This window comes from Ictalurus furcatus, chromosome 21 (assembly GCF_023375685.1).
Source record: "Ictalurus furcatus strain D&B chromosome 21, Billie_1.0, whole genome shotgun sequence".
NCBI classification, from domain to species: Eukaryota; Metazoa; Chordata; class Actinopteri; order Siluriformes; family Ictaluridae; genus Ictalurus; species Ictalurus furcatus.
Window position 1 is genome coordinate 2,436,402 of NC_071275.1, and position 72,089 is coordinate 2,508,490.

At 39.4% G+C, this 72,089-nt stretch overlaps 1 protein-coding gene across 2 annotated transcripts; it reads right to left on the reverse strand.

Moving 5' to 3' along the window:
* Positions 1 to 3,493: 3,493 nt before the first annotated feature.
* On the reverse strand, positions 3,494 to 27,593 carry lactbl1b (lactamase, beta-like 1b). 2 transcript variants are annotated; one of them, XM_053653449.1, is made up of 8 exons: positions 27,531 to 27,593; positions 23,795 to 23,809; positions 18,709 to 18,859; positions 15,628 to 15,734; positions 15,136 to 15,293; positions 11,506 to 11,753; positions 8,244 to 8,349; positions 3,494 to 4,621 (listed from the first exon to the last, which is right to left on the reverse strand). In XM_053653449.1, exons 1-8 carry the CDS (start codon positions 27,591 to 27,593, stop codon positions 3,643 to 3,645), a joined length of 1,827 nt encoding a protein of 608 aa, XP_053509424.1. In that variant the 3' UTR covers positions 3,494 to 3,642. The 2 variants fall into 2 exon arrangements, 1 of the variants encoding a protein (XP_053509424.1); XR_008388905.1 differs by lacking the exons at positions 3,494 to 4,621; positions 8,244 to 8,349; positions 11,506 to 11,753; ... (2 more) ...; positions 23,795 to 23,809; positions 27,531 to 27,593 and adding an exon at positions 15,882 to 16,723 and having other exon boundaries at positions 15,676 to 15,734.
* Positions 27,594 to 72,089: the final 44,496 nt, after the last annotated feature.

A 72,089-nucleotide genomic window follows, 5' to 3' on the forward strand; every position in this document is an offset into this window, starting at 1 on the left:
AATTCATACACTAGACGGTAGAGTACATAGTGTAAGTGCATTGTGTGTAGTACATCATTTAGGACACAGTGTTGCCATATGGTTTTCATAATCAATTATTATTGATTTTATCGATTAGTTGTTGCAGCTCTAGACAATGTACTGCAATGTCTCAGAAAGGTGTATTGTGACCTAATTTATCATGATAATGTATTTTCATATTTCCCAACCCTGTAAACTATGGGAAAAATAGGTTTTTGTATTTCTTAAAGACTATTATTCTCTCTTTTTTTTAATTGTGGTTTTCTGCTACACTGTGATATAACGCATACAAGTATTCAGTATCGTGCTGTGTTCACTGATTTGCACTGGTTAAGAAAAATATAATTGAGCTTACTGAAAGCACTGTAATAGAGGTTGAACTGGTTTCATTGATGGACCATGCTGTCCTAATGGACATCAGTTACCTTGGTAACAAAAGGATGGACTAATTTTGTTTTCAAGGATATGAAAGGGACAGCAGAAAGAGAGTTGATGCCTGGCTTTTTGTCCCCAGCAAACAGATGAACAGCTGTTGATGAAAGGGGAGCTTAAAAGGAAGACATAAAATTAAATGTGGATACAGAAGCTAATGGGGTCATCAAATTCCACAGAATTGACTGTGCATGACTTATAGATTTATTGTCCATGGGATCTTAGGAAATTTTGCATGTATCAATGTTGACTTTAATGTTGTGAATTTTGTAATTTGAATAGTGCTGGTATGTATTTTATTAAAATTGATGGAATGTTGAGATGTGAGAAAAAAAAATGTGTTATAAGAGCCACTAGCAATTACTTGCAGGATATCTTTTTTCAGTTTTCAGTTGAAGTGAATGACTAATGGTCTATGTCTCATTAACAACTGACATCATTGAAGCACAGCCGCCAGGAAGGGTGTTGCGGGGAGGCAAATCCCACAACACTTTCAGATGAGGCTCAGAACGAACATGTTTGTATCATCGAGTAGCTGACAACTGAACGTAAGTGTACATTGTTAGGAACAGAGACTTAAACGATGTAACTAATGTTGGAACAAGCTAGTGTTATTTAATCTACTTGAGAAAGATTGCAATAATTCCAGTATTCTCAAATGGAATGGAAAGTTAGCTACTAAACTGTTTGCTAGCCAGCTATGTTGCTATCAGCTAGCTAGCTGGTCTAACAAGCTAGCTATCAGAGAGAGAAAGACCAGTTATGATGGTTGAAGGTGACGTGCAGCTAGCTAGCTAGTAGCTACCTACCAAGCCAACTATCAGCCAGATTGGAATCCAGGTACAGATGGTCCCTTATGCAACTTGTGCTGTGAAACCGGGTCCAAACATTCTCAGGTGTAAATGCAGCTCTAATACACATTGACATTTTTGAGTAAAAGTTTTATATAATAATTGAACATTATTAAACACTGATGGTGGTATTGATATCTGTGTAAGACTGTCACTTCTATAGAACAAGGGCAGGGGAAAGTGAATATCCAGCGAATATCGAACCTAAAAGTAACTTTATCGTGATGAAAAACTAGTTTTATCCTGGTGGACATGTCATCCTCCCATACTGTAACCTTCTTAATGCATTTGAAAAGCATGTAATGCATGTAATAACTTCGCAGAGCAAAGCAACATTTTTTCCAAACCCCTGACATTTTTCAGTTAGTTAAATTACACTTGGGTTATGCGAGCATGCCACAAAACAAAATAACTCCAACTCCAACAAGCAAAAACAGGTTTTAAACATTGTTAATTAGTCATTTTCAATATTAAGACAAAACATTTGTGAGCACGTCATCATTTGTATTTTGTTTTTCAACACGGACCATGTACTTTTGCATTTATTCATTATTCTATTTTTAATCTTAAAAAAACATATATATATATATATATATATATATATATATATATATATATATTTTTTTTTTTAAACTATTTTTAATCTTAAAAAATGAAAACCAACACACGAATGCTTTTATGATTTTTAAAAATGCTGTAATTGATGTGTTAATGAATAATTGTTCCTTTTTCAAATGATTTCGGAATGTAAAATTAAATATGATCTGTTTTCTCTTTGAATTTATTAAATTAATGTGCTGATATCATAAAACAATAATAATGAAAAATATAAATTCTACTAATCTCCAGGGGTAGGTCTCTGGGACATGCTGTTTGTAGCATGGAAGTAATTTAGGCCCCTAGGCTCAGCTGAATATGACTTCACTTGAGCCATATTCTGATATCTCTGAATATATGTTGAGAAAGCAAACAATCAGGGATGCAGAAAGGTGTTTTACACTGGGGGTTCCGTCCAGTTCTAATATGTACATATATATATGTACCTATAACGAGTTATTTCTTTTTTCTGTACTGTTATCTGGAGATCACATGAAAAATAAGTTGTGATCTCCAGATAACAGTACAGAATTTGTTTTCTTAAGGTGACGAGTTATTTTTCTCATGATGTCAAAATGCACGATTATCATCATGGATTAGCACATCCATTTTTACTTTAATAAATGCAGTTTCTAAAAGCAAAGTAAACCCTTTAATGGTTGCTGTAATTATTCTTATGAATAAGGAGAGACCATTGTCCAAATTTTATTTCAGTTTTAAAAATAGAAAATTGAATGAACACAAAGGAACCTGGACCACAAACATTTTGTTGTTTATTTGAATTAATTTCGTAAAAACAAAGCATAAAATTTTACACCTACGAATTTACACAGAAAAAAAAGACTTTCAAGTATCCCAAATCATGAGGGACAGTCCTGTTATGATGTGATTGAAATTAGTATGGAAACGCGGAGGTTTTATGCACAAACACAGTGTGCAAAAATGGTAATGAGAGTTCTCATTCTCATTACTGAACTGCACACAAAGACTGATTATGTGTCTTGTCTCAAACACCCCCCCCCCCCGCCCCCCCTTCAAGCTCAGTGTAATCTGTACATTTTTAATATAACTCTAAAAGACATACAGATTCAGTCCTTAAAATCACAGGTTTGAAAAAATGAAAGGCCTCTGATCATCTGGAAAAATAAATTGAGATATTTACCATCTCACACCACCAGATCAGTTCTGATCAGTCATAAAATTTAAATTACAGTAATAATTGGGCAAATTCAGTGACAGATTTTGTAGTGTATGCCCAGCTTTGAAGTAAAATTTTCCTCAAGAACAACTTAATAGGGAAAAATTAAGCAAAAGTCTACATGTTTACATCATGTTTACATGAACAGCCTATCTGTATTTTGGCTTTTAAAAAAAGTTTGAAGAGAATTGATTCATCCATCTATCCATTTTCTATACCGCTTAGCCCACACAGGGTTGCAATGGAGCCTGGAATCTATCCCAGGGAACTCGGGCACAAGGCGAGGGATACCAATCCATCACAGGGCACAATCGCACACATATTCACACACTACGTACAATTTGGAAATGCCAATCAGCCTACAGCACGTCTTTGGACTAGGGGAGGAAACCAGAGTACCTGAGGAAAATCATGGGTTCAACAACTATGATATAAGATTTCAATCATGCAGATTTAGAGTTGGTCAAAAGTGACATACCCTAATGTTTCTGCCATTTATTCTGCCATATACTGCACAGTCTCTAGTTTTTTGGATATTAGACTTCACTTTGAAAATATGGGTCTGTGGGTGATTCGGACCACATTGTAAGTGTTCAAACCTGGTGCATCAAAGCCAGGGGATAACCCAAATTTACCAAACATATAGAAATTGAAGAGCTGTCCATCCTGGGCTTCCAATGACACTGAGGCAGAACCCACCTGTAAAATGCAGGGGTATTGTTTCTCAAACACAACTCTAAAAACTCGATCTACAAGGTAAGACAACTTTATGGTTCGGTATTTTTCAGGAATCAAGCTCTCAATTTGAGGCCCAAACTGCTGCATGATGAGGACTCCTTCTGGTCCAGCTTTGATCTCATAAAAGGTGATGTTACTGTATGTGTAGAACCCTACATATGGCACAGGATTGGGGGGAGGCACAAGGACCTGCTTGGCATCTCTGAAAGCTTTCTCCATGGCTGGAATGATATATGAATAGGCCTTGGATATCACATCCTGGTTCTGAGGCCTTGTACCTGCCATCAGAACAACCATACTGATTTTGAGTCGAGGTACTAGGGAGAATGTGGCGGAGTACCCATCCAAGTCCCCATCTTTACGAAGTAACTCATAACCAAGCTGTTCGTTCACCTCCCATGGAGTTCCAGTGCGGTTGGCAAAGTAATCTTTATCACAGTGGAACAAGGGAGTGAGCATTATCTTTACAGTGTCTGGCTCCAGAAGCTTGCGATGATAAGTGCCAAGAAGCATCATGGCTAGTTTGGCCAGATCAGCAGCTGTAGAGAACATCTGCCCCGATGGCTGATACCAGCCTAGGTCATAAAGTGGTGCAGGTTGGCCATTGGCATAGACGCCAACAGCCATGTGACTCTGAATGCTGGGGGTGATATCAAAGCCCGTGTCCTCCATTCCCAACCTGTCAAGGATGTTGTCAGTAATCCAGCGCTGGTAATTCAAACCCAACACCCTCTCAGCCAGGACATGGGCCAACAAGGAAAAAGCCAAGTTGCTGTAGTGACATCTTAAGGAAACAAAATAGATTTCTTAAGAAACAATGAATGAAATATTATATTAATGGTGTTTTACACGGTTTACATAGGTCTACTTTATGTCCAGAACTGTGTTACACTATATGGCCTAAAGTATGTGGACATCTGACTCACACCCTTATGTGGTTTTTGAACATCCCATTCCAGAAATAGTCCACCTTTGTTTATATAATAACCTTCACTCTTCTGGGAAGGCTTTCCACTAGATTTTGGAGCATTTTTTTGTATTGCAAAGCATTATTGAGGTCATGCAGTGAAGTTGGGTGAGAGGGCCAAGGGTGCTGTCAGCATTCTAGCTCATCCCAATGGGGTCGATGTTGGGACACTGTGTAGGCCACTTGAGCTCTTCCACTGCAACCTTGGCAAACCAAGGTCTTCTTTTACTTTGCTTTGTGCACAGTGGCATTGTCATGTATTTGGGCTAGGCCTCTTAGTGCGAATGAATAGAAATTATAATGCTTCAGTATACGAAGACATTAAAACATTATATACAGGGTTGGAAGCTTTACTTTAAAAATGTATTCCGTTACAGTTACAAACTACTTCATAAAAAATGTAAACAATATCGTAATCCAAGTATCACAATATGAAAGTAATGTAATCTGATTACTTTTAGATTACTTAATGGTCACATACAGTGGCGCTCGAAAGTTAGTGACCCTTTAAAAATGTTAAAAATATTTGCATAAATATGCCCTAAAACATCATTAGATTTTCACACAAGTCCTAAAAGATGATAAAGAGAGTCCAATTAAACAAAGAAAAATCTTATACTTGGTCATTTATTTATTGAGGAAAATGATATTACATATCTTCGAGTGGCAAAAGTATGTGAACCTCTAGCATTAGCAGTTTATAGGTGAAAATAAAGGCGAGATTAGAGTCAGGTGTTTTCAATCAAAGGGATAACAAACAGGTATGGGTGTGCGCCCTGATTTATTTAAAGAACAGGAATCTATCAGAGTCTGATCTTCACAACACATGTTCGTGGAAGTGTATCATTGCATGAACGAAGGAGATTTCTGAGGACCTCAGAAAAAGAGTTGTTGATTCTCATCAGACTGGAAAAGTTTACAAAACCATCTCTAAAGAGTTTGGACTCCACCAATCTACAGCCAGACAGATTGTGTACAAATGGAAGAAATTCAAGACCATTATTAACCTCCCCAGGAGTGGAGACCAACAAAGATCACTCCAAGAGCAGGACATGTAATAGTCCACGAGATCACAAAGGAACCCAGGGTAACAGCTAAGCAACTACAGGCCTCTCTCACATTGACTAATGTTAATGTTCATGAGTCCACCATCAGGAGAACACTGAACAGCAATGGTGCACATGGCAGGGTTGTAAGGAGAAAGCCACTGCTCTCCAAAAAGAACATTGTTGCCTGTCTGAATTTTGCCAAAGATCACGTGGACAAGCCTGAAGGCTGTTGGAAAAATATTTTGTGGATAGATGAGACCAAAATAAAAAATTTTGTTTCAATGAGAAGGGTTATGTTTGGAGAAAGGAAAACACTGAATTCCAGCATAAGAACCTTATCCCATCTGTGAAATGTGGTGGTGGTAATCTCATGGTTTGGGCCTGTTTAATTGCATCTGGGCCAGGACGATTTTATCAGTGATGGAACAATGAATTATACCACCGAATTCTAAAGGAAAATGTCAGGACATCTGTCAATGATCTGAATCTCAAGAGAAAGAGGGTCATGCAGCAAGACAACGACCCTAAGCACACAAGTTGTTCTTCCAAAGAATAGTTAAAGAAAACTAGAGTTAATGTTTTGGAATCGCCAAGTCAAAGTCCTGACCATAAATCAATAGAAATGTTGTGGAAGAACCTGAAGCAATCAGTTAATTGAGGAAACCCACCAATATCCCAGAGTTGAAGCTGTTCTGTACTGAGGAACGGGCTAAAATTCCTCCAACTCGATGTGCAGGACCGATCAACAGTTGCCAGAAACGTCTAGTTGCAGTTATTGCTGCACAAGGGGGCCACACCAGACACTGAAAGCAAAGCTTCACACACTTTAACCACTCACAGATATTTAATATCGGATCATTTTCCTCAACAAATAAATGAACAAGTGTAATATTTTTGTCTCATTTGTTTAATTGGGTTCTCTTTATCTATGTTTAGGGTTTGTGAAAATCTAATGATGTTTTTAGGTCATATTTATGCAGATATAGAACAAAGGGTTCTAAAGGTTCACAAGCACCACTGTATGTAAATAAAGTCAAGAGAAAAGCAATATGATTTAAAATACTTTTAGTTAGAGCTTATTTTAGAGCTTAACAACATGTGCAATGTTTGGATTTGTTTTAAGAAAATAAATAAACAAATGAATAAATAAAAGATCACTGTCCCTGATGTGGGTAACATTACATCACAAAAGTTAGGGTGACCATACTCTGGTTTTCCAAAAAGAGGATGCCTTTTTTTTTCGTGTCTTAATAACATTCAAAACAGTGAATAAACTATGAATGCAAATTTTAATACACTGAAAAAGTCACACTATTAGCATCACATAAATATATATAAATTCCTACGTTATTTTGCATGGAATAAAATAAAATATTAGATGCCACAAGTGTACCTTCTGCCCCTTCTGCCATTATTTACACATTTGAATGGCCATGTAATTCGAAACAATGTGATAACTTGAAATTAAAAATGGACTTATATGGCCATGGGCATTGTTTCAACTCAGGACAGCTGTTTGCTGCTATTGTCAAACAACTGTTTGACACCGTACACAACAGTACTTCACCTTCGTGTGTTCACTGAGAGTAGAGTAATGGTTGAGAGGCAGAATTTGGCCAATAGTTTCTGCAAGCCTTTTAGAATCGACCAGATGGTGTGCGAGAAGGTGGGAATTACAGTGAGGGGTTAAACCAATGCAAATATGTGCACACATGTTGCAGTATTACACCATAAGCACATCATAAACTAAAACCGAATCCCAGTCATTTTCTCAAAATTAGAAATCTTTTTTAAGGTCTCAAAAAGAGGACGTATGGTCACCCTAACATAAACATTTCAGAGGACAATGTGTGTTCATTTCTACCAAAGTAACTGTACCAGGAGACTGCTCATGTGAGTCATGACTGGCAAGAGAGAACCAGAATTATAATCAAACAGCTGTCTATATTGTGTTTTGTCAAAAGATTAATTTCTTTGGTTTTAAATGAAAAAATGTAATCCTGATAGTATTCACATTTTATTTTTTAATTTATTATTTTTTTTACAAAATGTACCTGCAGTCTGATTACATTGTTTTTTGACATAACTGTAATGTATTACAGTTACCAGTTTTTTGTGTCCTGATTAAGTAACGCCATTACATGTATTCCGTTACTCCCCAAGCCTGATTATATACAATTGTGTGCTTTCAACTTTGTGCCAACAGTTTGGAGAAGGCCCATATATGGGTGTGATGGTCAGGTGTCCACAAACATTTGGCCATGTAGTATATTTCTTTCTTATTGTGTTATTTTCTAACTCACGTTGTCAGTCCTATGGTGTAATAGAGCAGAGAGGAAATTAAACTCTACAGTGTGCTGTACTATCATGAATTTAAAAAAGAGACATACTTGGTTCCTGGATCTGCAACCAGCACATCATCCTGTAGAAGATTGATTGCAGCTTGAGTCTTGCCCTTCCACAGCAGGTTAGTGGAGCGAAGTCTTCTTGGTAAACCTACATATCACATAAAATGGTTAGAAACTCATGCAGAGATAAAAAAGTTTGTTTATTTATTGCAAGGTTGGATATATTTGTATAAATGCTGTGTGGATTGGTACAAGGAGAAGGAGTCTGCACAAGCCAAATCATATTTAACCCCTTTTATCTCATTATTTGGAAAATCCTTTTTTTTCAGTTTATTAGAATATTGACTTGGGTTTTGTATAATATAACAGGATTACAAACGTGCATAGAACAATTTTAAACTACAATAGTATGAATATTTTAAAATATGCATAAATAGTAATTATGAAGAAAATGTACATGATATAGATGAAGTAGCACAAGTAAAAATTTCACTCATATCAGATTATATGCTATTAATAAATGCCTTGAGGATTATTTTGTGCGCGGGGGGGGGGGGGGGTGTTTAGTGGAGGGGGGCTCAGGCTGATACTTTCTAGCCCAGAGAGTTGATTCATTTTGCCTTCCAGTGACAGTCATGTTTCAGGTAATTACACAAGGTAAAACACTCCCTAGATTTAGAATTAGTGGGGCTAATATTTTTCAGCTTTTGTTGCTGGCACATCCATAACAATGCCTAGGGGCACTTAGGCACTTATCAGAAGTGTGTGGCTCCCCTACCTAAAAGTACTGCAAGGCAGGAGTGCTTTCTGTAGTCAATAGAAGGTGGGACCAGGGTGTGGTGCTCTAAAGGCATCTTGCAAATAGATTGTTTGGGGCATGCTGGGGCAAAAGAACCTGAACCCTCATTCTTTTGCAGCAAGCTCAAAGAGCGACCCAGAGACACAACTCAGGTTCTGCAGAGTTCATTTGCACATACTGCATCCAGCAGGATGGACTGAGATAATCATACTTCATGACATTTATAAACTAAGTTGGCCCTTGTCCTGGCCCAGAAGCCCCACTTCCAGGAGTGAGGTCTCAATCAGCCTTACTGAGGGGTCTTTTTTTTCCGAATGACCGCTCCAATGCTAGCATCTGTTTGCTACAGTGTTTGTGGCATGCAATTTCATATGTTTTAAGCAGACGCCTTCATTACATATCTGTGAATTATCTGTGTATGAGCATATCTAGGCATAGTGCTTCAAATAATGAAACTACAAGTACCAGTTACATGCATGTGTCAAATAATGACCTGCTCATGATTCATCATATTATTCATAGCTTGTGCCACAGAACCTAAGTGCATGTGGTACGCTTGCATGAATTCCCATGAAAGCTGTCAATAAAGTCCTTGCACTATCGCATGGAAAACATTGCCATCATATGTGCTGTTTGATGTTGTAAGTTGCATTGCATTGTCCAATGATATATGAGCCACAGCCATCAATTCTGGTTAGATGTTAACTGCATTTCGTTGGCTTTGTTCATGTACTCTCCTCAATGACAAAGTTTAATCAAATCAAATCAAATCAAATGATAAAAAAACTACAGTATTGCATGGCCAGGTGTGAGGCCCTGTAAAGGCATAAGCCGCATGGCTCTGTGTGGTCGCACACTTGGCACAGCCCATGAGTGCACGTGTGGACACAGCACATCAATGGCTGTGGCCAATACAAAAAGAGAATAGAATAACTGTAATGACTACAACACCCTGAGGGAACCAGGGACTCTATTGGTTTAACTTCATGAAGAATAGAACAGTTAATAGCCATATTGCTCCCCAATCACAAGGTTTCATCTAAATAACAGAATAAAAGCAGAGATGTGAATTCTCAGATGCATTCATGTTTCTTACAAAGAAAGTTAAAAACATCTGAAATCCAATAAGGTTGAATAAAACCCAATAAGCCTGAAGAAATTCGGAACAAAGAATATATAAAAAAATGGAAAAACAGAAAAGAAAAAGTACATAAAAGTGCTACATTACAAAATTAAGGGGAAAGGCAAAAGACAAATAGAAAATACACTACTATACTGAACACACCTTAGTCCATATAGGACACTTGAGAGGAATTAATTCAGTTCTGTGATAATGGGTACAACTCACCTCCACTGCATAGTAATACCTTAATGAGCCACATAAAAGAAAAAAGCTTCCAATTAAGTCCAAAGGGCTAACAAATGAGGAATGACTTGGCTGCAGGCCTAACACAGTGAATGTAGTCACTGACAGGTGCAACTCAATCAGGCAGTGAACACAAACACTGTCACTTATAACAAAGCCATAACAACACAGTGAAGAAATTGTACCCGAAGCAGCGTGGCAAGGCCAAAGCATGGCTAAAGTAAACAGAATGCAGCATGGCAAGGCAGTACATAGGGAAAATTTCACCAAAGCAGCAACACAGCAAACAGACACACAGCGAAGCAGTAGAACAGCAGAGGAGTAGTTGGTAGCATCTGGCACTGCTAACCCTAACACCACCACTCTCTGAATGCTCCTAGAGTGTATACAGCCATTCATAATCTTTGGCTCAATCAGACAGCCCCAGGCTCATTGGAGGACCCTTTGATCTCTAAAAATTTTTAATGGAACGTCGAACTGGAGCTGAGTTTCTCCTACCAACTAGGAAAGGCACCACACTGCATCACATACCACCAACAAAAAGCATGCAAGTCATCTACACGGTGAATAATATCTACTTAATGCAGATGAGGCCACAAACACAGTGGAGAAAAACTCCCCAACCCCACATAACCGTAGAGTTGAATGTCCAAATACAAAAATGGTGAGTGACTTGCTAAATACAGGGCAGTAGTGCACACAAAGGATAAACCAACTTCAGTCTAATGGGTGCTACAAATCCCAATAGTGCGTTAAGAATAAGTGTTGTAATATAATAAGAAAAGACACCGACCAAGTAGAAAGCAAATAAGAGGAGGTTATGACCAGTTTTGCAGGAAGGGCATTGATACAGTAACTCTGACAATAGTCACAATCTGCTAAGTAGATAACTTCATACTGTGGTCAAGCAGTCCAACATGCTCACAGGCAACGTAAAAGGGAATGGCTGTTGTATGGTTGTGGCAAGAGTTTATTCATGTGTTTTGCACTGCCCTTGGCAGTTAGGAGGGGTGAAATAGCTTTATTGAGTGATAAGAGTGATAAGGCCATATAGTTAAATTCACAATGAGAGACGTGTTGGTTGGAGATGGGTCATAAAGAAAGACAGAAACAGTAAGATGAAGTAGGAAGTCACTTACCAGAGAGATGACTGGCCATTCTACGCAGGGTAACTGAGGAAGAGCGAATCTGAACCTCACTGCTATCCAGGAAGATCAGACCATCTGTCACATATTTCAACTCGGAATTTTTGCTCTTCCCCAGTGGGTTTTTGATGGTGAAATTCTCCACATACTTCTCCAGTGGGTCATCTAATGAGCCCACTTTACCATCCTCCCATAGCCGGTAGAGCATCAGAGTGGGGAAGATCTTAGATATACTTGCAATCCTAAAGACAGCACATACACATATGGGGATTTTCTTCAACAGTGAGTCTAATATTTTTGGCTCGCAGACTCTCAAAGGGTATCAACTAGGACCCTAAAGGGTTCTCGAGTTTGTTTCCCTTAGGAAAAACTACAACAGACAACAAGGAAACTTTCTTTTGATGTAGCACCTTACAGAGAGCGTTTCCTTTTTAGAAAAGGTTCAGTGAACGGTTGTATGTTTAAACTATTAACTGTTAACATCCAAGTAACCTTTAAGGATTTTTTAAACCAATTTTTTGCACTGCTGTATAAATATGAATCTTTAAAAACAACAACAAGAAGATTTTATAGGCTCAATAAAATATGTTTCCTTGTAATTTCAGCCTTCCCTTTTTCCCCTGAATTGTTGTTGTGTTGTCAGGTTCAGTTTTATTTTTGTGATAATTTGTGGTGTGTCCGGAAACGGGCGTAAAGACGGATGCAAATGCAATAAAATGCTTTTATTGAGAGGCAGGCAGACAAATCTAAATCGTGATCAAAAATCTAATCCACAAAACAGGCAAGGGTCGGGCAATGTACAAACAGTGATAACAAGGGTAATCCAAAAGCATAAACCAAGATCAAGAAATGATGTAAACAGCCGTGGAAACAAGTGGCAAAACGTTTAAATCAATTCCACACGATGCACGAAGACACACAGGTGGTTTAGATACACCGAATAATCATGGGGGAAACTAGGAACAGGTGAGACAGACATCACACATGAAAAATATAACAATGAGAAGACAGGGAAGGAGATGGGACATGAATGAAACCAAAAACACCTGTTAAAATAAACAATCTGTCACAACCTGGAAGCACCGCTTATGCCCGTTTCGGTGTTCAGTGCTCGGGGACATCCCTGACATGGTTTTGCATTTTTCCAGCATTTGTGTTGTTGGAAAGTATTTGGTGTCTTGGGATTTTGTTTTGTGTTGTGGTGATTTTGTTCTGCTGATGCACCCTCAAATGAAACTAATATAATGTCAACACAATGCAAATTATAAGAGCTATAAAGAATGTAAAAAAAAACCAAAAACAAACTCACAAATGTTGCTGAAAGGAGAGTTAAAGACCAGACAATATTAGCAAAGCTGACAACATGTTAACTTCCAGGAAGCATCTTCTATGACAGCAGCTTCATCTGAATTCAACATCAACATATAACAGCCTGGTGTCCAGACTTTTGTTATTATCTCTGCTGTGGTTGAATACCGCATTTGTATTACTGGAAGATTTTCTATTGCCAATATTAGACACTGCAAGCTAATGATTCATTAGGCACACTATTGTGTGACATGCAATTGACCCTTGAAAAAGGAAACCGTGCTGACTTGTAATTTAATATTTAGAGCATTAATTGTGTTTAGTTGTTTTATTTAAGTTTATTTTATGCAATGCTGCAAGATGCAGACAGATTTATTATATAACAGATTTATTATAATTGTTATTGTAAGGGGCTCAAATGTGCCACACCAACTGTAAAATCAAAGTTCTAGTATTGGATTTATAGCATTTTAGATGAAAAGAAAAACCACAGCACATCATAACAGAATTAGAGTAGTATTAGAGTATTTGTCCATCTCCACTATAGATGTTTTTACTAGTAATACTAATAGTAATTTTAATACTAGTATTAAAATGTATTACTCATAAAACGCTTTGGCATTGTAATTGTCATTAACACTTAATAATAGCATTACCAAGTTTTTATTCAGACTTGAAATGAAACCTCTTGAGTATAACTCAGGAATTATCAGAGCAAGTATAACTTTTAATTGCTTTTTCAAAACATGAATAGGAAAATCAGCATACGCTAATTTGGACATATCACTGCCTTCTTTCTCAGTTGGGAATGAGCCTGAATGCATATACAGCAATTAGCCAACATAATTTCAGATTAACACGAGGTAAGCTTATTGTTACCTTTTGAAAATTATGGCCACATTACATTCTAAGGTATTACTCTGAAACTAAACAATCTACCATATAAAAGAAGTCATTTCATAAGAAAATTACAGTTCAGGTCCCATAATTAATCCTTTCCTCCATTCTTTTTTCATAAATTAAGTTAAAAATGCAATTTGTTTATTTTTCTTCATGTATTGAAAGCACTAGTAGTGCAGTTATACAGTCGATGCTTCTGGCTGCAGACCCACAGGCAATTTATTCTGAAAGAGAAGCATGTAAATAGATCGATTTGAACCTCTGAAAACCAGAAGTGTCTGTAGCTTGTAACTGACACTCTCTCATTCCATACAGGCATCAGTCCATTATAACTGAGAAAATCAGTTAGAGGCAGTTGGAGTCCAAAAATACTTACAGTCTGTTACATGGATGCTATCTCCTTAAATCATGGTTTACTTGGCAATTTGATCGTGTACTGTGCCAGCTAGCAGTAACATCTCTTATCTGTCTGGCCAGTATGTCTCAGAAGAAATTTACTTTACACAATAATAATGCTTGCAGGAAGGCTATTTATACATGATAATGACATTCAATATATATTCATATGTATATTATATTAAGATTATCTACTTGTTTAGATAATGACCTAAAAAAAAAACAGATGCATAGTTCATTACGATTCTGAAAATAAATAAAAGGAATATAAACACTAAAGAGTTTTTGTGCATTGTGTTCATAAACCAGATTTCAAAAGCAATTATTATAACTTCCATATTAAATATTTTTACATTAAGTTGGTTTAAATATTACATATATTCAATACTTGCACGGCCAATGTAGTGTTATATGTCTTTTAATAGATTTGTCATTACATCTTTAAACACAATGTGAAATTCGGAGTGTTTTTTTTTTTTTTTCTGTTGTTATTCCTGGTTTGACTTTTGCTTTTTCTCTTGATTTTGAATTCATCCTGCATTGCTCTGTTTGACTGATCAACTACCTGGTTTTTGGACCACAAAATTATCTTCTAATTTGGATTGTTAATAAAATCAAGCTCGCACTTACCTTCACCAAATCTACTTGACGTTACTTCAAAATGCTCTTCACATTCTTGTCACACAGTTTTTGAGTTACTCTTCACATAATAGAAGGTCTTCAGTTATACAGTTTATAATTGTTCTAAAAGTTCTATAACCTATGAGAAAGGCAGGGCTTGTGGGAGGATTTAAGAGACCATGTAAGGGAAGTAGTTTTAATTCATTAGTAGCTAGAGTAAAATAGTTAATTGGATTGGAAAGTGTTTTGTTTGCAACTGTTTAAAATGATAGCTTTTAGAAGAATACCTTATCTGCATTTGGAAGAGGACTTGTTTGAGTGTGTGCTAAATTACAAGAAAAATAAAGAACAATGCCGTAAATGGGCTGAAAGTTGTCCACCCTACTGTCAGGAGCTCACCTGTAGATGGTATACTCATTAGGAGGTGCTGATTTAGGGTCACTGCCATTCCTCTTTCCAAAGTTTCCTGTCCACAACACGGTGTCATTGTAAATGACGATGGCAGATATTGTGGGGAGGCTGGTGGGATTGATGCTATGTCTGAGAACTGCATCCACCTGGAAGAGGACATTGCATATTAATACATAATTATTTACAGCTTTCAGAAACTTTCAGAACAACTAAGGCTGCTGGAAATAGTGGTTATAAATTCTCTTTCCAAATAATATTTTACTGCCTGATATGTGCTGGAATAACTGGTTTTAACCCAAGGAATATAGAGCTCAAAAGGAATATGAGTTAAGTAGGTTTGGACTGTTTAAGGAAAGCATACAGTTGAATTTCGATGGAGTAATTGAATTTCTATTCAAATATCCTAAAGAAAGTTTTAAAGTGTGACTTATGAGAGATTAATGTTTTTGGTGGGGTGATTTGCAATTGGGAAATGCTTACTTTCTCCAGTGCTGCCTTCAGGTAGGGGATTGGGTGCTCCAGTGGAGTGGGCTTGGGGTATCGGGGACATAGCTTCTCAGATTTAAGAGTTTTTGCCAGATCTTCTTCTGAAGAAAGATGAAGGAGAAAATGTTTGAAAAAAAAAGAAGGAACCCTAAAGCAGCTAAAAAGCCATCATTAGACATGTATAGCGAGGAGTTTTCTGAGCTTGCAAGGCGGAGTTTGCTGAAATCTCAGTTATTTGTGAATCATACCTTGAAATTAAGTTGATTTTCTTGTGCGATACTGGCTCGAGAGAGGAGCAATGTTAAGTCCAGGGCCACTGCCTGACAACTTGTTGTAATCACAATATGTCACACTGAAATTCATGGTTGGACTTTGTAAATGTAAATTAATACACAATGGAACAGCATTCAATGGCAATATTAAATACATATATACGACACTACTACTTAATTAATTACTTGCAGCATACCTGTAAAAGTTCATTTTCACATTGCCGGAGACAGCATCTTAATCAGTGACATTGCTTATCTCAAGGAGCAATTTTCAGTGCCAAATTAATGTTCTATTTTTCATAGCCTACTTGCCACACAGGCTGCGTCATAATTCATGTTTGAGTACAAGTGGGATGAGAGGGGAGAGGACATGCAACGCGTAGCGAGAAGGAAGGAGTCTGGTGCAACTGTGACAAATAAATGACAGCTAGACACATCACAGCCATCAAAATGTCATCAAAACTAGAAAAGAAGGATATAGACTTTTACTAAATGTAGATATCTGTATTTAATATCTCTATTTTAAAATTTTGCATTGATAAATATTACTGTCAAAGTAAAATACTGTATCTAACTAACCTTAATGATTAATGATCAATGGTGGGATAACCTTGTTGCTTTCTAGCTAAAGATAGTGGACTTGGCACTGTTTTGATTTGCTTGCTAGCTCAAAGGCCCTCATAGACCAAAGAAAATGAAAAAAAAACCCCAGCACATCTCATTCTGTACCACTGTAGGCTTCAGGACTACATAGATATCAATATACAAAACTCAGCCTGAATTGCAATGAGGATTGCTGTTTGTTTATATGCTTTGTATATAAGTCTGCAAACTTTCTGTCTCCTATGATGTAGTTTTGAAAAAAATGTGGTTAAACTCAGATTACTCAGTTGGCTCCAGCTGTGACATAATAAACTGTACAGACAGCAAAGTAATGTTACCTGAATATTTTCTATGTTTTGGGATATTGGAATATTTAACTTTCAGATAAGAGTTTAAGTTTAAATCTATTCTTTTTTGAGTGCAATTATTGTTCATTATCTCCATCATAGTTTGCATTCATAGAGTTTTGTTGTGTTAGCTGTTAAATGTTTTGCAGTAAGCAGTTATGCAAAAATAAAGGATGTGCTCTCTACTCATTGCAGCTATTTTATAAGCTGCCTAATAATAAGGGTAGAAGCCACATTGTTAAATTAATCCAAGTTTGCAGTGATTATTATAGTGATTATGTGACAATTATAACTAGGACTATTCATGCAGCAATATTGTGGCAATATTAAATGTTAATACTTGACATCTTCTCATTTATATCTCATTATCTTTCTTTATATTTTGTTTATTTATTTTTAAGTTGTCTCTTGCTTTTATTTTACATTGTATTGCACTTGACAGCAGTATTCTAGCCACAGGGCTTTTTTAGAGGGCTTATAGACAAGTGGTTCCATTTAGAAAGTGCATAATTCTGCATACATTTGCATAATTCCCATCGTGAATAATAGCCGTTATATTATGTTTGTATAAGCGGAGCTTTTTGGAAATAATAAGGATTTATGTACACAAGTACACATGTAAAAACAACTTTTTACATTTTTATGTTCCTTATATAATGGTCACAGAAAGTTCAGTTGGTGTATTGATATCTAGCTACATTAATAAAGTTAATAGAACACATTGTATCCTAAAGAATAAAAATCTATAATGAATTTATCATGTGATAAACCATATGTTTACAAGTTAAAGTAAATGATAGCATTGGGTCAGACAAGCAATCCATTTGCCATGTAAATGTAGGCCTACAACCACAAACATTGCTTATCCAAATACAGTGCTGTGAAAAAGTATTTGCCCGATCCTGATTTCTACTGTTTTTGTGTATATCTCATACTAAATTGTTTCAGAAATTAAAACAAAATCTAAAACAAAGGCAACTTGAGTAAACACAAAATACAGTTTTTAAATGATAATGTTATTTACTGAAGAAAAAAATTATCCAATTCCAATTGGGCCAGTGTGAAAATGTATTTGTTCCCATAGTTACTAATTTCAAAAATCTATGAAATTGCATTCATAATGGGGTTCAGACACAACCAGGCCTGATTACTGCAAACCCTGTTCAATCAAATCAACACTTAAATATAACTTTTTCAACAGCATGAAGTTGGTTAAAAGTTATTACCCAGTAACACACTATGCCAAAGTTGAAAGAAATTCCAGAAATGATGAAGAAGGTGATTGAAATACATCAGTCTGTGAAGTGTTACAAAGATATTTCAAAGGCTCTGGGACTCCAAAGAACCACAGCGAGAGCCGTTATCTCCAAATGGAAAAACTCAGCACAGTAGTGAACCTTCCCAGAAGTTATTGGAAGCGTTTGGTTGCAGTTATTGCTGCTAAAGGTGGCACAACCAGATTTTAAGTTTAAGGGGGCAATTAGTTTTTCACACTGGTGATAGGTGTTGCATAACTTTTTTTGCTTCAATATATATATATATATATATTTTAAACAAAAAATGTATTGTGTGTCTGTATTGTGTGAAGAAATCACAGCACTGTATAAAGCTACTCCACTTCTTCCTTAACTGCTTTTGAATGTTCTAATCCAGCTTCCACCCAACAAAAGAGCATGTAATAGGATCAACCATTAACAGAGAATGACATTGACACATGAAATCACTATTTGCACCTTTATATTGCAGCCTTCAAATAGAAGGTTACAAATGAAGATTATAACATTACATTCATAGAAATGTGAATACTGAAAGAGGAACTTTTAGGAGAAATACATATTTAAAACTAATCTCACCGGGCATTAGCTTGGGCAGATGATATTGCCAGAGGAAACAGCCTGTCATAATGATAGACAGCACTGCAAAGAAGATGAAACCTAAATGAGTCCATTTCACATCCATCCTGCTGGTTGTGGTAAGTCTCTTGATGGCAGCCGCTGGAGTATGCTGAATAAATACATATTACAGGATAATAAACACATGGAGTAAAGCTTAGGCAGAAACTGATTCTTCTGATTTTTTTATTCATGGTGTTTTTGATAAACACAAAGATGCATCATTTAACCCTATTGGATTGGACACTTTCACTTGCTCTTTAAATACACTTTCAGTTTTACTGTTTAATTAAAGAAAGGAATAAATTACTATTTTAATTAGATGTAAGATCCATTCAAATAACAGCTTCACAGTGAAGTCTGGATTAAATCCCAAATACAGTAAGTCTGATTAGTGTGTGACAGAATAAGAATAGAAAGAAAATCCCCAATAAACCAATAAATCAGCAACAAAAATCGTAGCAATAAACCCCACACAAAGTCTCGTCTCTATTTTTATTGGATTAACACGAAACACAATGATGGTATTCTATGAGAGATAGATGATAGAATGAAAAGTCCAATTCAACTCTAACAGATGTATTTTTGGGGTGATGGTGAAACCAGCTAAAAAAACAAAACAAAAAATAACCTAATTGCTACCAAACCCAGTGATACTTATTGCCATATTTTTTTCAGACAAGACTGACTGAGCTACACAGTGGTAATTCTACAGAGTGAACCCCAGTAGAAATCCTTATAATAAAGCATGCAATACTCACCATATAAAAATACACTTTCTTCAGTCTCTACAAATATGCTGATTCTTCATGTTGGAATTTACTTCAAAAGTGCTGAACATCATAATGGCTGACCTTTGACTATTGGGCACAATAGTTTGGGATTGTCATTGCTGTGAAATGCTTTGAAAATTCTATTTCCTTTCCCACCTCAGGACACTACTTGACATTATAATCCTGAGATTTACTCCTCTCAAGCCCAACCACAGCAGGGTTGCCCTTAATCCCTGCAAATCGATTCACTTCTGGCTGGTTGGCTTCTGACAGCAGAAACGCAGGCCATACCTTACTGTTTACTATTGTAAGATCTCTCAGGCTTAATTATCACTTCTATGCAGATAATACTCAGATGTATATTCACTCTAAGCCTGGGCAAAATGTGGATGTTTCTTTTCTCTCACATAAGATAAGACTGAGGTTTTGCTTATTGGCTCTCCTCATTGGCTTCCTAAAGGTGGTTCACTAATGTTAAAAGTAGACGGCTCTATTTTGGAGTTCCAAATTAAAAAAAAAAAAAAATTAGGAGTTATTTTTGATCCACATGTGCAATATACTTTTCCTGTGACTGAAAGGCTTATCAACACTTTTGTTTTTTCTCGTATTGATTCCTAAAACCACACTAAATAAATTGCAATGTGTGCACATTCTGTGCAAAAAGACCTTGCGCTGTCTCCCATTCAGGTTTCGCACTGATTTCAAAATCTTTATGCTCACATCCAGACCACTGCATGGTCTGGCCCCACAGTATCTGTCTGCACTTTTAACTTTATATACTCCCAAGCGTCATTTGCGCTCCTCTCAAGCTGGTTTACTGGCTGTCCCACAGACATGGTTGCGATCTGTAGGGGACAGGGCTTTCTCACCATATGCTCCTAGACTCCGGAATACACTCCCTGCTAATATTAGAGATGCACGGAATTTACGCGTTTTTAAATCTAAGCTAAAAACAAATTTTTAGGCTAGCTTTTTCTTAATGGTTTTAACTATTTTGTATTCAAGTCTTTTTTTTTTGTACGCTTTGTGTTTTTATCTATGTATTTTTTATTTTCTTTGTATTTTTATTGTGTAAAATGCCTTGAGAAGCTGCTTTAAAGGTGCTATATAAATGAGGTTGTCCTTTTTAACAACAAATGCAGTCCAACATGAAGATCAGAGAGCTGACTATGGGAGAAAATCAAGCCATTTTGAAGCTGATAAAAGAGGGGAAACCAGTCAGATGCATTGCACAAACATTGGGAAAAGCCAATACAACATTTCAGAATGTCCAGGGGAAAAAAAAGAACCCACTGGTGTACTAAGTGCAAGAGACCGAATCGATCAGCCAAGGAAAACAACAGGTTATGACAGAAACACTGTGACAGCTGTGAAGAAAAACCCAAAAACAACAGTCACTGACATCACCAGCAACCTCCACAGGGCAGGGGCTAAGGAATCACAATTCAATTTACAAAGAAGACTTTGAGACCAGAATATAGAGGCAATAGATGCACAGGATGCATGGCACTCATCAGCAGTAAGAATCAGAAAGCCAGATTGGAATTCACAAAGAAATAGAGAGATGAGCCACAAAAGTTCTGGAACCAAGATTAACCTCTACCAAAGTGATGGAAAGGACAAAGTATGGAGAAAGAAAGATTTGCTGATGATCCAAAACATACAAGCTCATCTGTGAAACATGGAGGAGGTAGTGACATGGTTTGGGTTTGCATGGCTACCTCTGGAACAGGCTCACTTATCTTTATTGATTATTACAGGAACATTTTGTCTGCCGATTTACAGAGAAATGCATCCTTATTAATCGGGAGGAACTTTAACATGGAACCAGACAGTGATCCAAAACACAATGCCAAATCAACAAAGGACTTTTTAGGCTGGAAAAGTGGAAGGTTTTATACTGCCCAAGTCAATGACCAGATCTTAACCCAGTTGAGCAGCATTTAACCTCCTGAAAAGGAGACTGAAGGGAGAAACCCCTGAAACAAACAACGAATGATGCTGCCATAAAAGATTGGAAAAGCATCTCAAAAGATGAAACCAACAAATTGGTGATGTCAGTGAGTCACAGGCTTGATGCAGTTATGCCTGATAGGGCAGTCATCAGGGGGGCAGCACAACTCAATCCAGAGGCTGATGAGGCAGTCTCACCACCCAAGCTAAAGCCAGAGACCTACAGGCTGGCCTCTCAAGACAGAGGCTGATAGCGTAGCCACTCCAGCCAAAGTCAAGCCAGAGGCTGATAGGGTGGCCACTCCAGCCCAGCTCAATTCAGAGGCCGACAGGGCAGTCTCACCAGCCCAGCTCAAGACAGATGCCTATGGTGTGGCCTCTCTAGCCATGCCTTGGCAGCCTCCCATTCCATGATGCTGATGAGGCAGCCTCATAAACCATGCCCAAGCCTGATGGTCGACAAGGCTTCTCGTGTTCAGTCCCCTCCATCACCTGACTCTGGCAAGGACCTCATTACTCGTCCACCTTACTCAGTCAGGGACATTGGTGCTCCACCACCTGACTCTGGTAATGACATTTTCACTCTGCTACCTAACTCCAGCAAGGATGTTATCACTCCACTACCTGTCTTTAGTAAGGATGTTGTCACTCTGCCTCCAATCATGGTGGTCATCTCTCCACCTTCCTGCTTTGCTGGGGACTTCACTCATTATGGGCAATGCCTGCTTTGGGACCCAGAGTAATTCTGAGTCTAAGGTATGTATTATGTCACATTGTTCTTGCTCTCACTCTTGTTTTTTTTGTTCTTGGATGATCCTGTTTTTTGTTAAGGACACAGAGACTGGGGGACCCAAAGGCAGAACACAGACACAGTGACGAAATAGAATAGGACTGCAATAAAGTGTAGCTGGGGTCGGTATTTGAACTTGGGTCCACCACGGCAGAATCGAGGGCTCAGCTGATGCGCCATGAGGGAGGGGGAGTGAGGTCGAGCTGGAGCAGGCTTGAGTGCTGTTGGCCATGTGAAAGCAGTGCGAGAGTTGACACAGCACATGTCAGGGGGCTGTCATGAACTGGCTTGAGCTGGGAGACATGAAAGATGGGGTGGATGCGCAGGGACCTAGGGAGCTAGAGCTTATCTGCCAATAGATTGATAATGCTGTCAATGGTGAATGGTCCCAAGTACTAGGGTAAGAGTTTTTTGGCTTGTATCTTCAGTGGAATGTCCCTGGCCAAAAGCCATACCTTCTGGCCTGGTTGATAGTTGGGTGCGGGAACCCGACGGCGGTCATCTCAGTGGTGCTTCCAACTCCTGGTCGGCCTGCTCTACCTGGCCATTGGTCTGGGGTGAAACCCGGAGGATAAACTGACAGTAGCCCCAAGAGCATTGCAGAATGCCCTCCAGACCTGGAAAACGAATTGCAGCCTGCGGTCTCAGACAATATACTGGGGGATGCTGGGCAGGAGGAAGATGCTGGCTGATGAGGATGTCTGTGGTTTCTCAGGTAGTAGGGAGCTTGGGAAGGGCCACAAAATGTACAGCTTTTGAGAACCGGTCTATTATGGTAAGGATGATGGTATAAAGTCCAAGGCGATGTGCGACCAGGGGCATATCAGAAGGGGTTGAAGTAGGCCGGCAGGTGGGCAGTGTAGGGCCTTATTACAGGAGCACATGGAGCAGTTGGAGATGGCTTGGTTGTCGGCGTCCATTGTAGGCCACCAGAAGTGCCATTTCAAGGAGCCTAGGGTGCGGTTGGAGCCAGGATGACATGCGAACCAGTACCCATGGATCCACTGGAGGACCTGGGAACGTGCAGCATAGGGGACAAACAGGTGACCAGGCGGCCCATTACCTGGGTCGGGTTGGGTGTGTTGTGCTCTCAGAACCTTGGACTCAATCTCCCATGTGACTGCTCTACCATGCTGGGCAGAGGGAGGATGGTGTTAGGGTCTAGGGTGTCCCGTTCCTCTGAAGAGAACTGGCAAGAGAGGGCATCGGGCTTAGAACCAGGGCTGTAGGTGATCATAAAATTGAACCGCCCGAAGAACAGGGCCCAACGTGCTTGACAGGAGTTGAGATGCTTTGCAGTCTCAGGGGTCCAAACAAAGAGGGTAGAGGTGGAGGTAAGCCTGGTGAGGGGTGCCACAAATCGACTGTAGTCTCATATGAACTGGCAGTAGAAGTTCACAAACCCGGGGAACTGTTGAAGATGTTTCCGGGTGGTAGGTCTGGGCCACTCGATGACCGCTTGGATCTTCTCAGGGTACACCCTCTCCCACCCACTCTCAATGATGAACCCCAGGAACCTGACCAAGTTGACATGGAATTCACACTTCTCCTCTTTGGCAAACAGGCGGTTCTCCAACAGTCTCTGCAGGACCTGACGGACATGACGAATGTGCTCAGCAGAGTTTCGGGAGAAGATCAATATGTCGTCCAGGCATACAAAGACAATGCAGTTCAGGAAATCTCGGGGAATGTCAGTGATCAGGGCTTGGAACACTGCCGCAGTGTTGGTGAGGCCAACTGGCATAACCAGGTATTCAAAGTGGCCCAGGGAGGTATTGAATGCTGTCTTCCACTCATCCCCCTCTCTGATGTGGACAAGGTGGTATGCATTCTGCAAGTCCAACTTAGTGAAGATGGTGGCCCCATGCAGCGGTTCGAAGGCAGAGTTGAGGAGCGGTAGGGTGTACTTATTTTTGACTATGATGTTAATGAGACCCTGATAGTCAATGCAGGGGTGAAGGGTCTTGTCCTTCTTGTCCACAAAGAAGAAGCCAGCACACATGGCGGACGAGGAAGGACAGATTATGCCAGCCGCAAGGGACACGGATGAGAGGTCTGGTGGCCTTAGGGTAGGAAGTGTGCTAGCAGACCCCATGGGAGGAAGGGCAGATTTCAGACAGGAGGAATGGCAGAAGGGACTCCAGGTGACAACTCTCCCAGCTGACCAGCTAGGGGAAGAGATGATCTTGAACTGGATGAGTTCTCAGTGGTTACCTGAAAGAACCAGGTGCAATGGAACAGTATGGTGTGTCACCTTGGCCAAGAGTCTCCTGTCCAGCATGTTAACCATCGGGGGGATCCAGAGATTCCACAGGAAGGCCAGACTGGGATGCTAATGCATGATCCAAGAAGCTGTCCTGAGCACCAGAGTCAATCAGGGCAAGTAGGGGGATGGATATGAGATGGTGTTGCAGGGTAGCAGGAACTTGGAGCCAGGATGGGGAAATCTGAGGTGAGCGGCTTGCCAGTAGCTCCCTTTCTACTGGCAAGCCTCTCATTTTGGGTAAAGGGGACAGGTGGCAATGAAGTGGCCTGATTGGCCACAGTAGACACTTGGAACTGGCAGTCATGCTCGGCCGTGGTGAGCTGGGCCCGACCTACCTGCATGGGTTCTTCGGCTGCCAGGGGGGAACTGGAAGGGCCCCAAGGGCTGAAGCTCTTCAGCCGGGTTGCTGGACAAGAGGGAAGGCAGACGGGGGGTTTGGGGGCAGTCGGCCCTCTCTCAGCGCCGCTCTCACAGGTGGGTATCCAGCTGAATGGCGAGGGAAATCAGCACATCAAGAGAATCTGATTCATCTTTCACAGCCAGCTCATCCTTCCTCTGCTCACCGGGTCTGTTCAGGAACTCTCCCTGGAGTGCCTCCTTGTTCCACCCAGTCTCTCTCGGCCAGGACACGGAACTCCACTGAATACTTTGCTACACTGCGGGGCCCCTGGTGGAGGGAGAGTAGACACATGGCAGCCTCCTTCCCTTGGTGGTGGCAAACTCTCTGGAGCTCATCAGTGAAGGAAGAGATGGAGGACCGAAGAGGGGGCTGTTACCCTCACACAGCAGTGGCTCAAGCTAGGGCATCCCCCCTTAGAAGTCCCATGATACAGGCCACCTTGGCTTCCTCTGAGGCATAGGTATGGGGACACTGGGCATACATGAGGGAACCCTAGAGCAGGAAGGCCTTGCACCTCCCTAAGTTGCCCACATAGGGTTCTGGATCTAGGACATGGGCTTCATGCCGTGATGGACAAGGAGGAGGAGCAGGAAGGGTCGCTGGTGTAGACAGATTGGGATTGGAGCCAGAAGATGTCTGGGCCAGTTGGGGGAGGATACGGTAGAGCTCCTCAGTGAGGAGCCCAATCTGGTGGGCTATGGCTTGGTGGCTCTTGGTAAGGGCGCAAAGTTGTTACTCATGCTGTCCCAGGAGCGCACATTGATGGGACAGAGCTCATCAGGGTCTGGTTCTGCTGGGTCCATGGTGGCCAGATTGTTCTGGTAAGGACACAGAGACTGGGGAACCCAAATGCTGAACACAGACACAGTGACTGAAGGTTAGCAGGATTTATCGATGAGAAGAAGAGGCTGGATTGTGTGATAAATGACTGGCATAAAGTGCAGTCAGGGTCGGGATTTGGGGCCGCCACAGGAGAGTTGAGGGCTCAGCTGATGCGCTACGGCACAAAGTGCTGGTGAACCACAAGGGAGGCAGGTGGTGCTGGGCATAGCAGGATGTGAGCCGTGGGAGAGCAGGCAGTAGCATGGGTGCTGGACCTGGAACACGAGGGAATAAAGACAGGATAAGCATGGGGAAACTTAACAAAGAAACACTGGATATAATCACAATGAAAATGCAAAAAAGGCTGGATGTGTACCACACTGAAGCCGGAACAATCTGGTGATGAGTGGTTGGTGAACCGGGGTTTATATATGCTGCTGATTGATGAGCTGATGAAAAGCAGGTGAGTCCATGATTCAATCAGGTGGCCTGAGATGTGGAGTGCTATGTCCAGAGACACATGCACACACACACACACACACACACACACACACAAGCAGAAACACAAGGGAGAGAATACACTGAACATGTGGGGAAGGGAAAAAACAGGGACACGGGGAAATGCAAGGGCCTCTGGCTGGATCATGACAGTTTTGCACTTGACTTGTGTGTGGTTTCCTCAGTAAATATCCACACTTACAATCCCTGACACCTATTAGTCTTTTTTTGTACAGCAACCTTAAGTGTTAGAAAGGTGCTATATAAATGGAATGCATTAAATCTGGCTAATGGAGGCTGGGTTATTTAAAAGGAAGAATTACTCCTCACTATAATTACATAAGTAACTTTGCATTAAATCATCTCTGCTATGCAAACTAGATAACAGACCTTGTGTAATTATTTTTCTTTGTGATAGTCATATACTATGTCCAATGACTAATGAGAATATGGTGTTCAATAAGTACCTACCCTTTCTGTTTTTAGTTAATGCTAAAAGTACTGGCAGATTAATTCATCCAAGATGGGACATCAGTCTATCGTAGGGCACCATTCAGACACTCATTCACACCAAACCCTGGACCCTGTAAATTTATGTAATTTTGGCAGATACAGTACCCTTATCCAGAGCAATTTGTATTTATCTCATTTTACACAACCGAGCAGTTGATAGATAAGGGTCTTGCTCAAGAGCCCAGCAGTAGAAGTTTGGCAGTGTTGGGACTGGAACTCAGAACCTTGCTAGCAGAAGTACAATGTCGTAACCATTCAGCTACCACAGACCACTGGCTCATTCATGAATAATAGATCACTATTCACATGTAATTATGCATAACCTGGAAAAGTTTTTTGTTTGTTTTGATTTATGCCTTGTTTTTGTTAATGTATGTGTGGAACTTCACTTGTTCTCCATATGTCCACATGAGTTTACTCTGGATTCTCCTATTTCCTTCCACCTTCCGTGGAGTTGGTAGAAGCTATGCTAAATTTCCCTTAGGTGTGAACGAGTATATGTACAGTATGTGTATACATGGTGGTACATTTGTACAATCTACCCCTGCTTCAGATTATGATGATAATTTGCAGATTTACCCTAATAAACCTCACAGTTTGAGCATGCACTTGCATCCTGCCTCATCACAGCATGCAAGTCTTTAAATTTTTTCACGCAGATTTAGGATTTGCACAGCTGAATTTAGGTTATTTCAAATTATTGAAACATACCAAGTCAAGTAATACTGTGTATTGAAACAGTCTTCCTAACAGACAGTCATGCCTTACCAGTGATTGAACTCCATCTGTTGAGGACTCTGTCCGGACAAACTTACTTCCGGTCTTCCCCATTTTTACAGCCCTGAATTTTACAGCCCTGAAACACACAAACAGTTCAAATCAGACCAAGCTTGCTACCATAGCATTTCTGAAAATTTTTTGTGTGAATGTTTGACAGCCAGCAAAGATACAAAAACTTTAATTTACCATTAACTGCACAGGAGGGAAGAGTGAAGATGCTGTAAACTTGTAAACTGTATGTCATATGATTTAACAGTGATTTAGAATAAGAAGGGATATATCTACAACCCTCAAGTGGTCCTTGTTTTGTCTGTCTTCAAGGTTCTATATAGAGCCAATCTGAGTTCCAAGTAGAATTTCTCCAGAAGAAATGCTAAGAACGCTTGAAGAAAAATGACTTTAAAGAGTGTTGGTTACAAAAACTGCAGAATGTTCAGACTAACTGCTAATTAGCCTGTCAGATAGCATGCAATTTTTAATTATATATGTGATGAGGAGGAGGGAGAAGCCAGGTTGTGAGGACGCACGCCTAGCAGTGAGTTATCTAATCAGTGGGAGAAAGTAATAAAGGAGCAGCTGGAAGCACCAGTGAGAGAGAGAGATGGAGGCATATGCACCTTTATGTTTGACCTACATTTGTGTTTTACCTTCTGTTTGAGTTCTGTTTATGATCAAACTTTATGTGTCGGCGAGGCCTTGTGGCTGTGGGAGGATTGTGGCGCTGAGAAAGTGTGGCATGGAGTGGTTGCCAGGGAGGAAGGAGGAGTTGCTGCCATCCACCAGGAGGTGGAGGAAACACTGCTGTCCACCTGAAAAGGGGTGGTGTGATTACCATCTGCCAGGACATCTGGGGACAGTAGAACCAGTGTTTTCTTTTTTCTCTCTCCTCTCTCCCTCTTTATCTGTCTCTAATGCTTGCTCCTTCTCTTCCTCACCTCGTCTCTCCTTTCTCTCCCAGGATGCGGGTTCGACTGGACAAGGATGTAGCGGAAAGGGCAGCACCGCTCATCCCAAAAGCAGGGGAGGGGGTATACGTCAGGCTGGAGGCCTGAATCTGGCTGCAGAGGGGTGTGATGAGGAGAAGGGAGGGGCCAGGTTGTGAAGATGCACACCTGACACTGAGTTTCCACATACCCCATTTCCACATAATCACTTTGCTTTCATTTAGGGCTTTCCTAATATGTCTCAACCTTTTTTCTTAAACAATTTCCTAAATATAATAATATAATAATTTTATTAGATTTATGTAAAATATAATAATACAATAACACTTGTTTAAAAATATTTTGCTCAATATATTTGACAGCCTAGTGCCTTATGAAATATTGCTACCAGTATTGGAAACATTAACAGTTAAGTTGCTATCAGTAGCTAGAGATAAGAATACTTCCTACTTCCCTACTGTGCAGTTCAAAATATATGAACCTTTCATGTTCATGTTTCTCTTTTCTATTTAGTGCAAAGTACAAAATGATGGAAAGACAGAACAGTTGTTTGACAGAAGAGAATTAAATTATGTTGAATACTAAATTATGTTGTTTCCTTTCAGCACAGTCTATACTGTAGGAGCTGTTTACCAGATTGTTCTTTCTCATTCTCATTATTAAAACTGGAAATTTGTTTGTTTAATTTGGGATTGGAAATTATCCAATTAGACTGGTGTTAGAGACATAATGCTGATTTCAAAGACCTGTATTGTAATGTATTGCTATGACGCATCATTTTTTGGAGAGCAGTGGGTTTCTCCTTGCAACTCTGCCATGCACACCATAGTTGTTCAACTGGGTCCCTACTTTGTGCAATCCAGTCTCTGTATGAGAGCAGTGACAGTTGTGCCTGCATGCTTGGCATTATGTTGAAACCATTTAAGGTGGGTGTTGGACTTTGTCAAGGGTGTGTCTTGTCTCCACTCCTGTTTCTGCTTTTCATGGTCAAGATCAAGGTGCAGACGAGGTTGGAGAGGTGTTTGTATGTATTGGAGGGGCCTAAAGTAACATCCCTGTGGGTAGTGGGTAGCTACTGTGGGTAGTGATCGTAAGAATAAGGTCACGAGTACATGTGGCAGAAATTTGTTTCCTCTGCAGGGATTCTGGGCTTACTCTCCATGATAGTTTGAGGAGCTTGACAACCCAGGAAATCCTTAGAATAGAACTACTGCTGCTCTGAATAGTGAGGAGCCAGTTGAGATTGTTTGGTCACCTTACAAGGATGCTCCCTGGTCAGCTGTCAGTAGACATGTATCAGGCACATCGCATCAGAATAAATCCATGACTAAAAAACATACTGTATGTATCTAGAGAACAACTAGCATCAATTTAGCATGTAATGTGAGCTGTCACAGTAACACACATTATGATAGCAATTATGACAATTACTAGTCAGTGACTAGCAATGGTTATATGATACTGCTACTATTCAGTTGGGCATGACAGCATAGCTATAACATCTTCCTTGACACATTATGACATGTCTATGAGAGTCTTATGATGCATTAAGTAAGGTGCTTCTCATTTATCTTATCCATATGTCTTTGCGAATCTTTCTTTAAACTATCCTTCATTTTATCTAAGAATTGTCAGAATTACATTACTTCTGGGGCTGTAGGAGGTGAAACCAGTTCAAAATGGATGATCATGTAATAGCGACTGTCAAAACATGACGTTTATTACATGGAATTCGAAAGTGTGTGTAAAGTGTGCATTAACTCTTTTTCTCTTAGGCTCCTCATGTCATTGCTCCCTTAGCTATCAATAGGCGTTGAAGTGTTTCCCCACAGAAAAGGAGAAATTCTTCACAAACCAGACATTCTCATTTTGCTTTCTTCAATGTACATAAAAGACAATAAACAAATCTACAGTGATGTATGTGGAGTGATGAATAACAGGGTGGCTTTATAAAAGGTGGTTTTATAAACAAAACAAATTTTTATTTTTTTTTTTTGCATGATATTTTTCTGACCTCTCTTTATCGCTCTGAATTAAACAGGCTGTTTCTGTTTCTGTGTCATTAAGACTGCTGCATTTAAATATCCACTTGGACATAAACAGGATCAACATTTTTGTGGGGTCAACATTGCAGAAATCCATCATATTTAATACAGCACAATGATAAATGGACACTACATTTATTGCTAATTTTTAATCTACATTATGTTATCCTTTCATTCTTCCATAAACTGCTCTGACTACAGTTTAATTTACAGTTTCATATTTTTGAGTTGAATATTTTGGTTTACAAAACAGTTGATATCGGCCTCCAAAAATAGTGCAAAATTCACAATATCATAGAGCTTTTCCTAAAGTTTGCTTTCATATTACCTAAAAAAAAATAACACAGTGAATTAACTTCATAATAAAGTCTCATAGTATAAGAGATCCTTGGCAAGAATATACCATTTATTTTGTCTAATGAATGGAAAGTTTTTATCAGCACATCAAAACCGAGGTGCTTTGTAAACTCCACTCTGTCATTCTTACGTTTTTTTTTTTTAGGGATATATATTTCTTGAATCTACCACTGGAAAATTATTATATAATACAGATTAAAAACGTTTTGCAAGGGGCAGTAACTGCTTGTTGCAACAGCACCAATAACTGGTACAGACTTTAATCTGACTAGAGATGGCTAACCCACTCTAAAGTGAATAGGCAGGTATATTTAAAAGTGGCCTATTTTTGTAGATTAGTTATCGCAAATTGACCTTATGGACCAGAGAACGAGAGGTAGATTTTGAGAACTTAACAAACAATATTAAGTTATTTTATTTCATAAAACTGAGGAAAATGTGGTTTTCCATGATTTTTAAGAGGAACATCTACAAAGGTAGGGAGATACACCCTGAGCAGAAGAGAAAAAATACCATAGTTATTATCAGGCTGATCACTTATTTCTTCTGTTTTTGTGTATCTTATACTAAATAGTTTTAGATCTTCAAGCGAAATAAAACATAAAACAAATCCAGCCTGAGTAAACACACAATACAGTTTTTTTTTTCCATTTTATTGAAACAAAAAAAGTTCAACACCTATCACCAGTGTGAAAAACTAATTGCCCACTTAAATTTAAAATCAGGTTGTGCCACCTTTAGCAGCAATAACTGCAACCAAACATTTCTGATAACTGGACATCAGTCTTTCACTTGCTTTAAGGACTAGGACTTACTCCTACACTTTGGATCACTGTCTTGCTACATAATCCAGTTGCATTTGAGTTGCACAGAATTCATGATTCCCTCAATTATTACAAGTTCCCCGGACCCTGAATCAGCAAAGCATCCCCACACCATCACACTTCCACCACCATGCTTGACCGTAGATATGATGTTCTTTTTGTGGAATTCTGAGTTTGGTTTATGCCAGATGTAATAGGACCCCTGTCTTCCAAACAGTTCCACATTTGACTCATCAGTCCAAAGAACATTCTCCCAAAGGTGTGAGGACCACCAAGGTGTGTTTTGGCAAAATTCAGACAAGCCTTAATGTTCTTCTGATCTATCAGTGGTTTTTGCCTCGCCACTCTTCCATGGATGGCATTTTTGCCCAGTGTCTTTCTGATAGTGGAGTCATGAACAGTGACCTGTAGGTCCTTTGATGTTGTCCTTGGTTCTTTTGTGACTTTCTGGATGAGTAGTCGCTGTGCTCTTGGAGGAATTGTGGAAGGTTAACTGGTAAGGGTCACTACTGTGCCGAGTTTTTCCATTTGGAAATAACGGCTCTCACTGTGGTTCTTTGGAGTCCCAGAGCCTTTGAAACAGCTTTGTAACCCTTCCCAGACTGATGTATTTCAATCACCTTCTTCCTCATCATTTCTGGAATTTCTTTCAACTTTGGCATACTGTGTTACTGGGTAAGACCTTTTAACCAACTTCAGGCTGTTGAAAAAGTTCTATTTAAGTGTTGATGTGATTGAACAGGGTTTGCAGTAATCAGACCTGGTTGCATCTAGTCCAGCTGAATCCCGTCATGAATGCAGTTTCATAGATATTAAAATTAGTAACTATGGGCCAAAAAACATTTTCACACAGGCCCAGTTGGTATTGGATAATTTTTTTGTTTCAGTAAATAACATTATCATTTAAAAACTGCATTTTGTGTTTACTCAGGTTGCCTTTGTTTTCTCTTAGGTTTAGTTTTAATTTCTGAAACAATTTAGTATGAGATATACACAAAAAATCAGTATTGGGACAAATACTTGTCCCAATGTATGATGGATTAAAAAGAAAAAATCTTCTGACATCACTGACACATAAAAAGCTGACGCACTTTAGTGTTAAGATGAGGTCTGATAATATTAAGAGAATGTCAGTGGATGGATTCTTTTCTCATCCCGCATAGAAAAAATGTTATAGAGCTCTCAGTCCATCTTCTTTTGGAATGACTGTATATAGACTTTTGATTCCTATAGCAAAAATGTGTTTTCATGCAGGGACTGTTATAGTCATATTTCTTCTTTGCTGTATGGCTTCTAGTACTTTGAAACCCAATTATAGTTATATAGCCGATATACAGTACATCCATATTATAGATCATAGCCTAGCCACATCCAGTTGCCTTTCCTTATGTGCAACTTGGATGCCCTTCATCAATTCTTTCAAGGACTAGTCTTTAGCCCTTACATAATACTTTACACAATATTTAATACAAAACTCCATTCTGAGTTCAATTTTTCTGGATGTGGAAGGCAAATACAATGCTCTTCAGTGACGATTATGGGAAAACATTATTAAACAGAATGAGATGACTGAGTGTATAGTCTTTAAATAGAATTTTTAAGTTGATTACAAAAGCTCTTTGTATTAGTAATGCTGGCCTAGATTTCATTCGCCATCTGAATCATAGCGTTTTGCCAAAGCTTTTGAAATCCCCACAAATGGTAGAGATAAACAGTCTGAATTTTTTTCCAGTGGTCACAATGTAAAAAAAGAAGAAGAAGAACGAGTTTTAAATACCATTGATGATGGCAACAATGAAAAATTTTGTACTACCACATTTAGTACTATGCATCATTATTTATTTAGAAAAAACAAGCAGTCCTCATACTAACAAATAATTGCTGTTATGCCATTATGAGGTATACTCATACTTCCCACTGAGGAATATACATTATGAAAGTATTGCTTTGGGATACAAAATGATCTCATCAAATGCACTGTTTGTTGAGTATGATCATATTCATAATTAAGGTTTGAGGAAACATTCTGTACCACATTTATTTTTTATTTATTCTTGATTATTTCCTCTTTTTTTGTTCTGTTTTAGCTTTAAATATAGCTGAATTAAAAATCAAAACCTTATGCATAAAGGCAGCCATATTCGCACTCAATTACAGTGCACACTAAGCTGACAATAGCTTTGTTTTCCTTTAGACTTACCTTTTGTCCCAAGGAGAAAATTAGGAGGAGTTTCCCATAAAAAAGGAGATGTGCATGGTACGTTTGTTCTCTGGACCAGCTAGCTCACGCTGGAGCCTCACCAGATGTTTGTATCATGGCTGAGTTAAATCCTCCTTATATCAGACCCAGGAATTCAGATTATCTACCATCTGTAATATCTGGGAAACAGACAGCCCAGCAATTGCATTGCAGCGTGCACAGGAGCATGAGTGCACTTTCTAAGGCATTGCATGATATTAGTGAGGTTTGATGCATTGCGTTTCTGTGTTCCTAAACACATAATCAGTCATAAAACCTTGTTTATGATCGAGTTGGTTTCTATTTGTTCTCAGTCGTCTATGTTCTTTTCCCCCAGGACTTGCTGATTGAACATTTTCAGTGTTATTACACTGTGTTCTCGACTGAATCACCATGACAGCATATGACGCACTTAACATAAAATGAGTAGACAGACTAAACATTGTTACTTCAATATGATCCAATTTCACTTGTAATATGCATTGCTAAAGCAACATGGTGCTTACTCTATAATTGCAGAGAGAAAAACACAGACATCTGTCTGCCCATTGAATTTACATTTCATTTATCCTCACACAACATACAATGTGGAACTGAAACAGAGAAGTGCAGGAAAAGTTTCCCTTTGAGATAAAATAATTTTGGTAACACTTTTTTGAAGGGTATGCAGGCATTTACAGCACTTACAGAATTGCAGAAATCCTTTATAAAGTATTACTGGATTTATGAAAGCCTTATGTCAAAACTCAGGTTTTAAATATCATGACTGTCTGATTAAAAAGAATATTTTATGGATAGATGGAAGAAGATTATGGATTTGTAGTGTAGATTTGTTGACACTCTAATTAAATTAACCTCCAATAGGGTCTTCTTAAATAAATGCAGCCATGGAAGGTATACGTGATGTTTCATATCAGTGTTATAAATGCAAAATAGATTTGATAAGATAATGGCTGTATAACTAAGTGAAGTATTGAAATAATAGCTTTGAATGCAAATAAACCACCACCACTTCACCTGGAACATTTGATTTTAGACTGCTACATGAATCTGATACAGTAAATACTAGTGTTGGGTCCAAGTCCACCTTTTGTTCAGTTTGAGTCGAGCCAGAGTCCAAAAGGGGCCAAGTTGGACTCTAGTCTGAGTCATTAATCCAGTCCGAGTCGAGTCCAGAATGTAATTAAATTGAAAAAGATTTCAAATTGCAATTGTAAATTCAACACTGAGCTGTTCAATTAATATTTTATGCTTCACAAATCAATGGCAACATAAATGTAACAAAAAACTACCACTGTTACATCTTTCCATTACCATTTAATATTACTATCATTATTTATGTCATCAGCACCTCAACTAGTTTCCTATCAAAAATGGTTTCAAAGAAACCAAAGGGATATAGAGGTATATGTAGAATTTTATTATATTACAAGTATATGAACATACAAATGAACCCTTTTTGTTATTGTATCACACTATATTGTGTCCTCCAGTTCGAGTTAACATTTTAATTATTTGATGCGTCTCCCCCACAGTTATATAGACTGAGAGAGAGAGAGAGAGAGAGAGTACAGAGTAGAGTTACATTTAGCAGCAGGTCATAACAACAAGCTTCTTGCTTTATTACTGCTTTTAATCTGAATATTAATAACAACAAACTCATCTCTGAACACAGCTCTGTTATTGAAACTTTTTTCATTTTAATTCCTAAAATAAAAAAAAATAAAAAAATTAAAAAAATAAATAAATAAACAATCCCTATCAGCAGGGTTTATGATATTTACTACATTAAGAAGTACATTTTACATTTTACACGAAATTCAAGACTGGAATCACCAAATGCTAATGTTTAGGGGTGGGCGATATGACTACATATATAATACTATGCAAAAGTTTTAGGCACCCTATATTTTTAGTACAAACTTTATTATTTTTTTTTCTTTTATGACATCAACATTATCAAGTCAGTACAAGAAACATTAGTTTTCTAGCACAAAATTAAATGTTACAGAAAAATGTTTGTATGTCATTAAAGAAAGCAGCGTATTACATAAGAGACATTTTTCAGACAAAAAAAAAAAAACACAATGAAGACTGCTGGGTTTTGCTGCAAAATTAAAAAGCGAGTGCGACAGTCAAAGTCTCCAGAAGAACTGCCGGCCCAAATTGTAGACCCACCTGCCCACTTCATGGCTCTGCCTGCCCAGCCTGTCCGCTCTGTGGCTCAGCCTGAGGTCTGCACTGAGACATTAACCTTCTCTGCCGGAGTCCCTAAAGTTTTTCCAGAAAATGGCTTAATTATCTGCCTTATATGCATGCAGGGGTGGAAAATACTTGAGTTATTGAACTTTATTACTATACTTAAAGGTGCAATAGTCACTTTTTTATTCCTCACTTGCAAAAATAACCTGAAAGTTATGTAGAACATGATTAAAACTGTGGATTAAGCCATGGCCTTAGCAAGAGTGTATTAAGTCAAGAAAACCTGTTCAGAAAACTGACTTCCTGTCTGGAATGCTTGTTTGTGTTTGGATACAGCTCCTTGTCAGTCATTTGAGAGACACTCTATGAGCCACTATAAATCCTGCGGACGGAGCTTCATCAACATGGATGAGAATCATTCAAATGTCAAAGTCATCTTATCATTATAGACCTAATCTTTTTTTTAAAAGACTATTCTTACCTAATGCACCATTAAGCATTATTTTGCTGTTTTTTTTTACTCCACTTATGTGTTGGTGAAATTTAATACTTGTAAACTTAAACATGTGTGCATGAATGTGTAATACCACCATTTCAAAAGAAAATCCTGCTAGAAACTGTGAGGGAAATTATTCATTTTTATTTTGTAATAGTTTTGTTCATGTTCTGTTCATGTTCATCTGAACAATCAACTAATCACGTCATTTAGATTAGTACAGAATGTTTATCTGCTTACAAAGACACAAACATGCTCTTCTTTTAAGGGTTCGACCCTGAAACAAAGCCTGTTTGAGCTGCCTCAAACTGCTCCTTATCGGTACATAGAAGTGTATCGTGTCCTGCATTTTATATAGAGTAGATATTCAGCACAAGCGCCTCAGAGCGTTCTCATTATTCTATCCTGCTTTCTTCTATCCTGTATTATTCATCCTTCTGTAATAAAACTTTTCACCTCAGAGGACGAGTCTGCGAGTGTTGTCTAATTTCCGTGACATTTGGCATCCCTTTGGCTGGGCTGCATGAGTCTTTCAGCTTTTCTGGAAAACAAGCAAACCGGAGGATGCTCATGAAAAAGTTTCACCCTGAAATCCGTTTTGAAGTGAAGGCGGTCTGTCCTTTGTTCTGCAGAGTGAAAGACTGATGCAGCCTTACCACTGACTGGTAGGAATCATCAAGAAACAGCCTTAAGGTAAATTAGAAGTTTATAAAGTCATTGTGTATTGATGTCTGTGTGGAAGAGAGTCAATGATATAAGAAATGCATGTATTACATGGAGCGATTTCTTATAAGAAGTTCCGGGAACTTCGCCTCTGCGACGGCAGAGATATTGGTGTTTCTTAGATCACAGCTTCAAAACTAAGATATATATCGACGGGTATATATATAGAGAGAGAGATAATGATGGTAAAATATTTGCTAACGGAAAGAGTCAGTTTTGAGCAATCAATAAGTAAAGAGAGTACTGATTAAGATGCACAAGAGGCGCAGTATTTTTGCGACAGGTTATTATAAAGTGGCATGCCCCATTGACTCATTCCATCATATCAGCGGTACATGATACGTTTGGCAAATAACACAAATTTTGCTGAGAAAAAAGGGGGGGGGGGGGGGACACCTGTAAGTTCTACCAAATTGCTTTATATGGACCCTCACAGGTAATTTCTTCCTTCGCTGACTTACATTTTCATTTTCTGAATGTGTATGGGTTGATAAAACTAGATACATGTCTAGGATTCAGCCACATATTTCATATTTCGCTGTACCTGATTACTGGGAATTTCATTCTCTTGTATAATTTGGGTTTAATCAGATAAGGTTGTTATATACTACAGATAGCCCACATGTGCCTGAATTTTATCCTTTCACAACCAGAATATTGAGACAAGCACTGCTCTGCACTCTATCCACAAGCAGGTAAAAGCAGCATTTCCAGCTCCAGCCACAGGTCCGTTGCATGATTTCAAGCCCGGAGAGTGGATAGTGATAAAGGATTTCCGCAGAACCAGGGTGGAACAAGCTACGGTGGTCAGGGCCATTCTAGTTCCTTTTCGTCACTCATTCAGCAGTGAAAGTCAGCCAACGAGCCACGTGGATGCACGCCAGCCACTGTAGGAGAGTGCAAGGGCCGAGCAATGAGATGGAGAAGACGAGACTTCGACAGAAGGACTAGAAAGTAATTCTCTATCAAGAGGCCTCTAGGAGGCCCGATGCTCACGAGCGACGATCTGCATATACACACCCACACACATGACACATGGTTACACAACACAAGACACCAAGTGGTATCTAGTAGCCTGCGAAATCACGGACATGTAGTTTTTGGAGAAAATGTTGACAACACGGAAGCTGTACTCTTAGGAGGACTGAACTTCTTTAGTGCGTACTATATAGCCACGTGGCCAGGACAGAGAGGGCAGGTTAGTTGATGTGACTTTGCTACCTCACCTCTTACGCCCCAAAGCTCACTGACCACAGACTATTGTTGCAGACTAGACACAAATCATTATATGTCGTCCTGCACATCCACTCACACATAGAAACCTATTCCTAATCATGCACCCTTCTCCTGGTATAGGTGGTATCTGTTAGTAAGCCCTGTCACAGAAATAAACTCACAAATCACTGGGACTGTTCCCGACAACACTGGGGGTCCGGGGGTAGACCCTTAAGCTGGAAACATAAACCAAAGCGTGATACTGGAGTTTATTGGGTGGAAGACTTATTGATCAATCACGCCAATCACATCGTTGCGGCAGAAAAAGTGCATGACGCACACACTTTTACCCAAATTTGGTATTTATCTGATCGTGGTGACGGGACTACGTGCCTAAGGTGACATGATTTCTATAGGTCCCACATAAGCCCACGAAGTTCTTTAGTAGACTATTGCTACAGATTGGACGACAATTAGTAGTTAAAAGCCCGTATGCCAAGATATTGGCCGCCTCTGTAAACCGTTCTGTATCGCCTTTGGTCATAAGCATCATCACCAACAGTGCTACCCACACAACGTCAAACGTCCCCTCATCACACAGACACATGATGGTTATTCTATCATTGAACACAGGCTGTCTGCGACACGCAACTCTCCACAGACTAGTGAGATGGCGTTTGATTGGCTGAACTTAGTACTTGGGGGATGGGGCTCGTGGATATTAACCGTCTGTCTACCAATAGGTGCAATGATTCTTCTTGTCCTGCTTATTTTGCCTTGTATTGTCTCTCACGCTCATTGAAATCACTAATGCCCAAACACTGCTGTTGACAAAGAATGATTATGATCCCTATGATGACCAACCTGACTTGTATCCTAAACCTGACTGGGTACTAGATCCTCCCAGCGACACTGAGGATGACGACACATTGACATCCATTTCACGTCTATTGTAAAGATTCCTTAGACCATGACGATTCTCATTTCATCCTAAATGCGCTTGCTTGACCGCAGGATATTTTATATTTGCAAGAAACATCCTTAGTGCCTTCATTATGTCTGTATTATGATGAATTCAGTTGAACCGTGAAAGGATTCTGAAGTTCTGATGTATTCACAGCATAGTAATTTCTCTGTTAATTTTAGTTATCATATTTTGCAATGATAAAAGGGGGAAATGTGAGGGAAATTATTCATTTTTACTTTGTAATAGTTTTGTTCTTGTTCTGTTCATGTTCATCTGAGGATAACGTCAAAGAAGGTCATGTCACGTCATTTAGATTAGTACAGAATGTTAAACTGCTTACAGAGACACAAACATGTTCTTTTAAGGGTTCGACCCTGAAACAAAGCCTGTTTCAGCTGCCTCAAATTGCTCCTTATCGGTACATAGAAGTGTGTCGTGCCCTGCACTTCATATATATATAGTAGATGTCCAGCACAAGTGCCTCAGAGCGTACTCATTATTCTATCCTGCTTTCTTCTATCCTGTATTATTCATCCTTCTGTAAAAACCTTTTCACCTCAGAGGACGAGTCTGCGAGCGTCGTCTAATATCCGCGACATAACCTGTATTGCTTACAGAGATTTAATGATGATTTCTGGCAAAATGGCATAGTTAAAAAAATTTAAATAAAACATTAATTTAATGTATCAGTTAAAACCATTTACTTTGTAATACTTGAGTACATTTATTTTAATTTATTATATGTTCAATTTTCATTTTAATGTACAAAAATTGTCAATTTTTTATAATTATTTTAATTTTAATAGAATCTTGAGATACTTTCACTTAAGTATACTTTTTCAGTATTTCTTCAACCCCTGTTCTGATTATTGTTCTCGACAAATTAATCCTTTTATCACTCATGCTCTACTGAAACTAAAACAACAGAGATGCAAGATGTGATTAAGTACTTACTTTGCACCTTCACTTATTTTCCTATACTCAGAGAGCACAATGAATCACACAGAACACTATGATTACATTATATGTAGAATAATTGATTGGATGCAATTAGATGGCCAAGGTGCTTTCGGTGGGCTTTCTGGTGAAGTAAATGTCCATTTCACTACTTAGTCAAAATAGATCAGCATTCTGAGATTTAACAGCTGGAACCAAATCACACCCAGCTGCATGGAAATACTGCAAGCTGTGGTGAGCTCTAATCAAAAAGACTATCGATTCACTCAGTGTGTTTGTGCACAATTTATTCTGACAGTAGGATGTTTATATTTCAATGGAAATGGAAAACCCATGAGACTGGGAAACAGAGAACTAAACACATAAATTAGAGTTTATGGGATGAAATTAGTCTCAAAATTATTAACAAATGCGTGCACAATTATCCATGAACTTGATAAATGTTGCAAATGCATCTTACTATCCACAAACAAACACCTTACAATTTGTGTCTGCGAAATTCAGAATTAAATGAATGTGCAGCAGTTTGTACAGAGACATATTTGTGAATACAAATGTACTATTTTTTATTAATGTATCATAATTTGTGCATGCAACAAGTAAGATGTGCGTTTGTGGATCAAGTGACACACGTGCATTCATTTACGTCTTTTCTGACTCGATCCTGTTCGGTTCATTTGGATTTTAAGACTTTCTTTCCTAGGTTTGCCCTGCACAATCCACACATGAATATCTCCCGATCCACACACACATACACACCTGTACCTAAGAAAAGCAGCTACCACTAGATGGCAGTCTCAGCTTCACAGAGTTGGCAGCACCTGCCTATTGTGCTTGATTCCAAATCTGGTGCTACTGGATTTAAACCAGCAAGCTGGATGAGTAAGTACAAACAATTTGAACTACGTAACGGTATGAAAAGTCTTCAAGCTTACTTATTTATCTAGTTAAAAGAAGAAGAAAAAATGACCAGTATATTGTACATTAATACAAAATCGAACATTTGTATTCACAAATGTCTCTATTTGTACAAATCACTGCACATTCATTAAATTCTGAATTTTGCAAACACAAATTGTAAGGCCTTACAATTTTATAGATAGTAAGATGCATTTGCAACATTTATCAAGTTCATCGATAATTGTGCACACATTTATTAATAATTCGGAGACTAATTTTATACCGTAAGTGTTTATTAGATGATTAGAAATATCAAAGGGAGGTCAGACATTGCAGAATGAATTTTAGGTGAGGTGTGACTTTGTCTACAATGGCCCTACTATAAAATGCATCAACCTGGCCAAAAGAAAAAGATGTTGTCACAGAAAAAGGAACACCAAGCATATTCATCACACAAAAGGGCAATGTGAAATGAGCTGACAGTTGGCCTGATATCGTTCTCCATGTAGCAGCACAGTGACTGCATAAGGATTATAGGTTTGATTGATCTTCTGTGTCAGTTTTCCCACATTTAGGATACCGGCAAATTAGATGAGAGCTAATACTTGTTTCTGCAATACACAGCAGTGGATCTGAGGCTATATGAACATAGCTGGCTCTATAAGGATTGGTCACACAACTACATCTACTAGCAGTTAGCCCAGTATTTCAAATCTATTTTGTTTCTACAGCACTTGTAACAAATAAACATTGTCACAATTGTATATATATTTCAACCAAATCATGCACGTTTATGCATGTCACGATTTCAAGGCGGAGGCGGACAGATGCAGGTGCAGATATAAAGCTTAATCAATATCAAAGCAAAACACCAATAGACACTATGAACACATGAAAACGAAAACAATACATAGGAGCCGAGAGAGCATAACGTGGCAATAGAAGACAATCAAAGCGAGACAAAGAGTGCAGTGCAGTGTGACTATATACACACACAGGTGTTCGTTAACATGAACGAGAATCAGGTGTAGGTGGTCATGTGACAGTGATACAGAGGTGCAGTGGCTGCTGGGAACTGAAGTCCAGAGTTCCTTCAGGATATCCATGACAGTGCAACTATCTTAACTGAGTTCAATACAAATATGGTATTACAGAGACATATTATAAATACGTTTTTCCTGATTATTAGGATATATATTAATTGTCCAGATGGTTGTCCCATAGATTTGTAAATTCATGTGGTGGAAAAAATGACATGTGCAATATGACCATTATCTGTCTTCCACTCATCGCCATCCCGGACGCAAACTAGATTATATGCACTGAGTAAGTCTAGTTTTGTGAAAACTTTGGCTGAGAGCAGTTATTCCAGGGCTGTGAGGACAAGTGGCAAAGGACACCGAGACTTGATTGAGTTCTCAATAATCTATGCATGGTCGAAGGCCACCCCCTTTATTTCTCCACAAATAAGAAGCCCCTCCACAGAGGGAATTTTAAACGGCAGTGTTGTCCTTGGGGCTTTCCACTGTGGTTGAGGCATACATAAGCTGAGGTGGTTGGAAACAGTGTTGCAAGCAGTGAAATGACCAGTGCATGATTTCTTTTTCCATCCAGCATATCTGTGGATCATGGAATTGCATCTATGGGAACCCCAAGGTAATGAGGAGCTTAGCAGTCATGGTCACTAGGAAAGAGATGCATTATTGGTGACGTGTGCTAACTTGGAGGAGAAGAGGCTGGGTGTGTAGCATGATGGTATCGGTCCAGCAAGGTTTCTCCCGGTCCAGTTCGGCCAAGCAAGACCTCTCCAGCGGGCCCAGCTACGTCCTGATCCAGTCGCTCAGAAACACCGGGGTCTCTCTGTCTCTCAGGACAGGCCTGGACAAGATGCCCTGTTTTACCACACTTAAAACATTTTATGTCTACATCCGAAGATACAAAATTGCTGTAGTCATACCCATCATTACTGAATTTATATAGTATGTTTAATTCTTCAGCTCCATCCTTAAGGATCATAAAAAACATTCTCCAAAAAGACACCAGGTCTTTAACCAGAGGGGACTTACAACCAAGGGGGATTTTCTTTATGGAGGAGACCAGTCACCCATACCTAGACAGTTCCTGGGAAATGATCTCATCAGAGATCAAAGGAGGGACAGTACACAGCACAATCTTTTTAGATGGGGAACTCAGGGAAGAAACCATTGTAAGTACGTTGTTAATCACGATACCATTCTGAACTAGTTTGTTTGCCCTATCAACGTCATTTAAGAAAATTACAATTGAATTGTTCATGCGGGAGGCCGAGACAATGTTCTCGTGACGCAGCACTTCTCCTACCGCTAACACACACTCCTCCACACTCGCCCTGCACACCACCCTCACACCGTGCCGGCGAGTCAAACTCTCACACAGCCGCGCACTCGGAGCCGCCATGCTCCTCCACCGCCACACACACACAGTTACTCGCTTACACACTCAATCACAGCAAAAAAAAAAAATTAATCCGAGATTAAAAAGTTGCATTAAATGCGAAAAAGTGGGCAAAACGCCAACCCCCGTAGCACGCTCAACACGCCACACTCGCTCCTCTACCGCGCATGCGCAGAGAGAGTACGAGAGAGAGCTGCACATTCAGTTTGAGGGAAAAAATAAGAAAGACGTTCTGTAACTCCCAACATTCTCTCTGAGTGATTATTTTACATGTAAATATAGCCGAGATCCAGTGTTGGAGAGTAGTTAACTAAAAGTGACAACACTACTAACTTAACTACATTTTTCAGAGAATAAACTCCAGTGTTCATTTATTACTGTATTCTCATTTACCCGCCCCATACATCACGGACCAACATGTGGTTGGCCGCTTTACGTGTCCATCAGAAGGTCTCTTCTGTCCATGTTTTGATAATTGTATTGATGTATTGATTATTCCTCCTTATTGTCCATGATAGAGCGGGAGATGGTGACTGATTCCGATAATGAGAAAACCGATTACCCGTGGCTTTTTTTTGTACAAGTTTATGTGACTTAAGGAATCAAATAATAAATCTATACATTCTCAGTGAAAACCTTAATTTAAAGCTAAGGTATGATATGTTGCTCACTGCAAGGATAATGTAGTTGAAAACCGGTTGGTCAGAAGTCCATAACCTAGATAAAGATGATGTTGTGACATTCAAATGACCTTGTAGGCCTCCAAAATGTCACTTCCATAATACTAAAGTCCACCTCCATGTCAAAATCTTACTCAATTAAAAGTGAAGTACACGTTAAAGTAAAAAAAAAAAAAAATCACTACTTTTACATATACTCAGGCATTAAAAAGTAAAAAAAAAATAATAATGGTTTTAAATGGTGAAATTAAATGAATGTCGTGCTTTCAGTGAAGTCATTTTAAATGCTGAAATTGTCATGGTCTGGGGCAAGACTCCTACTTGTTTCCCCGTGTTTTTCTATTTTCCAACTTCCTTGTGTCGTCAAATGGACATCCACATGAATGCCCAGACCCAGGGTTTCTGTGCAAAAAGTAGCATCACTCTCTCTCCACTGGCTTGTCTTCTTTCCACAGTGCATCCTGGTTCCATCACTCCCACAGGTAAACGGTAAACACATACCGGACTGTCCATGTGATCAGACCAAGCGAACTTCTTCCATTGTTCCATGGTCCAGTTCCACTGGTCACATGCCCATTGTAGATGCCTTTGATGGTGGACTTACAGTAGATTAGCATGGGCAGTCTGACCGGTCTGTGGCTACACAGCCCCATATGCATCAGGCTGTAATGCATTGTGTGTTGTGACACATTCCTTCTTACCATATAAAACGTTCCTTATTCTTCAGACTGGTCTCTCTCAAGTTATTACATTTGGCGAGGAGGGTGAAAAGTTTCGGAGGTGGAGAATTTAATTCCATATAAGTTGGAGCTTTTGGAAAGAAGATGGCTGGCGTGGTAGGAACAGTCACACCATTCGATAGTCAATCCCAGTGTTAGGAAGAATATTGTGAAATCTTGCAACATTTTTTGAGGCAAATGAGATCACGGAAGCAACAAAGCAAAAAGCTATATTACTGAGCTCTGTTGGAAGTCAAACATACGGTCTATTAAGGAGTATATTGAGCCCAGTTAAACCAGGACAAAAGACAATTCGGGAATTAGTGGAATTGTTAAAAGAACATCTCAACCCAAAGCCCAGCAAAATCGTGCAGAGCTTTAAATTCAATTCAATATCAAGATGTACTGTATTATGTGGCAATACTGAGAAAAGTAGCTCAGGACTGTAATTATGGAGCAAAATTGACAGAAATGCTTCGTGACAGACTGGTATGTGGCATAACGTAGCCTGTTGTCAGAGGTGGATTTAACATTTGAAAAAGTGCTAAAAGTAGCTCAAGCAATGGAAACCGCCAATAAGGATGTAAAGGATTTGCAAGCTCAACACTCAGAAACATCCATTTCCATGAGAGTGCAGAAAATGTCAGTAAAGCATGAAGACAGTCAGAGTAGAGCATGTTACAGATGTGGAAGTTTGCAACACTTAGCTAATGAGTGTAGGTTTATTTCTGAAAATGTCACAATTGTGGGAAACAAGGACACAAATAAGAATGTAGATCAAAAAGTTCCACAGGGAAACAAAGTTACAAAGGGGAAAAAGATCCAACACATCCAACACACTATGTGAGTAGAGAAGAAAAAAGTGCACCTGATGAAGAAGACATTCTTACAATTCACAGCTTGAAAGGAACAGAGATTCTGAAATTAGCTTCAGTTACCATCACACTGAATGTTAATGAGTCAAATGCACAATTTGAAGTGGATACAGGTTGTGGTGTGACGTAATGAATAATTTTTTCCAAGTTATGGAAAGAAGATTTCCAGAATTAGAGACCTGTGCCTTGAAAATAAAAACCTATACGGGCCAAGCTTTAACAGTGTTGGGTTCAGCGCAGGTGAAACTTAAACACAGGGAGATAGTGAAAGAGTTACAGGTAGTGGTAGTACCCAGAAAAGGACCAAATTTGTTGGGGAGAGGGAGAATTACAAAATTAGGCATGAAATAGGAGGCCATGCATAGAATTCAGAGGGTGGAAAATTTTATCTTGCCTAAAGTGCTCAGCCAACATGCAGAAGTGTTTAAAGAGGAATTGGGCAAATGAAGGGCCCACCGGCGAAGATTTACATGGACAAGGAAGCCCAAGATTTTTCAAAGCCAGACCAGTCCCATATGCAATGAAGGCAAAAGTATAGCAAAAAAAAACACTTTACACATCTGCACCTTACATAACATGTGATGTAAATGATAAATGTACAATGCATATGTGTATCCACACATATATACATGAATATATCGATAAAAAGCCAATAAAAGATTTATATTCTCAGCAAAAAAACAAACGTCCCTTTTTCAGGAGACTATATTTTAAAGATAATTTTGTAAAATGAAAATAAGGAGATATTTTCTTGCTTGTGGAATGAACCATAAACAATTATTATACATGCACCTGTGGAACAGTACGTAAGACACTAACAGTTTACAGGCGGTAGGCAATTAGGATCACAGTTACAATAACTTAGGACACTAAAGAGACCTTTCTACTGACTCCAGAACACCAGAAGAAACACCTGGAGAAACACCAGAAGAAAGATGTCTAGGGTTCCTGCTCACCTGCATGAACATTCCACAGACCTGCTGCAGGGAGGCATGAGGGCTGCAGATGTGTCCAGAGCAATAAACTGTAATGTCTGTAATGTAAGACGCCTAAGACCGTGCTACAGGGAGACAGGAAGGACAGATATTCGTCCTTGCAGTGGCAAACTAAATAAAATAAAATATATTCAAAATAAAAATAAAAAATATTCACTCACATATCCATAACAAGAGAAATACATTACTGCTACAGTTAGAACAATTTACCTACTGTTACAGAACTGTCACATAAAGCAAATGTATGCTAAGCACTCAATACGGCGATTAAACGGTTAACTGTACATCTGATCGCCGCCAAATGATTCCTGTCAGGAGTTGAACGACGAACTGCTCCAGTACCAGCAGCTTGATGATCCAGTCTGCATCTCGCTCCTCTGCCACCATCAACCACCAGCAACTGGAGTTCTTCAGCTGCTGTGCATAGGTGAAGGGGTGGACGACCTCGGGAAGCTGCAGTGAACGGAAGCATCGGCAATGCTCTACGCATTGCAGAACCGCCCACTTGATACTGGAATACTCCAGCTGTGTCCATGGTGACAGCTGCTGGGCTGCAAGTTGTGTTTCCCCTGATAGCAAGGGGAGGAGTCGCAGAGCCCATTCTTATGTAGATGTCGCATTCTCACAGAGCTCCAGAAGGGTCTCCAGATCGTCTGTGGAGGCCATCTTGGCGAGCGTGACATGTGGCATGGTGGCAGGAGACACAGTTGGAGATGTGCTGGGCTGCGGCAGCTTCTGGAGTGCCTGCCGGCTCTCGGCCTGCTTCTGCGTGAGGGCTTTGAAGCGCAGCTGCTGCTCGTGGTACAGGTGAAGGAGCGCTTGATGTTGGGTTTGGTGGAGGATGGCGAGGGAGTTGACAATCTCGGCTAGTGAGGAGGCTTCCATGGTGGCGGCAGAGATCTTAACTCGCTCAACGCTCGACCTTGCTCCTGCCGCCACACATGCCGAACTCACAGGCAGTAACCTGAGCTCAGGATTGAACCAGTGACCCTTGAGCTGTGAGGTGGTAATGCTGTGAGGTGGTAAAATAAATAAATATGTATTGGAAGCTCATGAGTTCAAAGCCCAGCACCACCAAGCTGTCACTGCTGGGCCCTTGAGGAAGGCCCTTAACCCTCAACTGCTCAATTGTATACATGAGATAAATGTAAGTCGCTCTGGATAAGAGCGTCTGCCAAATGCCATAACTGTAAATAAAATAGAGACTTCGACCATGAACATTACATTGTGCTTATTGCCATCTACCTTTATTATTGCCAGTTTCATCTGTGTAGTTTTGGGGGGTTTCCCCCTTCATTTTCCCCTAAGAATTAAATTTAACAAAAAAATGAATTTGGTGTTTATAAAATACATATGACCAATACACTGGAAGGAAATTTTAATGGCAGACTGTTTGTCATTAATATGTCATCACTTTATACTCCATTCATTCAGTCTAAACTAAAGCCCAGCGATGAAATACAAACTTACAGATTGTTAAGAGCTACTCCAGTGACGAATACTTTGGATGCATGTAAAATATACTTTTATGTTCCATGAGTCTTCTGAATATGTGAGGCCCCTCACGTATAGTTTTTGAGTGTTGAAAATGACAGGAAATGGCATGGCTAAACACATAAAAAGCTAAAAAGCAATGTAGTAAATTTCTATAACAGGGTGCTCAGTGCTTTACCTCTTTGTCCTCATAGAGATGGTTTATATTATGTCCAGTGGTCCTTATTTTGTCCAATCCGAAACTTGGAAAACATTTTACAAAGATGTTATTAGCTTGCAGGTGAATATAGGGAATCTGTACTTTATGGACAGATCACTCTCCTTTGATCTTTCTTCTTTCTTTCTTTTTCTGTATTTTCTCTTCCGTTTTCCTCTTCATCTCTGTACAAACATAGTGCCTTTAACAAACTGGGAAAAAATGTTTTAAGAACATCTATTACCCGTAAATCGGGGGCTTAATACATACAAGTAAATGGTTTTGTGACATTTAAACTAGAAAGACAGTATTTACACAGACTGTTGGAATAACCTGGACTAGAACGCTGTCTAGTGTTGATCATGAAATTTGCACCCACTCAATTTTCATGCATCCATTTCTGCCTATTTTAAAAGGTGTTGTGATGTTAAAGGTATTGTGATTTTTGTTTATTATCAACTTAAAGACAGTTAGAATTTCCAAAAGCATGAATACAACCTATATTCTTTATATAGAGATTTGGAGGGATTAGATGATACACAATTTATTTATGTGTAGTGTTGCTTGTATTGAAATTAACAGTATTGTTTCCTGATTTTTTGCTGGGGGTTTAACAGTATTCAATAATTGTATACAGAATCAGTGCTACATATGGCTTTGCATACCATTGGCAAAATATTTGTAAAAGCATCCTGCCTTTCCTTTCAATGAGTCCACAATTTCTCTAAGCTAGTAGCAGTATAAACTATGTGGATATATCTAGCAAAAGGAGAAACTGGAATCTCATATATATTATGCATATTTTAAATATATTTAAAATACATTAAATGTATATTTTTTGAGATATACTGGAAAATGAATCGAATAGTGTTTTTCAGTATATCTCATATATGTTATTTCTGTAGTTAAGGGAAATAAAGTTGAATAAAGCCAATTTTGTGCACATGAACAAATAAGTAACTGGAGTGAAAGTATTGATTGTAAAAATTGTGAATGCATACATATTTATCTGATCAAAATAAATCCTCTCCAGAATTCTGTGGGAAAAAGCTTGATTAATTAAAACAATTAAAGAATAATGGTGTATACATACAGTCTCCACCAAAAGTATTGGATTGGGAAGGTGTCAGCTTTTGGTGGTTTTTGGTGGAGTTTGCAAATGGTGGTGATAAAGTGAGAGAGAGATGAGACATTCGGAACTGTCTCTATGTGTGCCTGCTTATGATTTGGATGAACAAGGCTGAAAGGCAAGCTTCTATTAGTTCATTAAAACCCCTTTTTGAGTTGTACCATGCCTGTCTCTCATGTCCTCACTCCCCTGCTAACATAAGGAGTGTCACAGTAACTTAAAGTAAATAACACTTAATATTTGGTTGCATATCCCTGGCTTGTAATAACTGCCTCAAGCCGGCGACGCACTGACATCACCAAACTGTTGCATTCTTCTTTTGTGATGCCTTTCCAGGCTTGTACCACAGCATCTTCCAGTTGTTGTTTGTTTTGGGTTTGGTTCTCCCTTTAGTCTCCTCAGGAGGTGGTCCTCCTCAAGGTCTGGTGATTCACTTGGCCACTCTAAAACCTTCCATTTTTTCCTCGATGAAGTTCTTTGTTGTGTTGGCAGTATGTTTTGGGTCATTGTCTTGCTGCATGATGAAGTTCCTCTCAATTAGATTGGAAGGATTTCTCTGTAAATTGGCAGACACAATGCTTCTGTAGAGTTCTGAAGTCATTCTGCTGCTACCATCATGAGTTACATCATCAATTAAGATTAGTGAGCCTGTTCCAGAAGCAGCCGTGCAAGCCCAAACCATGACACTACCTCCACCATGAGCAAGATACAAGATGAGCTTGTATGTTTTGGATCATGAGCAGATCTTTTCTTTCTCCACACTTTGGCCTTTCCATCACTTTGGTAGATATTAATCTTGGTTCCAGAACTTTTGTGGCTCATCTCTTTATTTCTTTGTGAATTCCAATCTGGCTTTCTGATTCTTACTGCTCATGAGTGGTTTGCATCTAGTGGGATGGCCTCTATATTTCTGCACTTGAAGTCTTCTTAGAGGGGGGCATGGCATCTTAGTGTTAGCACTTTGCCTTGCACTTCCAGGGCTGGGGGTTCGATTCCTGCTCTGCCCTGTGTGTATGGAGTTTGCATGTTCTCCCCATGCTTCAGGGTTTCCTCTGGGTACTCTGGTCTCCTCTCCTAGTCAAAAGACATGCGTTGTAGGCTGAATGGCATCTCCAATTTGTCCATAGTGTGTGAATGTTTGTGCAAGCGTGTACGCGGTTGTACCCTGCAATGGGTTGGCACCATGTCCACAGTGTCCCCTGCACGAAGTCCCATGTGAAAGGTTCCAGGCTCCCCGTGACTATGTGTAGGATAAGCAGTACAGAAAATGGATGGATGGATGAAGCCTTCTTCAAATGGTGGATTGTGATACCTTCACCCCTGCCCTGTGGAGGTTGTTGATGATGTCACTAACTGTTGTTTGGGGGTTTTTCTTTACAGCTCTCACAATGTTTTTGTCATCAACTGCTGTTGTTTTCCTTGGCTGACCCGTTCCATGTTTGATTGTTAGTACACCAGTGGTTTCTTTCTTTTTGAAGACATTCCAAATTGTTGTATTGGCTATGCCCAATGCTTGTGCAGTGGTACTGATGCATTTCCCCTCTTTTCAGCTTCAAAATGGCTCTCCTATAGACAGCTCTCTGGTCTTCATGTTGGTTTATCCTTTTTACCAACAAATGCAGTCTTCACAGTTAAAACCCAGGGCTCACACCAAAATTTGACATACAGGGCTATTCATTGTACATTCGTTATACATTATACAGTCAATCAAACAAGGCACACCTGAGCAACAAAAATCACCTGTCATGTTCCAAAATGTTTGATAAATTTTGATACATTTTTGAAAAATGTGTGGGTTCAAACAAAAATATCAGGACATGAAAGATCAAATTCTGTTCTATCATCTCATGTTCAACTTTTCATCTCAAACCTAAATGTGTATAGCAAAAACAAAAGAACTGGCCATACCATTTCAACGCTTTCAAGAAGGGACTTTGGTATATGCATGTACAATACGTATTTTGAATGTATCACTCTTACCTATAAGTCTCACCCATAAATAATTTATTCTTCATTCTCTAGCTGGCAGTCATATTCTGAGCTCCAGCTTCACTCTCTGGCTGATCTGCACTTTTTGGAGATTCTTTTTACAGGACATTAGACACAGCCTCTGACATCTGGACCACTCTAACAGAAATAGCACGGAATGTCCCAGTGAACTTTGTTTTGGTCCAGGAGTTGTGGGCAGCCACCGTTTATCCTGCATCGCATTATGAGACTTAAGGACACAACCCTTGTTCACTTTATTAATTATTTTCAGTGACTTTTTTTGTTGGTTTCTTTTTGAGCTTTTTGTTGGAAAAGGATCCTTAGCCCTGGGGCATTTCAGAGAAGTTCACAGTTCCGTTGCCTACATTAACTCCAGAAATTCCGAAATGAGTGTAATTTAGTAGGTAAGTCAGCTGGTTCTGCCTCAAATTAAACTCAAATGCAGTAATTTCTGGATTGATGACAGCAACATTTACAAGCATTGAGAAATAAACACTCGGCTCCACAGACTTTTCAAATGAATGTCTCTTGCTGCATTTTGCTGGCAATATGTATCTAAAGCAGTTCTGGTTCCTTTTTAATCATAATAACAATGTGTTGGTATTCGTTTACTTTTATGGAAAATGATTTTGGCCCGGCTCAGCTTTGTTTTCAAAGAACAATATCCCAACCCCCACCCCCACCCCCCAAAAAAACAAAAAAAAAACAACGTAATTTATTTCAAGTCAAAATGGGATAAAAGTTTCGCTAATTTGGCGCAGAAAAAAAAAAATTAAAAAGCAGACTCCCCCCTGACATAATTAGGCATTTGAGTACACGATTGCTTCAGAAGACCAGGCCACAAGCATGTATGATAGAAGTTTCTTCTAATTTCCAGAAAAAGAACATTATTTAAGGTGACCATGCATCTTTTTTAAGCTGCAAAATTTATTTTACACTAATTTACCTGTCCATTTGACTTTTTATCCTATTGTAATGTGTACTCATTTACTTTATGTACACTATTCTGTATTTTAGACCTACATGATTTAATTATGTCTTTATGATACACTGATTGTTTTTATTTTATATATCTTGTTTCTGGGATAGGTTCGAGATCTGTTGCAATCATGAGAAATATATATATAAGAAATATATAAGAAATATTTGGGGTGAGGAATGACCACTAGAGGGACCCAGAAGACTTCTGCAACATTTCAGAAGAGCCTTCTATTTATTTATACTGAGCAGCTTAGACGCTTTAGAAGAGTAGCACAAACGCTGCTTGTCAGTCTGTATTCATCGGAATATATGAATGATGTCCCCAGTTGTACAACCTTAGCTGAACTGTACTTTGATGATGCCTTAAGCTGATTTGTTTTTAAAAAACAGACAGTCTCAATCCTCCACAAATGAAACCCATATGGCTGTGACATCCTGCCCCAATATCACTGCTTCACTCAACAAAACACATGGCTGGCATTTTCCCCTTTCAGTCCTGTTGAAAGAAAACAGAGCTGCCTTCTAGTGTTTATCTTACAGTCATCTTCCAAACATATTATTTGGCTTTTATATCCTAAGTATCAGCCATCATTGCCAACTATCGCCACCGTCATGAATCCCACAGGATTTTCCACCTCAAGATAAAGTATTTGCAATCAAGACCGACCCTTTGGGGGATGATGGAAAGTAACTCCTCCATTTCATCATCTGCCATGAGGAGAAGTTTCCAGAATTCAACCAAAATGTTTACACTTTATTATCAAGCTGAATGGAAAAAGAGAACAGTGCCATGACTGCCGATTTGACATATTTTCAGTTTGACGTGATTTCAGTCCTCTGCTGCTTGGGAAATTTCTGAATGCCTAAACATTCTGAACAATTTGAATAGAGTCCCATTTAAAAGCAGTGGTGCATAAACAAATAGCATACCCGCTTGTCATACAAATAGGCCCCAAAACACACAATGAACCTTCTGCGCTCACACCCCAGTATGCTGTTGTGTATGGCCTGCTGTATCTAAAGTGTTGCCACAGACTCTATAATAATGAGGCGACATGAAAAGGTCCTTTGCCTCTCTCTTTGCTTGTTTGGAGTAAACAGATTGGTCCACTTTTGTGCTTGTGTGAGGCTCTCACACTGCCTGTGCTGCTTATTCATTGATTTGCAGTGACCTACGACCTATTTTCAAACCACAGCCAAGTGAGGGGCATCTGTAAACAAGCCGATTTCATAGGAGTCCATGAAGAAAAGCAGTACAACCCAATCTAGGTCAGAGAACTGCTATTAAATCTTTCTGATGAAGCACAGCTCTGTGCAGATGAGAGGTGGAGACTGATATTTGATTTGTTTAGTGCAAAGAAGTGGAAATTCCATCTGTGTTTCACTGTTAATGACGCCATTGCTCTACTATCCAGTATTGGACCTTTAGTGTGCTCTCAGAACTATGAACAAAGTGAAACATTCTGAATTTTTAATGTACTGTGTATATACTGAGTGATAAAATGTTCTCACGGCTCTAAATGTGTGAACACATTATCTGGTTGAATGAGATTTATTTCCTCAGGTGTCTAGTTGATGGAGGTCTCCTCTAAATGTCATTCTCGAAAGAAAAAAAAAAATCAATAAGTAATTAGACAGTGACTCAGTTTTGGTTATTTTGAGCACACTGGTGATGTAAATATTTTCTTCTAAGTCTTCACCCTCCTTGAATTGTCCCACATTTTGTAGAAATGGTGGATCTGAAACCAAAAAGGACTTAACTGGGATTGCATATCATCAAATGTCATTATGCATTATGTGCACCAGAACTAATTTATGGGTTTAAATAATATTACAAACTACATTGATTATCCCCCAGTTAAATACGGTGGGCTGTTTTGTGCGGATTCATCGCATATGATGCCAGTTAAATCCATGTCAGTTCCAGATTGTAAAACAACAAATGTGGAAAAATGGAAGGGGTGAATACTTATGCAAAGCACTGTAAACTTGAAAAAAAAAAAATTGTAACTTTCCTCTGTACAAATCATCTGCAATCAATCACCACCTGACATCTGCCACCTATAAACACAGTGCCTGTATCTTCTTTGGTGTCAATGCCGGTATCATTAATGAAAACGTTTCCTGTTCTGCCTTGTTCTGACTGAAGACCTTGTTGTCTTCAGTTACTGAAGGTTAATTCGACCAGTCAGGAGACTGCTGGCCCGCTTTTTTATTTTTGTCCACAAAAAACTCTACTAATTGCGTTAATACTATTAGTTCATTGTTGTCATGAAGAATGCAGTAGCACTCACCGAGTTTGTCCTGTAGTTTAATGTCCAGCCAAAAAGTAAAGTATCATTTACAGCTTGGAACCGTTAGATGGGAGGTCACCAGGGGTTAAATTGGGGCGAAACAGACCGGAATGGCTTTCCGGCACTTTCTAAAGCCGGGTGCACACTGTACGATTTTTAATAGTCCTTTGAGACTGTTGCTTGTCAGACTGTACAAACATGATCTGCTGTAAGCCTTGTTGCACTGTAGGATCTCATTTATTATTAATGTCGGACTGTACGACAGTCAGGACGCGAAAAACGGACGCACGCAAGAAGACTCGTACGGACTAGGAGAAGCCACACTACAGGACTACGCCTCAAATCTTCCGCCACTGACAGAATTTAATTGGAGGAAAATTTTATCGCAACAGCCATTAATCGGCTGTCAGGGAACACGTTAATCTAGCGATCAAAGACTACGGATTTTGGCCTAGGATTATAAGAATCTTTTAGGATTCTCAAAATTTGTCTCAAACGACCAAATCATGGCCCAAATTGTACCGTGTGAATCCGGCTTAAGTCAAAAACAACCCATATAATGAAATAAAACATGATTTGAAACCCCATCTTTTCGTATTACGTGTAGTCTGAACCGTATTTGCTGTCGCTGTCAATTCAGGAGCCAATCATGTTTCAGCTTTTTTAAAAGGGCATCGCAGTTATTGCCTGCCCAACGTTAGTAGCAGAGAAAGCTTAGAAACCCGTCCACCAAATGCGAGAGGCAGGACATGCAAGCACAAACTCACAAATCTACTCAGTTCATTTTACCCACGATTGCGAGGTAAGTTTACTGTGTCCACCTAACCAAACTTTTTGTAATAAATACGATAATCTTATGTACGAGTTACGGTGTGGTGTCATCAGAGCCGTCGCATCATGGGCTGTGTCAAACGTACAACCGCACAGGGCTTCGCGAGTCGTGCCTTTACAGGGCCTCGCACCTGGTCTGCAATACTGTAGTTTTTTATGACTGTTTTTGACCCAATGAAATGTAGGCTATATTATACCTAAAATATTGAATTGTAACATTTACCGTCATACTTCAATATGTAAATTAGCAGGGCCCAGCTGCAAAGGGCCTGGGTGCTGTATTTACCCTGATAATGTTCGAGATTGTTTCTCAAATTATGTTTATTGGAGCTAGCTAACTGGTTGGTTTGCATGGTGTAACATTAGCTTTGGTGATTAAGTCCATTGCTGTAGTCTACATAAGCTAGTGAATTTAAATTAGACAGCTGAACAGAACTTTTTAACTCGCAAACAGTACTATTAACACATAAATTCAGACAAACTAATTGATCATTACAACTTAATGTATCTTACAGAGCTGAACAGAAGGCGAGCCAAGCGGAATTTGCTGCTGAATGATTTTCAAGGGTATTTCTGAAAAGACGGCATGCTGAATATTTGGCATGTAGAGAAAGAAGTTACTCTGTCCAAAGCTTTTCCTATGCGCCGCTCTGGGAGCTGTTTTAAGGTAAGCTGCCGAGTTCGACTCTGCGCCCCCGTTTTATGTCAAGTTCCCTTACCTGTCAAATTCCAATTTAACCCCTGGATGTCACCAATTAAAGTTAACAATTAATCCTGTAAACAATTAATCAAATTAACAGTGAATACTGAAGTAGTGGCAGTCTTACAGCTGGGGATTTACCCATTCAGTCACAAGAACATTAGTGAGGTAAAGCACTGATTTTGATTGAAGAGACCTGGCATACAGTCGGCGTTTCAATTCACCCCAAAGGTGTTCAGCGGAGTTGAGGTCAGGGCTCTGTGCAATCTACCAGAGTTCTTTCACGCCAACCTTGGCAAACCATGTCTTTATGGGCCTCATTTTGTGAAGAGGGGCATCGGCATTGGTTCCAGTGAAGAGTAATCTTATTGCTACTGCATACAAAGACATCCTATACAATTGCTCGCTTCCAATTTTGGGGAAGGCCCACATATGGGTGTAATGGTCAGGTGTCCACAAACCTTTGGCTGTATAGTGTAGTTATGCAGTCAATGAACTTTGCATCCCCTGAAACTGAGGGATTGTGTTTAAAAAACCCACATCTCCTATACAGCTCCTTCACAAATTAAAGTTGACAATCAGCACTTTAACCACATAGTCATTTGTTTAATTTCAAATACAATATGCTGGATTATGAAACCAAAACAATGCACACTATACATTTGCACAACTATGTATGGGAATAAATGGTATATTATTCTTACTGAATTACCGCTTGTGTTGACCTCAGTGGGCAGACAAAGAGAAATACTTAACTTGACATCAGCAAGCATTAGAGCCATTTCCAAAATGGTATATAGAATGTATAGTATGTTTGGCTGAAGTCTGTGCTCCAGCTGAAATACACTGTCTCAATAAGCAAATGATTATTTATGTGGATCGCTAACACCAACAGTTTCTCTAGCTTCACTATATGCATAGTTTCAATTAATTTACTTCTAACAGAAAACATTCAAGCTAGATTCTGAGGCCAAGGGTGTACTTACTTTTTCCACAGAAGAATATCACATCTATAGATATTTCTGTTGAATAAATGGTTGAACCCCCCCGTATACAAGTATATCAACTTTATTAATAGGCACTGTTTCAAAGATGATCAAATGTTTGTATGTGCAAATATGTCAAAAAAGCCAACAATTTCCATGGGGTGTACTTATTTTTTTTCACATGTCTGTATGTGTATTCATTTCAAATCACATGTGCTGGATTATGAAACCAAAACAATGCACACTTAATTCTTAATACTTAATAGTTTCTCAGTTTAAGGATTTTGTTAAAAATCTTCTGGGTCTGAAATTTGCACCCCAGAAAAAACAAAGCATCTCAGTTCCATAGAGCTCTGCTCTCTTTTCTGTACACTCTAAAAAAAAAATACTGGGTTATTTATACTTGTATTAAATATATATGATAGTGTTAGATTCTGATTTTATCCTAGTGTTATTCAGAAGCAATACGTTTCAGACCCAGGATGTTGTCTGACTAGTACTGTATAACCTCGCAGCTGTTGATTGCGATAATTCACTTTTGTTGTAGCAATTCCCCCATCATCTGAGATGGATCAACATCTAACATTGAATCTCCCAGACGTTCTGCATGCAAAAATGCTTTATTTTGTACACAGAGACACATTCTGTTGTTTGTCTCTCAGGCTGCCAGCATAATACTACTAATAAACCATATCTTCCATAAAGTGACAAGTTGTTGATCTTCACTGCAATAATGCAAAAATGACCAGCTTACATTATGTGAGATAAAAATTAGATGTAGGTTAAACTTAGCAAACACGATTAGCAGGCTAACATTAGTCTGATTTTTCTGACAGGACTAGCTGGCAGGATGGGACACCAACAGGTAGAACTAATAAAGGCCTCATTCCAGAAACCATGAATCAGTAGAGAAATATTTATTTCCTTTAACTAACTTTAAGGCATTTGTTAACAGTTAACCATTAACTTCATCATTAATAAACCATGAGTAATTTTGAGGAACTAACAAAGTAAGTGTGGAGATGGGGCGTGGTTGAGCGTGGTTGAGGTTTGTGAAGTGATCTGTGTTTCAGTGAGTGGCCGCAAAGAAAAAAAGGGGGACAGATGAGAGCCATGGAAGACAGCCGTGTGTATGTGTGTGTGTGTGGATGTGTGCGATAAAATTAGTGAAAAGCAAAGGAAAATAGTCAAGGAACATGAAGGGCCCTTTTTGAGTTGTCCCAAGCCTATCTTCCATCTCTTCATTCACATTCCAACCCGTAAAAGTATCACACTGGTGCCAAAACCTGGGAAAATTGCGGAAGATCTGCCATCATAGGGTCTTCGCCACTCATAGAGATTGTCAAGACCCTCACCGGCATTCGCCAGACACAACATCAGGCTCTCCTCGAGCTACGCATGGAGCAGGAGCAGCGCTTCCATGCCCTTCTACAAGCTCAGGAAGAAGATCGGCAGGTGCTACGGAGCCTGCTCCAGCCCGTGGGTACTCCAGCAGCCAGCCCCAGATCACACTCTCTATGATGGGACCACATGACAACCCGGAAGCATTTGTCGAACTCTTTGAACATGCACAGAAACATGGGCTGACAGTCTGACAGTGGGCAGTTCGCTTGCTACCGCTATTGTCAGGGGAAGCCCAACTTGTGGCCCAACAGCTTCCGGTCAAGAACCTGCTGGAGTACCCAGACCTAAAGTGGGCTATTTTGCAATTGGTCAGCCACACCCCCAAAACAGCACTGTCAGTGCTTCTGCTCGCTGATCCTCAGCGAGCTTGGCCACCTGTTCGCATACACTCAACAGCTCCTAGAGGCCTGTCAAAGGTGGCTGCTGGCAGAGGAGGGCAGCACTGAAGATGTAGTTAATCTAATGGTGCTGGAGCAGTTTGTCACCCAGGTACTGGAAGGGATGGCGGAATGGGTCCAGTGCCGCCTTCCGGCATCACTAGAAGAGATGATCCAACTGGCGGTGGACCACTTGGCAGTGTATGTAGGGCAGGTGAGTCCCCCCTTCTTCCTCCCTCTCTATCTCTCACTCTCGTTTTTCTTCTTTTTCTCTCCACCATTTCCCAAGATACCAGCCCCCTCAACCTGGGCTTTCCCCACCCCTCCCTCTCCCTGTGACTGTCTCATCTCCCCCTCAGGTTGGTGACTCCAGGGCCACAAGGGTGGGAGTAAGTTAGTCTGGGCTGGTGTGCTGGCGTTGTGGGGAAGCCGGGCATTTCCAGGATCAATGTCACTTGATGGAGGTGGGAGCATTAGTCTCGGCCTCAGACACACTGCAGGCCACCCTAATTGAGCTGGGGCATACTGTAAACCAGTGACTATTCAAGGGGGTACATAACATGTATTGGTGGATTCAGGCTGTAACCAAACATCAATTCAGCAGTGGTTCAAGGTGAGGCATTGGGTACAGCATGCTGGGTGAAGGTGAGGTTTGTGCATGGGGATATGACAAAAGCATAACATAGGTGGCAGTTAATCCCTCACCCATCCACTGATTTTGGGGACAAATTGGCTGGCATTTCAAATGTTCTGAGGCTTGTGTGTGGATGGGCCCTATAACAGCATAGCATGGTGTGGGATGTGCACAAGGTTGGCTGGGGAGTCATTGCCTGGGCCAACAATGTAAGCTCCGTGTCAGGAATTCCCCTCAGGGATTTCCCTTTGGAATAGACATGAGATAAAACCCTCAGGCACACCTTTAACCAAGTGAAAGTCATTGGTTGTCAACAGATTCAGCCTAATGCTGTGTTCTCCTTCCCCTATTTTGCAATTATTAAAGATACAGAGTGCTGCAAGGACACTCAAACAAAAGAAGAAAGGATCCAGTTATTGGTCCCAAAGAAGCGTTGGGAAATGTTATTCCAGGTGGCTCATCATACATTGTAATCGGATGGCAGGGCATTTAGGGCAGGACAAAACACTGAACCGTCTCATGGCCCACTTCTACTTTCCGGGCATTCAAGGCAATGTTTGCAGGTGCTGTGCACCCTGTAGCAAATGTCAACTGGTGAATCTGTGCTATCCATGCTTCTTCACATCATCTCAGCACACAGTGCTGCGGAGGTATTCTTCTCCCAGGTTGAGACCCCAAAAGAGATCCTGAATGATCAAGGCACCATGTTTGTGTCATGCACCCTTTGCAAACTATACAAACTCTTTAAGATTAAATGGATTCGTACCAGCCTTTACCATCCTTTACGGCCTGGTCAAGTGGTTTAATCAAACTCATAAAATATTCAAAACAACACAACAAATCCGGTATGATCAGAAGTTCATGGAGGATGTTTGAAGGTGCTCTTCGGTGGAGGAAAATCTAAATGGCTATTTCATAGTAGAAATGTTAAAATAAGGTGAAGTACTATGAAATCGCCATTTAAATAAAGGCTTTTTAATCATTTCAATTTGAAGTGTGCATTGGATTACCTTTTTGGGATCCTTAAAAATATTATTCAGAATTTCGTACATGAAGACACTCGGAATTGGGATAAGTGTGTCGAACCCCTATTATTCGCAGTACAAGGGGTCCCGCAAGCCTCTGTGGGGTTCTCTCCATTTGAATTACTATATGGGTGCAAATGTCACAGCACTGTAAATTCATTAGAAAAAATTAGGAGGAGGGACCTTTTTGCTACAGAATTTGCTACAGGTGCAAGAAGGTCCATCTCAGCTGTATAATAGGGGCAGTCAGCTACATGAGTTTTCACAGGGAGATAAAAGTGCTTGTATGATTAAGCACATTGAGCTCCAAATTATTCACCAAATGACAAGGGCCTTTCGAGGACACAATGAGTCAGGGATGTTGACTATGAGGTAATGCGTATGGATAGAGGTGGGGAGTGGCATATATTGTACATCAGTAGAAACCATGGAGAGAGGTGGTCACCATGGCTGTTCTGGAGAGGGAGGAGCTAGGACCAGAGCTCTCAAACCATTCCAGTCCCCTGTAAAGTCCACCTCTTACTGTCCCAAATCAAGGGTGGTGGTATGCAGCTGCCCCTATCATTTACCCAAACACAAAAAACAAGTGGTGTGAGAAGAGCTAACAGCCATGTTTAATATGGGGTTAATTGAGGAGTCCCACAATGACTGGTCCTGTCCAGTGGTCTTGTTTCCCAGGGCAGATGGTTCGGTCCGGTTCTGTTCAGACTTTACAAATGTCAACATGGTGTCTGAATTTAATGCGTACCCAATGCCCCACACTGATGAACTGCTCAGTCTTTCAGATATGGCTCGGTTTTATTGGAAACTGGAATTAAAAAGGGATATTGGCTCCCTTGACTCCCATACCTCATAAGAAAATGGCCTTTTCCACTGCATTTGGTTTACACCAAACCCCCAACGACTCATGGACAGAATCCTCCGTGTGCATGCTGCCTACACCACTGCCTATATGGATGACATTACTATTTATAGTAATAGTATAGTAATGATGGGCAGCGACACGCTCAGCATCTGAGGGCTGTCCTGAAATCATTGAGATGGGCAGGACCCACGGCAAACCCAAACAAGTGTGCAATTGAATGGGTGGAACTATCTGGGCTTCCACTTGGACCATGGGCAGGTGCATCCCAAAACTGATAAGACAATTGTGAGACAATTGTGAGATGTTTTCTGGAGCTGGCTGGCTATTATTGTAGGTTTGTGCTTAATTATTCGGAGGGCAACAGTACGCTGACTGACTTCACTAAAAAAAAATCTGGTCAACAGGCTTTTATTCAGGTAAAAGCTGCACTCTGTGGTGGACCACTCTTATGTTTTCCAGATTTCTCTCTCCGTTTTGTTTTGCAGACTGATGCATCAGACAGAGGTCTGGGTCCTGTGTGGTCTCAGGTGGTATAGAGGGAAACAACACAGAGATTTTATTTCACTCCACAAACACACACACACCCACACAGCTCTCTCACCTGTGGCTCGTTTATCCACCTTGAAGACATGCCCATCTTTGTGATTTCTACAGAGGTTGCTTATCCTGTATGAATGAATCATAAGCAACAGCAATATTACCCCATCCAAATAGCATTGTACTACTCAGCATCTTTGAGTAGACATAATTTCTATATGGTTTGAGTTCTATATGTGCTACATTGGTTTATATTGATAAGTTAAGCTTCAACAGAGGAGGGTTGTTGGAGGAAAGTGACTTGTCAATGTGTTCATTCATATTGTGATAGGGTTTTAAGGTGATTAGTGGTAGAAGGGTCAAAATTACAAACTTTACATATGATTGTTAGTAAAGATATAGGGCATTGTGTGCATAATCAAATTGGAAAAACAGAATTATTTAATTGAACACCAATCTAGGTCAGTGTGAATAGGTGTTAATTACACCAGATACGTCTTTATTGGATTGCAGAAGATTTTAATCTCACTTTCTGTAACAATTAGTTGTTAATTACATATGTTATTTATTCTATTCAAGACATTGATTTTATAGTCAGCTGGGCAGAGTGATGCACTGGGGGCATCCAAGCAGTAGCTGTTTGCTCTTTTGACCTAGATTACACGGGCAGAAATGCTGGAGGCCAGTGAAGGAAAATTGGCATTTGCTGACTATTATCCCAGAGTTCAAGAGGGCAGTTTCCACCAGTCACTAACCCCTGTCTCAGAGCACTGATTCAGACCAGTGGAAAGTCAGTAGGAGGAAAAAGGAGAAGAAGGCTGACCACACCTATAGCAGACTCAAGACACATTCACGCACAGGATGCTTTTTAGGCCATTATCCATTACAGATAGGTCTCAGTTTCACACATTTTACCTTATATAGAAACAAAAAATCTCATATACCATCATCTCCCTTTGTAACATGGTTAGAATTTGGTTGCAAAAAGAATGTTTGAAAGTCTAAAATGTTTTCACTGACCCAGCAATGCTGAAGTGATTTAAAAAAATCAAAAGAACAACAAAAAAAAAGACTAAGACTTGCACAGTACTCACTTTTGTTGCCAGCGGTTTAGACATTAATGTCTGTGTGTTGAGTTATTTTGAGGGGACAGCAAATTTACACTGTTACACAAGCTGTACACTCACTACTTTACAGTGTAGCAAAGTGTCATTTCTTCAGTGTTGTCACATGAAAAGATATAATCAAATATTTACAAAAATGTGAGGGGTGTACTCACTTTTGTGAGATACTGTATATGTATATATACACATACATATACATACATTATATTATATTATATTATAAATATATATATATATATATATATATATATATATATATATATATATATATATATATATATATATATATATATATATATATAATGTGTGCGTGTGTGTGTACACATACACTGATCAGCCAAGACACTAAAACCACGGACAGGTGAAGTGAATAACACCTTTCAAGAGGTGGGATATATTATGTAGCAAGTGAACAGTTAGTACTTGAAGTCTATGCATTGGAAGCAGGAAAAATGGGCAAATGTAAAGATCTAAGTGACTTTGACAAGGGCCAAATTGTAATGGCTAGACGACCAGGTCAGAGCATCTCCATAATGGCAGGTCCTGTGGGGTGTTCTCGGTATACAGAGGTTAGTACCTACCAAAAGTGGTCCAGTGAAGGACATCCGGTGAACTGGCAACAGGGTCATGGGTACCCCAGGCTCACTGATGCATGTGGGGAACCCTGTCGCTGGTTCACTTGTTGTCCTTCCTTGGACCACTTTCCAGTCCCACAGAAGAGCTACTGTAGCACAAGTTGCTGAAGAAGTTAATGCTGGTTTTGATAGAAAGGTGTCAGAACACATAACAGCATAACAGCTTGCTGTGTATTTGCCTTTGTAGCCACAGACCAGTCAGAGTGCCCACGCTGACCTCTGTCCACTGCCAAAAGTGCCTACAATGTGCATGTGAGCATCAGAACTGTACCATGGTGCAATGGAAGAAGGTGGCCTGGGCTGAATCGCATTTTCGTTTACATCATGTGGACGGCCGTGTGTGTGTGTGCGTCACTTGCCTTGGGAAGAGATGGCACCAGGATGCATTATGGGAAGAAGGCAAGCGGCAGAGGCATTGTGATACTCTGGGCAATGTTCTGCTGGGAAACTTTGGGTCCTGGCATTCATGTGAATGGTACTTTGACATGTACCACCAACCTAAACATTGTTGCAGACCAAGTACACCCCTTCATGGCCGTGGTATTCACTAATGGCAGTGGCCTCTTTCAGCAGGAAAATGCACCCTGCCACACTGCAAAAAATGTTTGGGAATGGTTTGAGGAACATGACAAAGAGTTCAAGGTGCCCATGCCTCGACAGGTTAGAGCTGTTTTGGCAGCACAAGGGGAACCTATACAATATTAGGTAGGTGATTTTAATTGAATGGAGCCTAATTTAAACCCCAAAACCCTGAATGAATGAACATGGTTTTTGTTTGTCCAGCATACTTCATATCTGGCCACTCCATTGCGCCCATACGAAAGTAAAAACCTCCCCTCATGTGGCTTTTTTGTTGTGTCCTGCTGTACTCACTCACAAGATGCCTTGTGAACACAATTCTATTCATATATTAGAATACATTATCCAATTCATTCATTCATCATTCAGAAGTTTCGTATTCAGTTGCTCATGCATGCATGGGTGTGAGGTTTTTACTTTCATATACATATTCATTCACAGAGTTCGTGACCTACACGTCATTCAGTCAGAAAGCTTGGAGAGATATACTGTGTACAGATATATTTACAGATTTATTTACTTTTCTTCAAGATTTAGCCAAATGAAAAAGCCTAGACTGAAGAAAACCCCAGTATTTAAACGGGAAAACAGAATGGGAAATTATTTTGGAACAAACACACTCAAAATAGTATTGGGAAAGATTGAAGGAGACTCTTTTGGACAGGGCACATCTAACCCTAAGTGAGTTTGAATCAAAACAAATCTTGTGCGGTTGACTTTGGCATGCACTCTTACTTCTCTTTAATAAAGGCATTATGTGCATGCTCTTCTTTTGATATGTACAACTGAAGTTTAAGTAGAGACGAGAAACCTTTAAATGGGATTAACAGAAGAGTAGCTGTATATAATACAAGTGGTTTGGCTTACCAGAAGTAATATAATGCTATGAAAAAAATAAGGACATTTTGTCACGCATGGTATGATGATTTATAAACAGTTAATTTCTAGAAATGCCTCAACCTTCCATAAAAACTAAAGAGAGATTAATAATAGTAAATCCTATTATTTTTAGTCATCCAGAGCTTTTAAAAATGCATAGTAGTAGTAAGCTGAGGCAAATTCTGTCTCACTGACTTATGGCTAAATGTTAATTTAGCATTTTCATGTATAATTTCTACCTCATATATATTATAAACGTATACCGTGTCAGCAGTATTCCCACTTGCCTTGACCGTTGCCCTTTCCCAAAACTGACACCCTCCATGTCTTAATGTGACACCTCTTCGGCTGTCTTTCAACCATTTCCTGTTGCCATACTCCCAAACTGTTCAGGGTGTGACAAGAACACTGACAGTTATCGATTTATCTGTCAGCAGCTTCAGCGCATCCTCGGCTGAGGGAGCTGAAAATACCCCCATATGCCTGGAGGAACAAAACGACTGGGTGACATGCTGATGAGAGCAGTTTTGCTGCTTCCCATGGCTGTCTAGGGAGGAGAACAGTGGGATGCAGGCATAGAGTTATGACCCGGGCAATCTCTTACCACTTATCCACTGACCCATACAACTGCCTCGAGGGATGTACAGGAAACAGAGTGAACTGAAAATACGTTTCAGACCATTAAATATTACAATAGAAGCCAGGAGCATGTCAGTTGTCTGAACAACAACAACAACAACAACAACAACAACAACAATTATAAATGAGAATAAGTGAGAAGGTCCAGTTTTGGAGGTTATTGTATTTTAAAAGTGAGTCAGATTAGATCCAGATTATTTTGGTACAGGGGTATAAATTACAACTCTTCGTTATCAAAGTTAAAATTGTATTGTACACGTTTAAATATTGAGCCCCATATTTCATAAAATACTAATGCAACTACTGTTTTTTCATTTGTTTGTTTGTTTTTTTAATGGAAGGAGTCTCCGGTCCCAGTGCTTTGTAACGATCAGTAAGTTTTGGGATCATTACATGTGAGAGTCTTCAGCTTAAAAAAAAAAAAAAAAAAAAAGATGAGGGAACTGTTTATAGCTGCTAAATATAAGTGATAACAGGAACTAACTTGTCTTGTGTTCCTTTAAATATAACTATAAACAGTTCAAAGTATGATATGTTATTCATTAATTGTCAAATTGCTGTGGAATGAGAGAGGAATAAAACTCTTCTGGACGTGCTTTTATTGAAAAATAAACCTTCAGGGTGAAATTCTTTATCTATAATTGACAGTATCTTCTGATACTTTAAAACCATTTAAAGTATTTCATTTTAATTAAAAAAGCAACGTTAAAAAAATTTAAGAATTTAAATCCTTTGAGAATCATTAAATGTAAATTGATGTGTATTCTTGTTATATGAATGTTACCTAAATGAATTTGTGATGCCTGTGCACATTCACAGATACAGTCAGACACCTGTGGACTTGTTTTGAACTGAAGACCAGGTCTGACAGATGTATTAGAGACATACCTGAATAAATTCATCAGCAAATAATAATGTTTGTAGTGTTGACTTGGGCTCATTATAGAATAAAAACAATCATATTGTGACTTAATAAGCGACTGTTGCTATCAATCCTTCAGGACCACAGGCCTACCCCTCTTGTGTACTCAGCATATAATGGAGGCAATATAAAAAATATTATTTATATTGCAAATAAGACAGACACATAACAAATTAAAAATAAAATTCAAAGCAAAGTGCCTTAGTAAAGTGTTGCGCAAGCAGCCGTAAGCCACCAGAACAGCTTCAGTGTACCTTAGCACAGAGTCTGTTCAAGTCTCTGGAACTGTACTCGGGGAATCAATACCATTTTACTAATAGATAATCCTTCATCTGTTGTTTTCATGATAGTGGTGGAGAGCGCTGTCTAACACATTGGTCCAAAATCTCCCAGTTGGGTTAATATCTGGTGACTATGAACTCCATAGCATATGATTTACATCATTTCCTTACTCAGCAAACCATTCAGTTAGCCCTTGTGCCTTGTGGATGGAGGGATTGCCACCCTGGAAGAGATCTCTCCCATCTGGACAGAAATGTTTCATCATAGGATAAAAGTGATCAGTCGGAAGAACTTTGTATTGATTTACCCTGACCTTCCCTCTAGGGAAACTCAGACCATGACAGCAAAATTCTTCCCACAGCATAACAGAGACACCGGTTTGTATATGTGTAGGGGTATATTAAAATTGCTATACGTCAAACAATATGGCCTAGGTCAATGGGATATCTACTGCAGACAGCACAGGGTTACGGCAAACCTTCAAGAGTTTATTAATTATCCCGATGAGTCACATGCATTTTCCACATTGTTGTCCGGTCCACATCAGCTGAAATCAGATTGAGTTTGACCAGTGACCTGGAGTGGGAGGGCAGCTCCAGGGTGACAGGTGGTCAAAACCCTTAGCAGGCTTGTACAATTGCAAACACAGCTCTCTTTCCTTCTTTCCTACCTTAATAACCCCCGCCCTCACGTCCTCTCCACCCCTCTCTCCCGTATATGCTGTCTGCTTCTGCCCCTCATCTACTGAGTGGGGAACCCGTTATGTTCCAGATATTAAATTACTCATGAAATATTCGTTCGGCCTCAGGGCATGGGCTGGAATGCTCTACTTTAGCCCCTGTCTCAAGCAGCTCTGAGTGCAGGCGTGTGTCACCTCTCCTGGTAAGGTCAATTTTTCCCATTTGGAGCAGCAGCATTAGCGGGGGGTTTTAGCTCGCATTAGAATCAAAGCCCTTTCCTTTGCCATCTCTCTTTCCTCAGTTTGGATGAGATGCTTCCCTAAAACACTGCAGCCCAGAGGTTGCCCTGTACAGCACTGCATGACTGTGAAATGAATGCATTTACTGTATGCCCTCCTGCACTTGAAAGCACCATCTGAAGCTTTTCATCTGTGTGCCCAAGACAATTTCATCTTATCTGTGTGCCCAATGCATTTCAAACTAATGCAGAGAGTTTTTCCCCCCTCGAGTTTTTAAAACAAAGAATCCGTAAAGAGCAATAAAAAGCAGGTCTGGTATATTGCTAGGACTTACTTACATGCATTCATGTGCATTTATAAGCCTTTATAATATTGCTGTAAATTAAACATTAATTACAGTAGCTGAAAATGGGCAAACAAAATCACTATGAATCCAAAATGCATTATTTATAACCACATGTGTGGTTGTGGAACTGCCAATGCTATTGGAACTGCCCCAGATTTGCACAGGTGTGTGTGTGTGTGTAGTGTGTTTCTCAGAGTCTGCATATGATTCAGAACACTGAGGTTAAGGTTAGGTTTCTGTTTAGGCTTATGGTTATAGTTAGTGACAGGTCATGGTTAAGTTGTAGTTCTGTGGTCATGGTAAGAATTAGGGTTTGGTTCTGGGTTAAGCTCAGGTTAAAGTTAAATTCAAGTTCATACATACATATATATATATATATATATATATATATATATATATATATATATTAGTATTCAGTCTTGTGTATTGAATAGATCTCAGAATAAAGCCATTACTAACACATTCTTTCTGATACTTAACCATCTTCGAATATTTTTTTCCAGGATGATGTGTAAACAAAAGATATAATGAAAAAATGTGTACTAGTGTTGGACTAAATAGGAAACCCAAATAAAAAACAAAACAAAAAAAACAACGTTTTTTTTTTTTACACCTCAGACCATTTAGTAAGTCTACAGTAATTTGTTTCAACAGCAATTCAAATGTTAACCATTCTCCAGTGACGTCTCTCTGAACATCCCTCATGTGATCCCATGCGAAAAGTTCAATCACTCCGGAAAGTTCTGAAAGAGATTATCTTTACAGCTGCTGACTAGTTTTCTCCCCATCCACAAAATCGAAGAGAAGGTCATCGACCGTCTGGTTCTGGAGTCTGAGTTCTGAGGAGAAATTTTTTGCAGGAGGGCAGAGAGCAGTTAGACCAGACCTCGTCTCTCAAAACTTGCCTCCGAGAGACATTCACATCTGTCTATTAAAAAAAAAGCCACCCACTCCCTCCTCCTACTCCTATTTTCTTGAAGATTTCTGTTGAGACCTTACTCGCTGAAAAAGGTGAGAATCCAGTCACCCGTGATTATTACCAGCTCACTCGCCTCTTTCTGAACCAAAGAGACGTTTCAGAGGATTTTATTCACTTGAGGCTTTGTGTGGAGAGGGCTTCCTTTAGGTCGAGAGCACAGGAAAAATAAGAACCACAAATATTTCCTTTATTGCTCAGAAATGGAAGAATTTATCTGATGTGCTTTTAACAATGATATGCCATTGCACATTATTTTTCAGCTCACAAGCTATTTTTAAATAATCTAATACATTTTTTGTGTTTATATTTCTGAAGAACCTAATTCAACGTTCATTCCTGTAACAATCAAACAAACAACTTAAAATGGTTCGGGTTGGGCACTAAACAGCATCGTGACCTTGAAAAGAAAAAAAATATGGTGTCAGAAAATCCCACATATTTGAGGCAATTTAGCCATTTTTTCTTTCTTTCTTTTTTATTTGCATTATTTTTAGCCAACAAGCTATTTCTAATTAAAGTTTCTATTTTTCTATATAGTGTTTCTGTTCTTCCTAGTACATCTGGATTTAGCAAGCTTAACATTCCATTTGATGCTGAAAACAGAAGAAGAAAAAAAAAAAAAACCTGAATATGTATTCAAACAATGGAACAAAGAACCTAAAACATGGTCAAAAATGGAAGAACTTGGGGAGTGCGAGGCAGCAGAGCTCCCCCAATTGACATATCGTTTATAAATAAAAGCAAATCATAGCGTGGCATAAACATGGAATTAATAATGGTGACGTAATAAAGTTTCACACTGTGATAGACAGAAGTGCTTTCATTTCGAAATGTATTCCTTCAGGAAACTGTTAAATGCTATGTGTATACAACAAATGATTAAAGCAAAATTATAATTTTGCTAGTTTATTGGATTTAATGTATAATATATCTTTGCCAGTAAAACATATTGGATATTATACTGGAAAGGATATATTGATGTCATTCTGATGTCTATACAAGTAATAATTAAACTGAAACTCATGCTATTGGTGAAATCATGCTTTTTAAAAAAAAAGTTTTAATCAGATTTGCATGATATTAATGTTAAGAATGTCAGATAATTACAGAAATTAACAGGCACTCTTACCATTGTTATCCATAAAGGAAATAGACACCCTCAACCTCCTAAATTCCAGTTCATCTGTATAAAGAGTCAACAATGATAACAATATGCACCGTATAATGCTTTGCTATGAACGCATACAAGGCTGAAGGGAGAGCGAATAACCACTCACGGCTACCACAGATTATATATTATCAACTAGCATTGCTATTATTTAGAACTTTATTATCATAGAATTATTGACTTATTATATTTGACTTAAAGACTTTTAAAAAATCTTTCAGTAATAGGGCTCAGAAACATGACATTTAAATCTTTCAGAAATGTTTCTTTCCTGCGTGGTTTGTGACTTACAGAGCAGTAGAAGAAGTCGTGCGATTAAGCCTCTATAAAATAGAGTTATGCAATAAAAATGTTTCAACGGCATAGTGTTTCAAGAGAAAGCTGCTTTCCCGTACATTAAGATAATCATTATATTCATCAAAATAGTATTATACTGATATAAATACAAAAGCCAACATCATTTAAGTTGGGTGGGACAGAATACGAATAAAAAACAAAGTTCAAAGTCACTTTTTTCACTTAGATCCCCTTGAAAGGGACATCTCTGTCTACTCCTGCAGTATAAAGTACTTTTACATCTAGTGTTTACAGTAATTATCTTACTGGCCATATTTGCAGCAGTATGAAAAATAGAATTTGACAACTGAGAATCTCTTATTCAAATGAGTAGGGGGCTGTTTTTGTTTTACACAGCCAGCCAAGTGCCAAATAGTTAATAGTGTGGCCGTCCATCTGGCTGCACCGACTGCCATATTGCTGTGCGCCGACTCTTCTCATTCCAACTGCAACAGCTACAGTCATGCATCACTTATTCAGCACTCTTTGGGCTTTTTGAACAATGATTAAAATGGCCCCGAGCAGCAGATTCTGTGTCTACGGTGAAGAGATTGATCAGCACCAATGGTGGTCTCTGTAGGATCAACCATGTCTGCTTAACAGTTGCAAAGGCTGTGTTAATGCATTGATAATTGGCTAGGGCTTTTATGAATACTTCATAATTAATTTTGTACTGATCATTGATTGTTTGTCATTCAAAACCTGGCTTGTTACCGTTATATCTTA

What these genes read in the sequence shown, in the direction of transcription:
- lactbl1b (XM_053653449.1), bottom strand. Translation starts at nt 27,593, where the DNA reads ATGGGGAAGACCGGAAGTAAGTTTGTCCGGACAGAGTCCTCAACAGAT. An exon ending in TCTGCCCAAGCTAATGCCCG is followed by an intron (nt 15,735 to 18,708) that starts GTGAGATTAGTT and finishes ATCTTTCTTCAG; the next exon opens with AAGAAGATCTGGCAAAAACT. An exon ending in TGAAGGCAGCACTGGAGAAA is followed by an intron (nt 15,294 to 15,627) that starts GTAAGCATTTCC and finishes GTCCTCTTCCAG; the next exon opens with GTGGATGCAGTTCTCAGACA.